The sequence below is a fragment of the Elephantulus edwardii genome, unplaced genomic scaffold, assembly GCF_000299155.1.
Source record: "Elephantulus edwardii isolate Elephantulus edwardi_28Jun2011 unplaced genomic scaffold, EleEdw1.0 scaffold00037, whole genome shotgun sequence".
NCBI lineage: Eukaryota > Metazoa > Chordata > Mammalia > Macroscelidea > Macroscelididae > Elephantulus > Elephantulus edwardii.
The window spans coordinates 7,279,215-7,347,860 of NW_006399787.1; the positions used below are offsets into that span (position 1 = coordinate 7,279,215).

Sequence of the window (68,646 nt, forward strand, 5' to 3'; positions counted from 1 at the left end):
CCCCAGAGTTCCTGGACCACATCCGGAAGGTGAGGGGCAGGTGGGCGGAGAAGGGCGGGGCCGTGGTGGGCGTGGCCGCTGGGACCTGGCGGGGAGAGGGATCTGGGGGAGGAAGTGCCTTCCACTCCTTCTCCAGGCCTGGTCCTTCCTTCCCTCTTGCTCCCCCCAACCCACCCAGCCCGGTGTGGGGTATCTGCGCCTTTCCCTCTAGGCTAGGCTGAGCCCCCTCCTCTACCCTGTGCTCAGCCTGCTGGTCCCAGCCTCCTGTCACTGCCCCTCAGCCTTGTTCCCAGACTCCTGCGGGTGAATCATGGAGACCTGTGAAGAACCCACAGGGCCCTGGTGTTCCCTTAACCTTGCAGATAACACTGGTCATTGAGGTTCTGAGACCCTCAGAAGAAGGGGTCTTCCTTCGAGGGTACAGCAGTAGTTTGGCTCTCACATGTTGAGATCCTGCTGTATACAGGCGATTTTGTCTTCCCTCTCTAATCCTGGGTGAATGCTCTTGCTTCTGGGTGGGATACCAGGCCCAGGCTGTGGTTGGGAGGCGGTGAGGCTGCCCTGATCTCAGGCCCTGGGTCCTTGGCTTCACTGCTGCCTTGGTCTTGGCAGGTGATGCTTGTGATTGATGCTGCAGTGACCAATGTGGAGGACCTGTCCTCGCTGGAGGAGTACCTTGCAGGGCTGGGACGGAAGCACCGGGTGGTTGGTGTTAAACTCAGCTCATTCTCGGTGGGTAACACACTCCATGGCCTCATGGCAGGAGGCTGATACTCTTTTCCTGTCCCGCTCCACCCTCCTGTTCTCACCTCCAGCTTCCAGGCCCTCGGATGACTTGGGCCTGTAACTGTTACATGCTTGTTCAGTGACCCTGACCTTGGCACTCTGAGCCTCCATTGTTTTCTTCTTCCGGAATGGCTTCTCTTAGAAATACAGAAAGTTAGGGAACCACTGAAATGAAGATTTGATCTGTGTAACAAGCCACTCTAAAATGTACTGGCTTATAAAATTATTGGATGCCCTGGCTGGGCTCCCCTGAGCACTTCTTCTGTTCCAAGGAGTATAGCTGGAGTCACTCATTTCCTGCACTCAGCTAGGACAGGAATGTCCTTATATCCATGTCCAGGATGGCCTCCAGGGCATCTCTCCATGTGACCTGACATCCTGTACTTGTCTTGGTGAGCTTCTTTACAGGATGGCAGCTGAGTTCTTAGAGGGAGTGCCCCAAGAGGGTCCACCTCAGTGTGTGTGTGCACTTACCAAGCCTCTGCTTGCATAAGTCTTGCTCATGTCTTACTGGCCAGATCATGTCACAGGGGTGAACTCAGTGCAGCCTGGAAGGACCGTGATCATGGATGTAAATTCCTAGAGTTAAGAGTCATCAGTGTCCAGTGACATCCCTCTACCACAATCCAGTCACTTTACCAGGGTAAAGCTCCTTGAGGAAGGGACTTTGAATTGCTCCCCTCTCCATCCCCAACACTAACTCGGTGTCTGGCTCTCAATGGATGTGTAGTAAATTTTTACAGAACAAATGATTGAGGCCTTCCTGTGCACAGGTGAGGTGCTAAGAACTTTCTAAAGATTGTACCAACAACCCCATAACTTGGAATTTTCACGTTCCCTATTTTTCTGAAGCAGCAGCTGTGATCAGAGAGGTTAATATCTTGCTCAAGACCACACAACTCATAAATGGCAGAGTCAGCACTGGAGCTCAGGCCCACTTGGCTGCAGAGTCCGAGCTCTTTCTTAAACCACTGTGATTGCTGCTTTGCTGATGAGGAAACATTGAGGTTGGGGGATGTTGATGTTGCTCTGTCTGAGCCAAAGTTCCCAGGCAAAGCCCCAAGCCCCACTCATGCACGGGTCATTGTGAGGAGGGTACAGTGGGGTTCCCAAAGATTGGAGTAGATTCTTTTTCAGAAAGCATGAGTCAAGTGCGGGAGAGGAGAGAAGTTCTTTACTCACTTCAGTTTTCTCACCTGTGGAGTGGAGTGATTGGGAATGACAGGTTGCCGTTTGCCTCTGCAGACAGTGGGTGAGTCCCTGCTCTACATGCTGGAGAAATGCCTGGGTCCCGCCTTCACGCCAGCCATGCGGGCTGCCTGGAGCCAGCTGTACGGGGCCGTGGTACAGGCCATGAGTCGAGGTTGGGACAGTGATTAAGAGGCGGTCCTGCATGGGGGCCTCCACCTTGACGGATGTCATTGTGTGTGTCTCTGTCAATCTGTGTCCGCTGTCGCCTGGACTCCACCAGATCTCCTTGCATCCTGGTCCTTGTCCCTTTAGCTGTCCTGGAGAGGTGATGAAGCCAGGCGAGGATCCTAGCCACCCTCACCTGCCCCAGCCAACTGCAGATGGGGGGGGCGGGGGTTCAGGAAAGAGGGGTTTCCCCTTCACAGAGCTGCATCTGGATTCTCTATCACTCCTTCCAGCCTCTTCCTCACTCACCTTCTGTCCCCGCTGGCACCCCTTCTCCCTTAAAAGAGGAGTAAAGTATTTGTGGGGCAGGTGGTACAGAGTGAAGAAGGAATGGGGCTCAGAGAGAATGGGGTCTTCTGTCTGGCCCTGCTCAGGTGAGCCTGGGCCACATTGGTGGGTGGAGGTGTGAGATTCTAGCACCTTCCTGTTTTGCCTGTTCATGCCCTTTAATACTTTTATGTCCCAGGGTATTTATTTTTTCATAAGTAAAAAGAAATTACTTGAGCCTTGACCATGGCCACACAGAGCAGGTAGTCAGGAGAACTGCTGAGAAGGGAGGGGCCTTGGCTCTGTGAGGAGGCAGACCTGGGTCTCTAGGGCTTCTCAGATGACACATGGCAGAGAAGTGTTTTCTTTTACAGTGTGTTCTGTCTCTCATTCAGCACTTTCTGTGGAAGCATTTTTATTATTGTTTTGTGAGATCCCAGCCCAAGGCCCTGGGTGTACAAACGGATAATGAATGTGCTTGGCTACTAATTGAAAGGTTGGAAGTTCCAGCCTGAGATACCTCAGAAGGCAGTGATCTACTTCTGAAGACTCAGCCTTTGGAAACCTTATGGGAAGCATGGCTCTGCTCTGACACACATGGGGTCATCAGGAGTCAGGATTGACTAGGGAACAATTAGTTTATACTGGTTTGGATACCAGTTAGCCAGCAGGGGGTAGGGTGAGCACAGGCAAGGGGAAAAAGAGGTGACTTCATTCCAATCTCTTTCTCCCTTACCCCTACTCCTTCCTGGCGGTTTTGTCTCCCCTGATCTTCTGACCATATGGATGTCAGCCCACTGCCCCCATATATACACCCCATGTGGACTTGCAGAATGCCCTCTGCCCTTCCCTGTGCTGTCTACACTTTTCCCTCTGCTCTGTGCTGTCGTGGTGTGAACTTATGAAGAATAAACTTGGTCTGCGTGCCTCCCTGACTCTGTGACACGTCGTTTCCTGGGTATTGACATGTCAGATGAAGCTTCAGGGCAGTGGATCTTGGAGTGGGGTGGGAGGATGGGGTTGGAAAATCCAAGGCAAGAGAAAAAAAAACCACAGGGAAAGGCCTGGAAAATAAAAAAACAAAACAAAACAAAACAAACCAACACAACAACAAACACCAAACCCAAAAACAAAAAACAAACAAACAAACAAAGACCACAAACCAGTGACTGGATGGAGCTTGGGTCCTGTATCAGAAACTGGCCAGCAGGTCCCTATACCCAACTCACCTTTCTAGTGGGCACTCAGCTAGACAACATTTCCTAGCCTCCCTTGCAATTAGATGGGTCACAGTATTGAATTTGGCCAAAAGAACATGTGAAGGCGTTGTGTGCCCTTTCCAGGTTTCCCAAAACTCCTGGATGCTCTCCTGTACTCTGTCATCCTTCTGCCAATTTGTTGTAGGCCTTACAGTGACTTTAAGTGCCATGTGTTGAAGGTGGCAGAGCAAGAAATGGCAGGAGTTCTGACCCCTGAATCACTGGGGAAGAGTGCCCATTAACCAGCACCATTCATTTTGAGTTTTATGTGAAACAGAGACAATTCTCTTGTGTTTGTGCTGTTATATATTTGAGGGCATATTGGCTACAGTCACTCACACTAATCTAGAGACTGAAGTCATTCAGCCTGGGATCCCACAGGCTGAGGGACAAGGTGATTGTAGGGATTAGGAGGGAGACAGGCGCCCTGACAGCAGTATTGCGCATTAGTTGATGAAGAGAATCTTCTAGGTCCTTCTTGGAGGGGCAAGTGTCAATCACAAGGTATGCCTTTAATGGAAGAATTCAATGGCTTAATTAGGGGTGTACAGTGTGTGTGTGTGGAGGGTTCAGGAGGAGAGAGAGGAACAGGAGAATGAGGTGAAGAAGCATAAAAAGATGTCATCATCTGAGCAGGGGGTAAGCCAGGTCCCATGTTTGCATTTATCTTCTACCCTAAGAGCTAGTAGATTGGACACAGCCAGTTCAGTGCCTCAGAAGAAAGGTCTGGTGCTCTGTGTCCATAAACATTACAGCCAAGAAAATCTCATGGAGCAGTTCTCCGAGACGTACAGGACTGCCATGCATTGGAGCAGACTTGGCAGCAATGGGATGCTTGTTTAGTTTTTTTAATCACACGGGGGTGGAGGGTGGTCTTTGGGTGGAGATTTACAAATCATATTTTTTTTCCATACAATCATTCATTGACATCTTGTAGCCTTTGCATTGATGAATGTCATTAGAGAGCTCTAGTGGCCAAGTGGCAAAAAGCTCAGCAGCAATTCCAAAGTCACATGGTTCAACTCCACCCTCTGCTCTGTGGAAGAAAGACAGGCAGTCTCTCCTGTGTGACTCACTGCCTCTGAAAACCCACTAGAGGGTCAAGGATGGGTCAGTTCTGACTCGAGGGTCACAGCAACAATAATGTGATTAATTATAATGTCTAACCAGCCCGTTATTGTACATTGTGTTTCCCTTCACATTTTGGTTGATATTAAGGTAAATCTCTCCACCTACTCCTGGCTTCCAACAAGTGGAGCCCTGAGCTAGGCTGTGAATGGTGGAGGGTCTGCACCTGGAACAGCTCTCTTTGTTCCAAATTGTCATTTTTCTTAGCCCAAGACAGATACAGTGCTCAACTCCTAGCTGGGGTCTCATTTTGGCCAGACTAAGGTGGCCTGCCAGGTGTGTGAGCACGTGAGGGATGCATTCCTCACAGTAGGTGAGAAAGTGTTTTTCCAAGGATAGCAGGCTCTGGTGACAGAGGACCTCATCTGACTCAGTGAGCATACCCTGCCTGCAGTTACGATGTTTTGAAGCCCATTCAGGTCAAACACCCTTCTCTGATGTCTTGGGCCGTCCCAAGTGTACATTGAATCAGCGCTCTAGGTGATGGGTTTATATGTGGGTATACACACACATATGTGTGTGTGTGTGTGTGTGTGTGTGTGTGTGTGTGTATATATATATATATGCCTTGTTCTCTCCCTCTATTTTATCCAAGGATGTGGCTTTGCTTTTCCCCCTTATTATTAATTTTCATGAAAATTTGGAGATATTTTGGATTTCCATTCATTCATTGTTGCGCTTTTCTCCCTGCCCACCCCTCCCCTCCAATTCATTCTTCTCTTTGAGAAGTAAAAGAAAAATTCTTTCATTGTTATACAATCCCTCCCCCCAAGTCCATTCAAGGATGTGCGTTTGTACTCCTCGCTCCCCTGCATTCTTCCCACTTCATCATCTCATCACTCACCTGATGCAAAGCCCACCTCCTCCCTGAATGACCTGTCCTTCTCCAGCCATTTCTGTACTTGACAGTGAAACTCTTCAAAAGAGCGGTCTTTGTTGCTGTTTTCATTTCCTCACGTCCATGAACAATTGGAGAAGCCTGTTCCCATCAGGCTTTTATCCCCAATCCTAATCCCTCATGTGAGAGAAGGACAGGCAGTCTCCGCCCCGGCACTTTACTGCCTGTGAGACCCCGCTGGAGAGTCAGCTATGAGTCGGTTCAAACTCAATGGCACACAACAACCGCAGCAACAATTATTATCAGTTCCAGGGATCTCTGACAGCTTAGTTGTAAGGAGTTGTGCTGCCAACCCAAAGGCATGCAGTTCAAATCCACCAGCTGCTCTGTAAGAGGAAGATGGGCAGTCTCCTCCTGTGGGATTTATTGCCTCTGAAAATCTGCTGGAGGGTCAGCTGTGAGTCAGTTCCTACTTGATGGTACACAACATAGCCGTTATGGTTACGGGTAAGACTACTAACTGAAAAGTGCTAGTTCAAATCCATCAGCTATTTTGTGGGAGAAGATGGGTGCCCAAAACATTCACAGGGTTGGAAGCCTGATGGGATCGCCATAAGTCAGAGCACCAGGGATGGGGTGGAAGCAAACATGGCGCAGACGTTCATTTTCAGGGACGAGGAGTCATGGCAGAAAAGCTGCTCCTCGTGCAGAGAAGGCAGAGTCATCCGAAACCCGGACTGCTGCTTCCTTGAGTGTTGATTGTGGACCCAAGTAAAGGGAAATCCTTGATAAAGGCAATCTTTTCTCTGTTTATGATGATGTTGTGCCTTGGAGGCAAGGTTTTGAAGCTCCATCTGATATGCTTTGGGCCAAGGAGGGTCCAGCCCTTGAGAAGGACACCAAGCTTGGGAAGGAGGAGGGACAGCACAGGAGAGGAAGACCCTCAATGAGATGGACTGACTCAGTGACTGGGGTAGCAGGGGTTGGTGTGTCCAAGACAATGAAGTTGGCTCAGGATAGAGCAGGGTTCAGAGCTGTGGTACACAGGGTTGCTATGAGTTAGAGTCGACTCGATGGCACATAACAACATTGGCCCAATTTTGAGGATTTCTGTTTTCTTTATGTTGAGGTGCAATACTTATTGAAAGCTACAGTGTGAGCATTCATCAGCCCTAGTGAGAGTGCCTGGTAATTACATCTCACTAGGGTGCTGAATATCCCGTGGACTGCCAAAAGAACAAACAGATGTGTCTTGGAGAAGGAGCCGCCAGGGTGTTCCTAGGAGACAAAGATGATAAAAAGCTTCATCTCACATTCTTTGAGCATGTTGCTAGGAGAGGTTATTCCCTAGAGAGGGACATTATGCTTGCAAAGGTGGAGGCTGGAAAAGAAGAAGACCCACAAGCAGATGGATTGGCACAGTGACTGTAGCATTTGAGTGTGTCAGAGGTTGTGAGGATGGCCCAGGATAGGACAGGGTTCAGCTCTGTTCGCCATAGGATCACTGAGTCATACCTGATTTGATGGCACCTAACAACAACAACAACAACAACAAAGAGTGAAACCTAGCATTCTGAGTGTGACTTGCAAAGTGCTTGCCACCACCTCAGACCTTACCTCCTTCTGCCCTGACCCAGCCACTCGCCTCCTTCCGCAGAACTGCGTCTGTACCTTTGGAACCCCCAGATCTGCCCAGCACCCCTCGTGCAGCCTTCACAAGCTCACAATCACATGTCTCATCCCCTCTGAGATGGTGATCTGTGTCCTCCAGGGAGAGGTTGTCCCAGATCCTCTGCTGCAAAACAGCCCCTCTTGGCTTCCTGCCTCTCCCCCTCCACTTCCAGTAGATTGGTTTACTCCCCTACCCTTCCAAAAAGCTCTATCCCTTCTTAAGAAGTATGCCACTTTATATATTTGTTTGTTGTTAATCTTCTATAAGGGGGGCAGTGAGTGGTAGACTTCACTTTTCCTCTGGAGGACACCTAGTTTGATTCCTTACCAATACACTTCAAGTCCAGCCATTGCTGTCTGTCAGTGGAGACTTGCATGCTGCTGTTATGCTGTGGTGTTGGTGACGAGGACTGAATATCCCGTGGAAGCCAAAAGAACAAACAAATCTGTCCTGGAAGCAGTGCAGCCTGGGTGCTCCTTAGAGACAAGGATAGTGAAACTCTGTCTTACATACTTAGAGCATGTTCTAGGGAGAAGCCAGTCATTGGGGAAAAGGCATTACACTGAGAAAAGTGGCAGGTCAGTGAAAAAGAGAAAGGCCCTCAATAAGATGGATTGCTCCAGTGACCGCACCAGTGGGCTTGGGTGCTGTGGAGATCACGCTGCTGGTGCTGGGAGGGCAAGGCTTCGAGCTGTTGTGCACAGGGTCCCTGTGAGGGGTGGTCTACTCAACAGCGCCAAACAACAACATAATGCTAAATAGATTTCAGTAGAGCTTCCAGATTTAGACTAAGAACGGTGTGGCAATCTGTTGTTGTTTGTTGTTGTTATGTGCCGTCAAGTCGCCTGCAACTCATAACGACCCTATGTACAACAGCCCCAAACCCTGCTCTGTCCAACTTCTGTGCCAACTTCATTGTCTCCTATACACCCATCCCGATTGCCCCAGTCACTGAATTGATCCACCTCATAGTGGGCCTTCCCCTCCTGTGCTGTTCCTCAACCCTCCTAAGTATGACATCCCTCTCCAAGGACCGGTCTCTCCTTGCAACAAGTCTGAAGTATGTTAGATGGAGCCTCAGAATCCTCAACTTAAAATAAAAAAGTCAGTTTGTGAAAACCCATGAATTACTACAATCTGGTCTCCAAGCAATCACGGAGAAGATGCAGGCTCAGGCAGGGGGAGGGCGCAGGACTGGACAGCGCTTTATTTCGTTGTCCACGTGGTCATTTGTCAGGGTCGGCTCCAGGGCGACTGATAACAACAATGTGAGCAGGATTCAGCAAGCCCTTGCTGAGGGGGACACGCTACAAGAGGCCACTCCTGCCCTCCATCCTCCACTCCGGGGCCTGATGTGTGTCTTTGCAGTCCAAATGGTAATTAGTGCTTATTATAAAAGTAAAGTGATTACAACAGGAGCTGTTGCTGGGTAATAATACATGAGTCCCGGCTGTTTAAAGAGGTGGTGGTGAGTAACGTGAGTCAGATCCAACCCACAGCTGACCCTCCAGCAGGTTTTCAGAGGCAGTTAATCACACAGGAGGAGATTGGCCAGCCTTCTCCCACAGAGAGAATCCATAGGTGGGTTTGAATCACGTGCATTCGAGATTGCAGTGCAGATTCTTACACTAGGCCACCAGAGCCCCTGGGAAGTGTTGTTGAGCTTCTAACAAAGAGGTCGGTGGTTCTAATCTACCAGCTGCTTGGTCAGAGAATGATGCTTCCATAAAGACTCACAGCCTCGTGGTCCCCACCCCCAAGGTGGTGGGTTTGTTGTGTGTTGTCACGTAAGCCTGTAGGCCATGTTGGCTGGTGGTAACCACTGAAGGCACAACAAGCACCTAACGTCCAGTCTTCTCTGAGGTGAATCGAGGTTTTCTCTGCATGTAGATTTGCAACCTATCCAGACTTCAGGGCCACGCCTCCCAGTGTCTACTGGGGAGATACTTATATAAGCTCCCCCCTATTTTGAATATGGGGTTATACGTGAAGGCCTGATTGCTATCATTACATATGAGAGCTGTGGTTCTCAGCCTTCTGTACATTAGACAGCTGAGGGACATTTTATAAAATAGATGTGCCTGAACTACATACCCTAGAACTTTCGGGTTAACTGTCAAGTGTGGGGCTTGGGCACTGAGGCAGTTGAAAATCTCCTGGGAGATGCCCATTCACAGCCAGGGTAGAAACTGCAGCATCAGAGGTTTTGAGTGGCTGGTTGCTAAGGGACTCTCTGAAGTTTGCCAGACAGTCTATTGAAAAAACCTGTGGATTGTCTTCCCCAAAGCCCAGCTCCATGCATCTGCCAAAGGCCCTCTACAGAGGAGACTGAGAAACCAGCTTGAAAGTTCTTTGAAGTCAGACCTGAACTGCCTAAGCGCAATGACTCCAAATCTGAGTGTGGCCTCCAGGCAGAGCCTTCAGGGAGCCAGGCCTTTCCCACTTCCTCCCCAGCCCTGCTGGGGGGGTGGGGTGCCCATGACACTCCAGGTCAGCTGCTCCACTGTCCTCGAGGGCAGAGCCTGGTGGAGCTGGCATCCAGAGCCACCCTGGCACCAAGGCCTCCCTCTTGGCCTTGATTTACCACAGATTTTGTTCGGTAACCAAGGGAAATGGCTCTGATGTGATTGAATTTGCCTGCTATTCTCAGAGATGACAGTGAAATCTAAGGCAAAGGACAATTTTGAAGGCCGATGTGGTGCCCTCTGACTTGCAGACGATGACCATTACAGAATGAGGTGAAAGTTGATAAAATTAACTGGGATAAAGTGTGCTGTACACACGCTTCAATTGGTTTTCAAGGACGCAATAAAGGATGCTTGAATTCTTGGGCAAAGGTCTGGAACACATCCAAATACTTTGTATTTTGACATGTTGTGGTTATTAGGTGCCACTGAGTTGAGTACGACCCCCAGCAACCCTATGGACAGATCTGAGCCCTGTCGGAGCCTGTGCCATCCTCACATGTCCTGACACACTCCAGCCTATTGCAACAGTCTCCGTGTCCATCCATCTTTCTGCTCTTTCATTGATCCTTCTCCTTTCCAAGTATGATGTCCCTCTCCAAGGAGTAGCTTCTCCTAGAAACATGCCCAAAGTATGTGAAATGAAGCTTTAGCATCTTTGTCTCCAAGGAGCACTCTGGTTGTACTTTGTCTAAGACATATCTGTTTGTTCTTTTGGCTGTCTTTGGGGTATTCAGAACTCTTCTCCAGAACCACAACTCAAAAGCACTGGTTATTCTTCTGTCATCCTTATTCATTCTCCAGTTCTCAGAAACACAGAAAGTGATTGAAAAAGACCACAACCTAAACCAGGCACACCTTAGTGTTCAAACGGACATTTTTGCACCTCAGTAGTTTAGAGAGGTCCCTGATTGCAGACTTTCCCAATGCAGCACGTCTCCTGGTTGTCTAACTTCAGGTACCAAGGGTGTTGATGATGGATCTAGGTAAGACAAAAAATAATTTAAGGAAACCTGCCCTGGATTTACCAAAAATGTTGTATGGTGTCCATACAAAGATAGAAAACTTACTGCTGTTAAGTACCATCAAGTCAGAACCAATTCATAGCTGACCTTCTAGCATGTTTTCCAAGGCTGTAAATCACATGAAAAGAGATTGTCCATTGTTGTCCCAGGGTGTAGTTGGTGTATTTGAACCACCTCCTTTTGGGTTGGCATTGCAATTTCTTACCACTAAGCCACCAGAGCTGTGCTAGAAAGTTTAATAGGATGCAATTCCCCTCCCAAAACAACAACAACCCCAACAAAACCCCTTTGTGATGTATTATCTGAGAATGAAATGAAATATCACTTTTAAAAATGACAAATGACATATATGTCAATTAATTTGGGAAATGGAAAAAAAGTAATTTTACTAAGATTACAAAATGAGCAGTCAATTGTGAGTTGTGTTTCTGGTATGTAGATAGCAAGAAAGCTAAAATGAAAAATTTGTAATACTACATTTATAAATTATTGAAAAAATTAACACAAGGGAGAAAGTGATTGCAAATTAGAAGCTGTTTATCTAGAGCCTCATACCTAATTAGAAAATTCTTTTTTTTCTAATTAGAAAATACTAATTAGATCTGACCTTAAAGTGAGGGTTACATTTAAAAAATATTTGGGAAATGACAGAAAAATCTAAAAAGGAGCAATATTCAGAGAGTAACAACGGAAAGCACTTTAGGTCATACTCTCATTTCATGTGGTGATGTGGGTGAGGTGGAATTACTTCTCAAAATGAAGGAAGAAAGTGGAGCTGAGACCAAATGACTGCATGTTTCACACCGAATCTGTATTAGCAAGCTTTAATGGCATAGTTGAGGAAAAAAACACCACAAAAAGTAGTTAAGAAAATAGCATTCTTGAGTTTTGGGGGAACACACAATATCCCCAGTTCTATGAATTTGTTGTGGGGCCTTGGGGTGCATTATTCAGGTCAATGCTTTCTCAGGTTTCACGTTTATCTTGTGAGATAAGATTTGAAATGAAAAAAAGATTGCAGAAGATACTCTTTTAATTAGGTATAATTAAGGATTATTGCAATTCTATTCTCTTAATGAGCTATAGAATTGTTTCTGAATTAAATCTATATTTGTAACAGATTGTTTAATGTTAAGGCAATTCTTCCACTTAGAAATGGGGTGAGTATTGAAGTGTAAACTATAATTGTGTTTTGCCTTCGTGAACTGATATGTTAAGTATCACAACACAGTTTATATTTTGAGTATTTTGTTAAATTCTTGCAAATTTTAGATGATTTATGTTGCCCACATCAAGATAAAGTATGCTTTCAGAGTATTTTATGATATTGAGAATTTCTTAATATTTCTAATCTTAAATTTAATATTTATACAATGTTACAAGTTTTAAATGTTACACTTTTAAAAGTGATTGTAGCATACCTTAAAAATAGGGTATTTTACAATGTTTTTCTTTGTATTGTTTTGAGATAGTAAGTCAAACTATTATTATTGTCACTTTGGATTTAATTATTAATGCATAGAAATAGATTAATAAAGCTACTTTAAAAATAAATACTGGGGGAAGGGAGGAAATTATGCAACAATGAATGAATTTTAAAAATTTTTCATTTTACATAAACTTGGTGGGTAGGGAGGAAAATATGCAACAAAGAAAATGAATAAATGAAAATGAATGAGTGAATGAAAATCCATCTTTCCTGTAAACTTTCGTTAAAATTACAATAAAAATTACAGGACCCCCCCCCCCAACACTAATACTGGGATGAACCCAATTTGAGTTAGTATTGTTGTTAGGTGCTGGCGAGTCAAGTACGATTCCTAGCGACTCTGTGTCCAACAGATCGGAACCTTGTTCAGTCCTGTGCCATCCTCATCATTTCTGACATACTTGAGCCCGTTGCAGCCTTCACTGTGTCAGTCCATCTGATTGAAGGTATTTCTTTTTGCTGACCCTTCATCTTTTCAAGTATGATAGCCCTCTCTAAGGATTAACCTCTCTTAACAAAATGCCTAAAATGTGTAAGATGAAGCTTTATCATCTTTGGCTCTAAGGAGCCCTCTGGCTGCACTTCTGACACATCTGTTTTGTTCTTTTGGCATCCCAGGGGATATTCAGTACTCTGTTCCAACATCACAACTCAAAGGTCTCTTCTTCTGTCACCCTTCTTCATTGTTCAGCTCTCTGATGCATAACAAGTGATTGAAAAGAGCATGACCTGAATATCAAGCGCACCTTAGTCTTCAAATTCACATCATTGTTCCTCAGTAATTTAGAGAGGCCCTAAACCTCTCCAAATCTGTTTCCTCACCACGGACTCCCTCCCCTTTGCAATGTCTCCTGATCGCCTGACTGCTGGTATCAGTGTGTTGACTGTGGATCCTAGTAAGATGAAGTTGTTGACAATTTTTATATTTTCTGTATTTATCACGAGGTTGCTCATCAGTCCCGTGGTGAGAATTTTTGTTGATGTTGAAATGCAATTCATATTGAAAGCTGCAGTATTTGATCTTCTGCAGCAAGTGTTTTATGTCCTCCTCACTTTCACTAAGCAAGGGTGTGTCATCTTTGTAACAAAGATTATTGATGAGTCTCCCTCCAATGTTGATGCCACATTCTTCTTCATAGAGCCCAGCTTCTGGATTAATTTTCTCAGCAAACAGACTGAATAGGTACGGAGAGAGGATAGAACCCTGACTCACATCTTTCTTGATTATAAACCATGTTGTGTTTTCTTGCTCTGTTTGGACATAATCTCTTTTTCTAGAAATTGGCTTCACATGAGCACACTGAAGTGGTCTGGGATTCCCTTCTCAATGTTAGCCATTATTTGTTGTGATCCACGCAAATACCTTTGCATAGTCAATAAAGCATAAACAGACATTGTTCTGGTATTCTGTGCTTTCAGCCAGGATTCATTTGACCTCAGCAGTGATCCCTGCCCCTGGTGCCACAGCGTCTTCTAAATCCGGGTTGGGTTTCTGGAAGTTCTCTGTCAATCTGCCGTTCTAGCTGGTTTTGGATGCTCTTTAGTAATATTTTGCTTGCATGTGATAGTAATGATATTATTAAATAATTCCTACATTCTTTTGGATCACTTTTCTACTTTTCTTGGGAATGGGAACAAATATGGATCTCTTCCATTCACCAAGTAACTGTCCTCCAAATTTCATGGTATAGACTGATGAGAACATCCATGGCTATATCTGTTATTTGAAATATGCTAATTGGTATTCCATTGATTCCTAGGGCTGTATTTTTTGCCAATGCCTTCATTGTAACTGGTTCTCGACCATATATGGTATTTCCTGAAATATTTCAGAGTTGGCCAATTCTTTTTGGTACGATGACTGTGTATTATTCCTTCCATCTTTTCAAAATGCTTCCTGAATCATTCAAGATTTTGCTCACAGCATCTCCAAGTATTGCAACTTGAGACTTTGTTTAGTTCTTTCAGCTTGAAAAAATGCCAAGTGAATTCTTTTTATTCTCCAATTCTATATCCATGAACATTATTATAATACTTTGCATTGCCTTTTAAACCTGTCCTTTGAAATCTTCCGTTCAGTTTTTACTTCAGCATTGCTTCACTTTGTTTTAGCTTGCAATTTTCAGTCTCTTCTTACATCCATTTTGGTTTTTACTTTTTTCTTTTTTATAAGGGCCTTTTGCTCTCTTTATTCATGATATCCTTGATGTCATCCCACAAACTCATCTGGTGATCATTGGTGTTCAATGCTTCAAACTTACTGAGATGAATTTAAAATTCAGGTGGGATAGAATCGAGGTCATATTTTGGTTCTTGTGGACTTGTTTTAATTTGCTTCAGCCTCAATTTGAACTCACACCTGAGTAAGATGGTCTGCTCCACAGTCAACACCTGGCCTAGTTTTGACTGCTGATTGAGTTTCTCTAATGATTCCTTTCACAGATGTAGTCAATCTGATTCCCACGCAGTCCATCAGGTAAGGTTCGTATGTAAAGTCAACATCTGTGTTTTTCACAAAAATTATTTGTGATTAATAAATCACTGATTAAAATTCAGTCATTTGACTGATGGCCTCATTTCTGACACTAAGTTTGTAATTTTTGAGTACTATTCCTTCTATTTCCAGCTTTTGCATTCTAGTTACCAGTTACCATTAATGAATCTTAATTGCATATTTGGTCAGATTGTAAATTTTGATAAAATCTTCAATTTCCTCCTCTTTGGCTTTAGCTGTTGGAACATATATTTGCATAATAGTCTTATTAACAGGTTTTAAAGATAGTACCCTATCCCAACATTGTACTTCAGGATTGTTGATTGCCTTCGAGTCAAGCACGACTCATAACAACCCTATGAACAAAAGGCCTGAAGCCTTTCTACGACTATCGACATTTATAAAAGTTCACAGACAGTTTCCCGAAGGCATGTTGTTTAGGAAGTGGATGCCACTCTTGCTTCTTGGAATTGTAATTTTAACTATGCATATATAATGTGTAGTGTTATACATTCACCGGATATTAGTAGGGTTGTTGTTGTTGTGTACCATCGAGTCGAAACTGACCCATAGCTGACCATCCAGTGGGTTTTCAGTCAGGAAAATGGCACAGGAGGAGATTGCAGCTATACTATTATTACAGGTAGAGCCCACATTGGAAGCCAATCAAAATTAAGAGAAACAGCTGCAAACATCCTTTAATAGTTGAATGTGAACTTTTTTCATAGCATGAATGAAAAAATTATAAGTTGTTAAAAATGAAATAGAACAAATGAACATTGACATTCTAGGCATTAGTGAGATGAGAGGGACTAGCTTTGGCCACTTTGAGTCAGACACTCACAAGATATACTAGGCCAGGAATGAAAAACAGGAAGAATGGTGTTGCACTGGTACTTAAAAAGACAATGAGTTTGTATACAAAGGCGAATTTTCATCAGACTTTTATTAAAATTTGGTAGCCTTCTTTTTTCCGACGGAATTGCTCTGGACCACGAATTTGTAGAATATAAAGTCGAGGTGAGAGAGTGAACGAATGATTCACATCAGTTTCAACTGGTCCAGTCACGGTCAACAAAACAGGAACAAAATTTTTAAAAACTTGGGTGACCTTGAATGATGGTTAGAATGGAAGCAGATTAGAAACTCTGACCTGTATTCGTATTTTCTCTTCTTCAGTTGGTGGTAACCAGTTGGTGGTAACCAGTTGGTGGAGTGGTGGTGTTGATGTGTACCGTCAAACCAGAACCAGCCCAAAGCTGACCGTCCAGTGGGTTTTCAGAGACAGTGAATCACAGGGGAGGAGCCTGCCCATCATTTTCCCATACAGCAGCCGGTAGATCTGAACTATGTACTTTGGGGGTGGCAGTGCAATTCCTACCACTAAGCCCCCGGAGCTCGTAGGTAGAAAACAGGGAGCCCAATTTAGGGCAGCCACTGTGTGAAAAGACAAACCTTTTGGCTGACGGCGCAGACCTTGGAGGACTCAGCTCCTGCTTCACCTCCAGTGTTGGTGATGGAGGGAAGGAAGGAGCAGCTGCAGCAGCTGAGTGTTGCAGGCTGGATCCTGCATCTCCCTGGAAGCCCCCACCACCTGCCCTCACTCTCTGGCAGTTCAGCCCAGGACCTGTGGTCAGGTGTGCAGCTTAATGCAGAAAGTCCTGGAAAGACCGCTCTGTGGATCATGCTGCCATGCCCCTTGAATCTGACCCTGTCTCTTTATCCCTTACCTGTCATGAGGCCTCTCAGCCCTCACCTGCCATCGCATCTGCACATCTGATCCTATTGTGGTCCACTTGGCCCAGCATGCACACCTGAGCCTGGCAACCCCGACCTCCCACCTCAGACCTTCCGGTGGCTCTCGATCCTTAGGCTCAAGTCCAAAACCCTCCACGAGGCCTGGAAGGAAGGCTGTGTGGGCCAGCCTGCTGCCTATCCACCCCAGCTTCAGGGCCGCACCCCTCTGCATCCCAGAGACACCTTGCCTAATTGCATTCTCGGCCACTAAGAACAGATGGCCTCTCCCTACAGCTCTGGGAGGCCAGCTTGTGAGCGGATTCCGGCATCTGCAAAATCCTTCCTGATATATTGTGCCTGCTCAGCCTCTCCACTCTCGTCCCTGGTCCTGGGGGTGGCTTCCAGCCTCCTCACTTCCGTCCCTGGTTTTGGGGGTGGCTTCTGGCCTCTCCACTCTTGTCCGCTGATCCTGGGAGTGGCTTCCAGCTCCCCTACTCTTGTCTCTAGTCCTGGGGGTGGCTTCCAGCCTCCTCACTTTTGTCCTTGGTTCTGGAGATGTCTTAGCAGTGGCACCCCTAATAGTCTAGGCAGACTTTCCAAAGGTCACTCACGCCTAGTATCTGCTTCCACACCACTACACACACCCACACACCACAGCACCATGGGAGGTTATAAACATAGGTTCATAAGGAACTGAGGAACTACAGAAGCTTGAAAAGGTCCAGTGATGGGGAAGTGGGAGCAGCCTCATGTGACCTGCCCCGAGGTTGGCCTCTGTTCTTCTCATTAATAACTGATGGAGGTGGAGGTCTCCAGCTCTGCTCCCGTCACAGCACACAATAAGGCACAGCCATCAGCCTCAGGACCTCGTACCCCTATTTCTCCATGAGGGATTGCAGGGGGCAGCCCAGGGTCACCTTGCTGGCATGGGAAAGGACCAGAACCCAGAACTCCCAGCCTAGAGGTGGAGTTTGCAGGCCAGGAAAAATGTGTCTCTTATTGCCACAACCCAGCACCCACTTAGCAGGGACATGACCACCACCACCACCACCACCACCACGGGCTGGGAGACATCCCGACTCAGGGGGGCATGTGTACGTCAGAGGAGAACTGTGTTCCACAGAGCTGCCAGTGGCTGATTTGTTGGAAATGGATCACCAGGCCTTTCACTCAAGGCTCCTCTGCATAGACTCGAACTTCCACCCTTCTGGTTAGCAGCTGAGTGTGTTAACTCTTTGTACCAGAGACTCCAACATGTAACAAACAACTCACTCAAAATTTTCCTGTTGGAAGTGACCCCCAGTTGAGCTCCACGAGATTTTCAGAGGCTGTGAATTACCTGGGAGGATATTACTTATTCTTCTTGGAGCCACTGGTGGATTCGAACCGCCAAGGTTCTGCCTTAGTGTCAACCCTCTACAGCCTACACCACCAGAGCTCTCTAAGACATAGCTGTTGTTGTTATGTGCCACCAAGTCAGAACTGACCCAGAGCTGACCCTCTGGTGGGTTTTCAGAGGCTGTAAACTGCATGGGAGGAGATTTCTTCCACAGAGCGGCCAGCAGTTTTGAACCTTGCACCTTTGCATTGTCAGGACAATTCCTCACCATGAGTGCTCTCTTAAGACATAACTAGCTTTTGTTAAAGGTGCTTCTCACCTCCTCCCTGCTGCCCTCTATACCCTTGGATGTACAGCTTCCCCTTGACTGCCTGCCCCCACCCCCTACAAGCCTAGGTTGCTCCTACCAATCTTTTTGGGGTCCTCAACTTGAAATCTGTGTGTCTTCAAGTAGAGCTATGTTTCTGCCTGTTCACAGGCCCAGCCCTCACCAGGGAAGCCGCCTGACAGGCAGCTTCCTGAGTGATGCAAGGACCAGAGAGGTCTCTCCTCCTGCTCAAGGGACCCTCGGAGCCCGCAGCAGACAGAATCCACAGCTGACCAGGCAACCCTCGTCAGCCCTTCCCTGTGGGGCTGGGACCAGCAAAGGCCCCAAGGGCAAGGGGGTCTCAGAAGGCACAGCTCTGGCCCTAGGGACAAAGTCAGCAAGTGAGGCCCGATGTTCCAGCCTGTGGGCTCCAGAAGGTTCAGCTCTTAGCTAACATGTTCTGGCCCCTGCCAGGTGTGGGGAAGGCCAGGTGTGCAGGAAGAGGTCAGCAGATGCTGGGAGCACTTGTTTATTCAAGGCACGGTCATAGCATTAATAACAAGAAGGTTCAGTATTCTGGCACATTCCTGGAGTGGTGATGGCCAAGGGAAGTCCACACGCTGTGGGACCCAGAGGACACAATGCTGCTGATAGGCACTTTGCTTCCAGAGGCAGCTGAGGGCCAGGCAGGTGGTGAGGGGCTGCTGTCTCCTGGGGAGTGGGCTCTGTGCAGGCTGTAGGGGAACAAGGCCCCGTTGGTGGCTCTACGCGACGCTGGGCTCCCAGAGGCAGCTCCCTCCACAGAAAGCCTAGTCTGAAGGTTTTCAGTCAGCTTCCAGAGGTGGGGACAGCTGAGGGGTTAAGGAGGTGCAGTGAGAGGGGGTAGGTGGTGGTGAGTCAGAGGAAGGTGAGTGGTAGGGCTCAGAGGAGCTAAAGGATGCTCAGTGGTCATGGAGGTGAGGATCCACTGGGTGGAGCCTGGCCAATTGCCCTGCGTCTGAGTGCAAGCAGGTGAGCGGGTTCTAGAACTTTCCTAACATCTGCTCACTAAACTTAGAGGGGTGCCATATCTGTTGAGACTTTCTAACTGCAGCTTCTGAAGCCTGTAGGGCGAGAGAATTTAGCAACAGTCCAGAAGGGGCTTCAGAGACTGGGGGTACGTTCTCGTGAGGGAGAGCCCCCTGCCCTCCCCTGAAAAACATAGATGTTCTGGGGGGTGGGCAGGGCCTGGAGCTGGTCATCTGTCCCCATACAGTTCCTGCTGGGGCCCCAACTCCTCTGCTTTAGAAAAGATCTTTGCTTCCTGGTGGTTGGTGAAGTCCTAGGACAGGGCCCTGTGGAGTCTGGGTTTTAGTAGTACGATTTCCAGAGGAACACAGGTAGGAAACATGGCTACTTCAGCTGATTTTAGAATCCAGCAACGTCTGCCCCTCAAGCACTGTTTCTCACCTAGGGTGGAGCTTTAAGCTTCTTTCCAGGATGTGGGCAAAGGTGGTGCAATAATGAGGCCCAGGTGATGGGAGTTTGGGCACCCAGGTACCTGGGATGCAGGAAGAATTGCCCAGTGAGGTGAGCTTGGGGGCCCCGCCTTCAGCAGGCTGGCCACAGGGACTTCGACCTTGGAGAAGGGAGTCCAAGAAGATTCTGGAACATGCAAGTCCTATCCATCGTGGCTCGTACTGGTTTACTGGAGCCCAGCTGGCCCTTCTTCATGTCCACCTTAGCCGGGCTGCAGGGTGAGTCTTGTGTCTATCCTGAAGTGCAAAGGTCAGTAGGCACCCCCAAAAGTGCTGAGCAGCATCAGAGTTTTTCCTGCTGACAATTCAGCTCCTCTAGATCTTGGGATCCAGAAAGGGCTTTTCTAAAAAGACACAGGGCCCTCCTCTCCCTCAAGGCAGGGCTAGGTGTGTCACTGACAGGAAAGTCTGCACCAGGCCACCCTGCAGGCACTGGATGCACCTTCAATCTAGGGTACAGGCAGCTGGGAGGCAGAATGGAGGGTCCTCCTAGGGAGAGGAGGTGGGGGTGGCTAGTGCCTTCAGTTAGAAGCATTATTTTCTCACCTGAAGCTGCCAGTACCTTGGCCATGCTGGAAGCCAAGGCGCTCAGACGGGTTTGAGGCAAAAGAAGCTCTTAAGAGGCCCAGACATGGTCTTAGGGGTCCTCTTATTCAGCTCTGGGGTCTCAGGGAGGTATATTTGGTTGCCCACCACCCAGAACTTTATGAGGAGATGCTCCCCTCTGTGAATTTTACCTCTGCCCCCACCTGACACAACCAGCCAGAGCTAGTAAAGGTTTCCTTCATTTAAACACGTACAGGACTCGTCCGTGAGCCCCCGGAGGACCATGGCCCAGCTACTCTGGCCAGAATGGAAAGGACAAAGGTCTCGCTCCTCCTGGAGAAATGAACAAGAGACAAAGGAACAGGAAAGGGCCCAGTCACTGCCCTCTCCGCTTATGGTCTCAGTGGGCCCTGGCTCTTCTGGGGTCAGGGGTTTCCCTTACAGACTCCCACACAAAGAGGCCTGTCCTGAAGTAGTAAACGAGGTCTTGCACTCTGGAGATGAGGCCAGCGCACATACTCGGCCTCTGAAGATGGCAGGAGGCGAGGCCAAGGGAGAGGGCACAGAGGAGCAGCAGCAGCGGAAGCTCCTTGGAAGGGCAGCTGGTGGAGGCGAGCTGAGGACCCCAGCCTCTGGCAGACTTCTTTCTGGCTCCTCCCTTACACACACCTTCGCCATCTTGACTGCCCCTCCTCTCGGACAGGGAACTCCAATATTCAGTCTCTGTGCTCAAGGCTGCTTCTCCCAGGACATCATGGATCCAGTGTCCACCATCCCATCCCGAGGTCCATCTGCACTGCCCAGTCCTCCTGTTCTAGCCAGGCAGCAGGTCAGGGCCTCCACATCACGGGACCCAGGCCAGAATGGTAGACATCTCCACTGAGGGCTTCCCAAAAGTCTCAAGGAGGTAGTGGAGGGCGTTCTGGGACATCCTCCTGCCTCCCCCTGCCAAGCCCTCCCCTCATGGAGTCGTCACGCAGAGGCCGTGGGACCTGGTCAGTGGTATTCACTCTGGCCCTCTAGTTCTAGACCTTCCTGGAACTGGGTTGAGTCCAGCTCCCTTGCAAAACCCCTCAGGCCACTTTCCTCGTCTCCTTCCGGCTGGCTGTTCATGGTGCCATAGGTGTGGCGGGCTGGCGAGGTGGCTGGGGTCAGGTTCATCTCCGGTTCCTGGAGCACGGTGGCCACGTACATCTGCTCACAACAGAGAGGGGAGATGTGAGCACAGTTACATGCCTTTCCCCTCATGCCCTACTCCCTGCCTCCCGCCGCGTCTGCATCCTCCAAGCCTAATATCCTTCCTTCTTCCCCAGAAGCTCAAGTTCAGTATACCCTTCCTCCCACCCTTCCCCGGACAGTTAGCACTTGTTAGCTGAAGATCTTCTTAGTCCACTCCTTCTTCAGAACACATTCTATTCATTCTTCATTCAAAGTTATGTTGAACCCAAGGGGAATGACGAGGCTGGGTTCTGGAGAGGCCCTTCCCTGAGCTACCACACTTTCTAACACAGCTTCAGCAGCACTCCAGACCTGGAGTACACCACTGGTGTGCTGCACCATTGATGGAGTCAAGATTTGACACTCAAGATGTTAAATGTAATGGCATCTTGGTCATATGGTCTGTCAACCAGGAATATGTGAAAAAAAAAACAACACACACACACAGCAATTACTAGGAAGAAGAGCTATTTGTCACTGTTAGAGATTGATTTTAAACCAATTCCTTCCTTGGAGAAGAACTATGTAAAAGTCAGAATAGAAATTTTCCTGTAGGAATTTATTTCTGTGAAATCAAACAGTCCCAGCTAAGGAGAAAGCTGTTTTCCTGTGGAAGGACTATGGAGAATTGGACATTTCCACGGCACCAAAGTGAAATCCATACTTGATTTTTTGGTTCTAAGGGGGAAAATGTGAACTGAACACTGAAAAATTAGCTATCATCACTCTAATCAGGGGTCATTTTAGCTTCATACATGGGAATAAATGGAGTATTATATATGTAATTGTACTTTATCCCTACTCCCTTTATATTTGGAGTTAGGGACCTCTCCAAATTATTGAGGAGTAATGAGCTTAGTTTGAGAACCAAAGGGCATCTGATTCAGGCCATGATCTTTCTGATCACTTGCTACGCATCTGAAAGCTGGACAATAACTAAGGATAACAAAAGAAGAATTGAGCTGTGGTGCTGGAGAAGAGCTCTGAACATTCCTTGGGCTGCCAAAAGAACAAAGAAACATCATGTTGGACAGGGTGAAGCTTGAGTGCTCTTTGGAGGCAAGGATGATGAGGCTTTGCCTCACATACTTAGGGCATTTTGCTAGAAGAGGCTACTCCTTGGAGAGGGATATGATGCTTGGAAAGGCTGAGGTTCAGTGAAGGAGAGAAAGACCTTCGACCAGGTGGATTGCCACAATGATTGCCACAATGGGCTCTAATGTGTCAGGAAGTGTGAGGCTGGCACAAGATAGGACAGAGTTCAGATCTGTTGTTCATTGGGTCATATGTGACTAACAACAACAATTTTATCCCTTAATGCTAGATTTGACCTTTCAAGCCTTTGAATCTAACTACTAGTTTTAAGGATATTAGAAGAGATAAAAATGTCTATTTATGGCAAGTTGAAGATTGTTAACTAAAAAGCAGGCTAGTAGAACCTGCTATTAGATGTCATGAGTGACATGGCTTGAATTATGTCTCTCCCCAAAATATGTGTCAACTTGGTTGGGCCTTGATTCTCAGAGGTTTGGTGGTTATGTGATGATGTAGTGTGACAATTATGTATATATTTAGTCATTCCTTATGATGGATCAGACAGTCAGTTGCAAAAAGATGATAGTTGATGTTATTGTGTGCCATCAAGTTGGAACTGATCCACAGTTGACCCTCCAGCAGGTTTTCAGAGGCAGTAAATCACCTGGGACTAGACTGCCCATCCTTCTCCCATGCAGCAGCTGGTGGGTTTGAAATGCATGCCTTTGGGATTGCAATGTAGCTTCTTACCATCCTTAATCAGGCCAGAGTCCTGGTTTAATATAAGGAGAGTTTCCCTAGGGTGTGGCTTGTATCACTTTTTTAAATAACTAAAGAAAATGAGAGAGAAATAAGCAAAGACGTGGGATCTCATTATCACCAATAAAGAAGAGCAAAGATTAGAGTGTGTTCTTTGATCCAGGGTCCCTGTGCTGAGAAACTCCAAGACCCAGGAAAATATTGATGACAGAGGTCTTTCCCCTATAGGAAACAGAGAAAACCTTCACCTAAGGAACTTCTAGCCTTGTAAGTTGAGAGAATAAATTTTTGTTTGTTAGAGCCATTTACTTGTGGTATTTCTAAAATAGCATTAGAGAGCTAAGACAACAAGGAAACAGAAAAAATCTAAAAGATGGGACATTCTGAAGGACTACTTGTTGCTAAGAAGTCACATGTACACAAAAAGGCGCTGTGCTAGAATACAAGGGACATGAGAATCAGATGGACTGATTCATCTACCACAAGATTGAATCTTGGTTCAGACAAGCCACAGGTACACCCAAGCAACAGTTGGGGAATACCTGAATATGAGCTGGATAATAAAAGAAATGAAAAAAAAAATATGAAGAACAGTTAACTTACAACAACAGATTATAATATGATATGATATATATAGTATCACTTCACTTTAGTAAAATCCTGTGTGTGCATGTCTATTTTCTATCTGGAAGAATATGCACTGGAGAATCAGTGGACCTCTCTGGGTGGTAGGAAGAAGATCTTTTTCTTTTTGCTTATCAGTTTCCCCCCATCATTTTCTACTATGTTCCTACATCATTTTTGTAAAAAAAAAAAATCAGTTTCTGTCTCTCTGCTCTGTACAGAGAGACAGAATTATAAGTAGCATATAATTATTAATGAGATGATATATTACTATATTGTTGTTATGTGCTGTTGAGTTGCCTGTGACTCATAGTACAACACCACTAAATCCTGCTCTACCCATTGTCAACAGCAACCTCTTTGACACTGATGTGTCAAATGCGTTAATGGTTGACTACCCAATGTGGACTGAGAGTGGGGTGGAGCTCCCCGATTAAACAAGCGTGGAAGGAGGAGTGGCATCCACTTCCATAATAGCTTGCCTCCGGAAACCCTATGAACCTGGAGAGAGGATAAAAGGCACCCAAGCGTAGAGAACTCTCCTTCATAGGGTCGCTATGAGTCGCCTGCGACTCTATGGCACTTAACAACAACAACAACTGCTCTGTGCATGTGTATATATAAAGCTTTATTTCTTTCAAAGGTGGTTCAAACTCTGTTCTACCCACTTTTCCTTGGCGGCAATGTCCTTGTGCATTGAGGGTCTAAGCTAATGAAGCTTTTTGAGCCTTTGTGTCCACACATTCCAAATGGGGATGAAAGCCTGTACCGTGTAGATTTACCACAAAGCTGTGGCTCAGAGGAAGACTGCAACAGAATTGTTATCAATATTTGAGTGACAGCATATCAGAAGAAGGTGCAGAATGAAAGACCTTGAGAACCTTTGTAATCTTTCTGTCACCAAATCTCCTTCTCGTCTGACACCTCTTGGGGACACTGGTCTCTATAGATAGAGTTCTTTTCCAAGTGACACAAACCTACAGTTACGGCTACTCTGCTGTCTGTGTGCCCTGGTGGGCAGGTCCACCAACTCTTACTAAGTACTGCTTGGGCCATTTATACCCAATCCTGCTTGGGACTAATGTCTGGCCTCGCACCTGCCTGGCTGTCTACTTTGCATTTACATCACCTTCAGCTCCTCAATGGTCTGGAATCTTCCATACCTTTGCACAGGCTGGTCTTCATCCTGGAAGGCTCCTCCCTACGGCCTCTTTCACTTGAGCATGTCCTCCTCCCATTCCTGGGGGTAGCTTTGATGTTCCCTCTGGAAAACCTTCTCTATGTCCCCTGGGCTGGTGGGTGCCCTTCTTCAGTGGATAGGGCACAGACCCACTTGGTGCCCACTCAGTGCCATGTCAGTTCTCCAGCCTGTCCAGCCCCCTCTGCTTGGAGGTGGACTCTTCACTTGCTGTTGGCTGCGCCCCCACTTTCCCCAACAGCACCAACCTCCAGTAGCACCCTGTAAGCTCTGCCTGCCCTGCAGAGCCCTGCGTCTGTCTACACCACCGCGCTTGGTAAGGCCTGGATCCTCTTTGGGTAAATGCTGCCTCTTCTTTGTCTTCGGTCCTTCAGCCAGGGCCACGGCAGCATTTTGACCTGGGTCAAGTCCTGCTGCATCAGAGGAGGGAGGCTGGGGGACCCCCGTCTCCACCCTGTTACCCAGAGTGGGCATGTGCTGCAGCTGCGGTAGTCCACCCCCACAGCCACTCCCCTCCTGACCTGTCCCCAGGGTGAATGAAGGCGGTGACTCACGAGGGAAGTGGGTGTGGAGGAGGTACTGCTGGGCTCCATGTCAAACACCGTCTCAATCTCTTCCTCCGGCTGCAGTGAGGAAAGAGGGGTCACAGAAGGGAGGGGCCTGTCCTCTTCCTCTGCCCCTCCTCCAAACCACAGGAACCCTGACACCCCTAAACTCAATTCACTTCTAGCTAGGGGACCCCCTTCCGGAATATTCCATTCCCAGTGACCACGATGGGGAGAAGGAAGCAGGCTTAGAATTGACTGGACTCTAGGAAACTGAATGTTAACTTTGACAATTTTCCCCCTCCCAGGAAGTGCTTTCTAGATCTAGAGTGAATCTAAAACCAAGATGGTCTAGGTCTACCTTCTCCTTCTCTAGAGTGGGCATTTGAACTCTCAGGTCACCTGGCACTACTGGTCTAAGGAGACAAAGCCACCGCAGTCACGCACCCCAGTCCCTGTGCCAGCATGACACCCCAGCCACGTGATAGAAGAGGGCCAGGTGCAGATCAAGGCTGGCATGTATCAAGCATCCCCGATAAAACAGCTGTTATGTCAAATCAGAACTAACAGTTGACCCTCAGAGGATCTTTCACCCCTGGAGTTGCTGGTGGATTTGAACCACTTGCCTTCAGGTTAACAGCGCAACTTCTTACCCACTAGTCCACACCTGTCACCTGTCTGTGCTTCCCTTATCACTTCACTTCATGTCACCTCTGTGACAGACTAGTACTTTAAACCCGAACATCTAACCTCACTTAGAAAAGAATTCACGGTCACAGTAAGACGCCTGTCAGTTTCTATAAGAAGAAATTTTTTTTAAAAAAATGGATATTTAACCTTAAGAAATGAAAAAAAAATGGTGTCTAGGTGCACAGGAAATCACTCCAGGGTCCTATGCAGACACCACTCTTTGGGAAATGCTGGACTAGAGTCTAGCTGGCAGGGAGTCCTTGGGAGTCAGGAGTGAGCCTCACTTCCTAACATGACAGCTTCAAGTTCAAGAACCTGGGATTCTTAAAGGTGGATAATAACTATGCTCCCTTGCCCTCTCTTGCTCCATCATCTCCCAGCCCTTGACCCCTTCGAGTGGTGATCGTGGCCCAGGGCCAAGTAGGAAACAGGCCAGGAGCCTGCTGTTTGGAGGAGCTGTTGGTGAAGACGGGGAAGGGGCATCTTTTTTCTGGCCTTTCCCATTCCATGAGCCGTGTGCCGGGGCTGGTGCAAGGCTGACCCCTGTGTGCAACCCGAGTCCCATAATCAGAAGGAGGGAGAGGACCTCACCTGTGTTGCTGTGGGTGCCCAGGGCCAGGAAGAGGCGAAGAACCAGGACAGAAAAGGCCAGCTGGTCACTCACCTCAGAGTCAGGGACCTTCCGAAGTTTCCCGAGAAGAGTTCCGAGAAAGCCAATCATCACGGCTAGGACAAGGATGAAGATGGAGAAGATGGTGATGTAGTGGAACGGTCCTGCCAAGAAGAAGGAAGGGCTGTGGGCCTGCTGCTCGTGATATCAGGTGTGGACAGGTGCTCTGCCGGCTGAGATGCCCCAGCTGGCAGAGGCTTGGGGACGAGCCCAGCCTGGGGCCCACTCTATGACCCCATTCTCCTCCTAGTCCTTTAGGCATCACCCCCTTGTTGTATGCATTAAGTTTCAAATTTAACATTTTGTTGATTCTAACTGTTCTTTAGTCGCTCTGTGGAAGGATGGGCAATGTCCTCTTGTGTAATAAACTGCCTCTGAAAACCCACCAGGGATTTATGGGTCGGTTCCGACTCGATGGTACATAGCAATGAATGGTGACTTGTTGTTAGTTGCCGTAGAATCGATTCTGATCATAGTGACTCCAATGTACAGAGTACAAATGCTTCATGGGATTTTCAGGAATGTGATCTTTTGAATAGAGATAATCAAGTCTTTCTTCTAAGACATCTCTGGGTGGACTCGAGCCACTAACCATTTAGTTAGCAGTTGAGCACTTAAGACTCAGAGTCTTCTGTAATTGATTTAAGTGCTATCTTAAGTGCCCATTAAATATGCCTTTCTTCACCTGCTAGTTATCTTCAACACGGTGGTCTCTTTAGAGAGATCTTATTTCTTTGAGGATATTTGGTAACTTTCTGGCCATAGCAGTTTTCTAAGTAGCTAACTGTTAAAAATCAATCTTGACAGTCAAAGACGACTGCATAATGGTGCTTACCGTAAAATGCTTTTAAAATAGTGGAGGGGGAAATCCTAACCCCCTCCAGATCCAGTCACAGGGAGCTGACTAAAATCAACAGAGCGAATGCTGCTATTCAGAGGCACACACTCCAAAAGTATTCTAGCAACAGGGGAAATCATTCACAACATCATGTTCAGTGAGAAAATGCAGAATACCAGAATATGTTAAGTGGACTGAATGCCACAAAATGGGCAATTTTGTAAAGTAACATGACCCCAAAGAGCCCCTTTCCAGAAATACATGGGTAATTTGAGAGCTGGGAGCAATGTCCATCAAGCTGATGGGGAATTGAGTTTGGTCTTCATATATACACATAATTTTTTTATAACAAACACAGAGCCCTTTCTACTTGGGGAAAAAAGGATTATGGGAAAAATGAGTTTGCTACATGGCAGGAGAAAAGCAAGTGGGATAAGAGATTAAAGTCACAGCCAATGCAAAATCAACACAAAGGAGAGGGGACAGTTTACAGCTCACAAAGGGAGTGTTAGGAAAGCCAAAAACACCCCTAACAAAGTATAATGCTGATTTTTCTGTCTCTGCTCTATTGAGAAGTCAGTCTATGGAAGGAGAGAACAGGAGGCAGGGGTCAGGTGAGGAGCAGAGAGAGCTTGTTTAGAGACTGGGAGTGGCTGGCAGAGACCACTGCCCTGATGGCATGAATGTCCCTGAGAGGATACTGTAGAAATGTGCCCAGTCTGTGAGGGCATCTCTGAGCCAGCCTGAGCGGTGGTGTCTGAGACACAAACAGCAAGAACAGGGCAGCCCAAGAGTAAGAGCAAAGCTCGTTCATTCCTGCAGCCTTTCCAGAACGCGCAGGATCCCAGAAGGAATGTCATGGGAATTGGGCCCCACTTGATTAACAGTGTTACCGCCTGCCCACCTCGACTTAGAAGGGAGGACTAGGATGTTTCTTGCCCTGAGTGTTCTCAAACGGTACACAATTCGGACCATGCAGTGCCAAGGCCTCCACTTGGCCTCAGAGCTCTGCTGAGATTTCAGCACGTGTCCTGTGGGCCCAGGGAAAGTTCTGGATGAGGCAGAGATCCTCCTCCAGACGCTTCTGCTCTAACGGAGATGGTGTGGAGGGATGCACGAGGTAGTAGGGGACAGAGCAGGGCACGCTGATACTTACCTAGCCGTAGCATGGAGAAGAAGAGCATCCAGAAGAGGCCCAGTAGTGGTGCGAAGATGGCCTGGTGGACGGCGGCCATGTGGATCTGCTCATTGAGCTTGGTGGGTGCGAAGGAATAGTACATGTTGTATCGGTCCGTCAGGTGCTTCATACACAGGTAGAGTAGTCCTGAGACACAACAAACGAGTCGGCGAGGTGGCAGGAGAAGAGATGAGGTGACAGCAAATGCAAAATCGACACAAATAAGAGCTGAGTGCTTACAGACACCACTGTCACAAAGGGAGCATCATGGAAAAACGCAACAAGACTCAATCCTGACTTTTCTGTCTCTGCTCCACTGAGAAGTCCCTGGAAGGAAGGAGCAGGGGAGGGGCAGAGCGAGCCTGTTTGGAGACTGGGACACTGTGGTGGCATGGGTGCCCCTGCAGGGATCTTGCAGAGATGAGCCCGGTCTGAGAGGGCATCTCTGAGCCAGCCCGAGTGGCAGCTGGCCTGAGTGAACAGGGGCACACTCAGCGACCACTTACAGTTGGGTCTGTGTGACTCAAAGCCATCCCAGGCCTGAGAAGCCAGACTCAAGGCTGAGAGGCAAGTCCAGGCTATGGGGGAGCCCCTTGGGCTGACCCCTGGCTGACCACTGGGGCCAGCAGGTTCCTGAGCTGTTATCTGCTGGCTTGGGGAAGAGTGAGCCATTCATTCATCCAACAGACGTTTTATCCAAATGGCCTAAATGGAAAGGCCCCAGGGGCGACTCACCGAAAGGGACAATGATCGGGCAGGTGATGCTGTATGCCATGACGACACTGAACACGTTCAACATCCACGCGTACTCGCGCCCAAACTGGAAGTCTATGGCCTGGTTCTAGGATGGAAGGCAAGGGATCACCCTGATGTTTCCTGGCCTCCTCAGCCTGGTCACTTCTGTCGCTCCTTCTCACCCCTGGGGAGCAATTCAGGCCTGGATGCCGCCTCCCTCCTCATCCTGGGGTCCAAGACGCACCACCACACCACACCATGCCACCAACTTCAGGTTTCTTGGTGCGTCCATAGACTCCACCCCAGCCTCCCTTCCTGATACCCCTCCCAAGGAGAAGTTAAGGGCCCACCCTCACCTTCCGGATGTGGACTCTCTCTGGCTCCGACCTGGAGAAGAAGAGGCGGGTGCTGTACACGAAGAGGGAACCCAGCCGCAAGAGCTCCATGCCTGTGCCAATCAAACCTGCCGTGATCACGTAGTTGACGAAGAAGGCGCCATTGTCTGGCAGGAACACGCATCTGGGCAATGGGAGTGGAGGTGAAGAAGAGGTGTTGTAAGGGAGGAGAGAAAGCACAGAGGAAGGAGGGACTGGGGGTGAAGGAGATAGAGGCGGACGTGGGGGAGAAAGGTTTTTATTTCTCTCTCTTCTCACCCAGCTTAAGGTGTGGGCATAGCTATGTCCATAGCCCCTGGGAGTTGGAGGGCAGCTCAAAAACACTGGCATGAAGAACATGGAAACAGCCCAGATGTCCAGCCACAATCAAATGGATTGAGAAATTATGGTACATTCACACAATGGAATAATATGCAGCACACAGGAGCAATGATTTTAAAAATTACTACCTCACTTGGGAGGGACTGGAGAGCATTGTGCTAAGTGAACTCAATACCATAAGGACAAATGCCGTATAAGATCATTATTGTAGAAATAGGAAGAGAAATAGTAAAACATGCATGAAGATCCAAAGGGGGGATGGTAGGAGCAGAGGGGTGAGGATGGGCAGGGGGGAAATCATAGGGTCACACAACTTGATGGGTAGAGGGAAAGGTGGGTAGAGGAAATGGGAAAGATCCAGTGTGAAAAACGATAGAAAATTTGTAAGTAAACCAGAATAAAATAAAAATCTTACAGGAAAAAATCTGCCAAACACTGGCACAGTCAAAAGCAAGGGTGGTGGACTCTAGAACGTCCAAGAGTAGAACTGCAGGTCTACAGACTTGGACTGAAAAAAACAACAACAACAACAACAACTAGTCTATCTTTATGCTTACTAAAGTCTAACTGAATGTTACCATTTCCTTTGATTAAGAGTAAGGGACAACATCTCTCGCTCCTTAGATTCATCAGCCAGATAAGATGAAAAGGGCAGCATCTTCCTGGGGACAGAGCTTAGACGAAGGTAGGAAAGACTGGATAGGACTAAAGGAAACTAGAATCACAGGGGAGAATGTGGTTACAATGTGGATGCTATTTTTAAACCCTCAAACTCATTGCTGTGGAATCGACTCAGAGCTGAGCCCACAGTGGGTTTTTGAAGTTGTAAATCACGTGGGAGGATTAGCATCTTTCTCCTGTGAAGCTGTTGGGGTGGGTGCTCCAGCCACCAGAGAGGTCCCACCTGTGGATTAGCTGTCCACTCTATGAACTAGGCCAGCAGCGCTTTCTGGGAGGAGGAGTATTAATCTCATAAAACAAAATGTGCGTAAACGGCTTCATGGAGGACCACTCTGCTTTGTAAAACATTTACTAAATCACATTTTTATAAAAAGAATATTGGCAACAAATGACAGTAGTGTTAATCATGTTGTTGTTGTTGATTGCCTTCGAGTTGAGCACGACTCGTAATGACTCTATGAACAAAAGGTCGGAAGCCTTTGTATAACTATCGACATTTATCAAAGTTCATAGAGATTCTGGAGGCATGTTGTTTAGGAAGTGGATGCCACTCTGCTGTGACTTTCTCACCAATAGAAATCAGACCATGTCCCATTGTAGTTATTTTTCACATCTCATAATATTGTTTGCACTTGCCACAATTTCAAAATGAAAGCAGGTATTAGACCTGTTACTTGATTACACATGATCAGATCTTGCTGTTTTAACTGAGAGCTTCAGACATGAATTTATGCAGGTGGTCATCTTCAACTAGAGGTCACAGTGAAAACGTGCATATTGAAAATTGCAGGACCATATTGCAGTCCTGGACCTTTCGCAGTAAACACTTCAGGTTCTCCTCAGTTTGGGCAAGCAAAATTGTGACATCTGTATCTCGCAGGTTGTTCATGAGTCTTCTTCCAATCCAGATTCCAAATTCCTCCTCATAGAGCCCAGCCTCCCGAATGATCTGTTCCACATACAGATTGAAAAGATATAGAGATGAGGATGTATCCCTGAGTCATTCCTTTCCTAATTTTGAACTGTACAGTGTTTCCTTGCTTTGTTCTGATGACTGTCTCCATTGATCTTTGAGGGGGGAAAGGTTTTTTTGCAATTATAGTTTAATGAAGAAACTTTGGAGAATTCTGGTCTTTGTCTTATAGAACACACTCTGGAGGCTTGCAAGGTGGTTCAATGGTTAAATGACTGGCAGCCAATAGAAAGGTGGGTGGTTTGAAACACGTAGTAGCTCCTTGGAAGAAAAGCCTGGTTATCTCCCATAAATATGACAGAAATCCCTGCCGTACGGGGTCACTCACTATGATTTGGTACTGACTTCACACTTCTGTCTCAACGGCACCTAACATCAACAACAACCACAGTGTGTAACAACATGGAAGCATGCACAACATTGTATCTCAGAAAACCAGGCATTTTAATACTTTTAACCAAACCCCCCAAAATCCTAAATTGGCTGTATGCCCCCATGACCTGCATGCTGTCAGAAGTGACCTCTCCTTATGGCTTAATGTCACTCACACTAAATCAGCTTCTATCTAACACACACTGTCTTGCTGTCAATTGCGTTAGTAAAGATTACATCCCAAGCTTGATTTTTTAAATATCTTGAAAGCGAGATTTCAGCATAGTTGATTTCATGGATTTTCAAGGCATCCTTCAAAGAACACGCAAAGCTGGCAAAATCGGGAAAAGCCCCATGGATTGTGTTAATGTCAGTTTCCCGGTTTTGACACTGCACTGGAGTCATGCAAGCTGTGGCCACTAGGGGGAACTGAATGCAGGGTACACACCAGAGCCTCACTAGACAACATTTCCCCACCTATAATTCTGAGACTCTATGATTATTTTAAAAACATCATACAGAGGAAGGGACCTGAGGCTTTACCGATGGCTGAGGGGTCAAGAGTAGAGCAAGTAAAGGTGCTGGACTCAGGGAAGATGTAACCCCAATGCCATACACAGAAGGCTGGGTATACATGCAAGGCAACTCTAAAACACGGATGCAGTACTCACTGAAAATGGATGTATGCCTGATCCAGATAATAGATGTCAAAGAGCCAGCGCAAAAATACGTCCAAGCTACAAGAAGAATGAGGGTAGATTCTGTAGTTAGCAAACCTATGAGCTAAAGGTCCAATTTCTCTCTGCTCAGTCGTCTTTCCTAATAGTCTTCCCGGCTGATTGGTCCACGATACCCCTCTTGCTACTTAATACTAGGCCACCCTCGCTCCTAACCCTTAACCCTTCAGTTCAAGGCCACCGCCTTCAGCAAATCCACACCAGCCATTTCTCCCACAGTACTCTCTCCCTTTTTTGCACATTTACTGCATCTTGGCTATGTGCTTCCCACCTTGGGCTGGCCGCTACCTGGCAGACCTGCCTTCTCTCCCCAGCAGGATCGTAAGTTCTTTAAGGGCAGCATTCACATGATACCTGGCTCATGCTAGGCCCATGACAGGCCCTGGACTGTTATCTGAGGAATGGACTGGCAGCAATCACTGGTATATTTATAGTGAGGTACCTGGTTAAGCCCATCGATGGCAGGATGATGACCATGAACACCAGAAAGATGTAGCACTTGTACATCATGACCTGATTCTGAGTGGTCCTGGGAGGAAGCGAAGAGCAATACTTATCAGTGAGGGAGATCTGGTTAAGATAATGAGGAAAGAGATCGTGAGCTGGGCTCCAACATTATGCATGCCAATTTGATCTCCATGGAAGTCTGTGGGCTGTGCTGTGCCTGGGAGCAGCAGGGGAGAATACATTAACTGCCCTGCACACACACACACACACACACCATATATTAGCCTCTGAGTTAAAGGGATATTCAGTGATATTCAGAATCCTGCAGAATTTTAATAATCAACACTAATCTTGTTCTTGTCCAAAATAAAGGCTAGACAGGATTTCTGTGAGGATAATTATTCTGCCCTGTTGTTTGTTAGGATGGTAGGAATTTATGGTGCAGAAAAGAACTTTGAGATCTGTGCAGACATTGGAGCAGAGTGGCCCCACCTGCCCCAGGTTATGGCTAACACTCCTACCAATTAGTTAGCCCCATGAACATTTGGGCTTATAAGTGGGAAGCGTCTTGTTTAGAATTCTGGCCCCGTGAGGTCCCAACAAATCTAGTCAGCTTGAATTTATGGGTCCCTTTTCTGTGGCTGTGCCAGTCTACCTGATGTTGCCCATCAAGTCCTGCTCATGCCTCCTCACCTGGAATCCTTTGCTGGGACGCCCTTCCTGGCACTGCCTAGCTCATGCTATGGCCCCATCCCCTCAGTGTTTGGCTTAGGCTATTGTGGAGGCCAATGAGGGCTTGGCTGGGGCCCACATGCTTTAAGTCAGTGACTCTCTACAGACCATGCCACAGGAGTTCCTTAACTAGCTCCCTGGTTCCTTAACTAGGACGTGGCTTATAGCAAGCTTGCAGTCTTTATCTGTTCAACAAATGAATGAGTGAACCAATGATACAGATCTGCTCCATTATCTAGGCTGTTGGGTTAATGCAGCCAAAGTTCTGTCCATCTATCTCGAGCTTCCTCGAGGCCAGAGTGCAAGAAATAACTCAGCCCCTGGAGCAAAATAAGAGTCTTTTTTGTCCATTTCTTGGGCCAAGGGCTAGGCTGGTGAGGGTGGTGTGGTTCGGGGTGTAAGCCAGCTGGCACTCATGCCTTGTCTCTCCAGCGGGATGCTAAGCTCTTTGAAGGCAGCATTCACATGATACCTGGTTAGGCATACCAAGCAGCGGACTGTTATCTGAGGAATAGATGTGCAGCTGGGGGAATGGTTGGGGCTGGGAGAGGAGGCTCCAGCTCACCTGGTCCAGTGTGCCTCAAGGAAGGCAGAGAGGTAGACCATCAGAGGTAAGATCACTGTGAAGGCCCAGAGCAGCAGGGAAGGGAAGAACTGGGTCACGATAGGGCTCTGTGGGGCACAGGGGAGAGGGCAGGGACACATCAACAACAAGGAACCCCTTCCCCTTCCAGGACACCCAGACTCTCCTAACACCCCAGGCTGCTTCTTGCTGTCTTTCCACTCTCTGAGTCTGCTCACTGGCCTGGCCAAGGGTCTCACATGCCTTTCTGGTTAGGGGTCTGCCTGGATGCACGCCCAAGGGTCTGAGAACCAGCCGCTGTCTTTCATGTCTCCCTCCTCACTGGCCTTACTCACGCAGTATGAATAGTGGAGGACGGTGAAGGAAGGAAGAGCCACAATGCTCACGACAGACATGCTGCCTGGGACCCACTGTGAAGGTGACAAAGGGAAGAAAGAGCCAGCAGAGGTGGCGTTCTAGGGGGAAATGGAGGTGTGCGAATGAGTGTGTACACGTGTGTGAGCACATGTGCGCTCACATCTGACCAAGCGTATGCCTGTGTGCTTACGTGGGTATTGCTGGGGAAAGGAGTGGCAATATGATGGGAGGAGGGAACTCCTGGGCTCCCTCCAGCAGCCCTGAGGCGACATTCCTGGAAGCTGTGGACCAGTCAATGCTGATGCATGGTGACTCCACACGTGCAGAGGGGACCCGTCCTCCAGAGCTTTCAGGGACATGAACTTCTAGAAGCCTGTTTTCTGAGGTAATTTCTGGGTAGGTTCAAACTGCCATCCTGTAGCTAGTTGTCTAGTACTTAACCATCAGTGTTACCCAGGCACTACAGAATTTGGAAACGGGCCAGAATGTCTTCTGAATTTCTCTGTTAGTAAAAGGCACCCTCTCCATTTCTGGATTTCCTCTCCCTCCAACTGCAGCTCTCTGCATATTCCATTATAATATTTTGTCTTCTCAACCTGCCCTTTGAAATCTTCTATCAGCTCTTCAGTATTTTTCCCCCAATGTTCTAGCAACATTTTCAGAGTCTCTTCTGACATCCATTTCATTTTTTTCTTTCTCCTCTGCCTTTTTAATGACCTTTTGCTCTCTTCACAGATGATATCTCTGATGTCATCCCATATTTCATCTAGTCTTCAAGCATTGGTGTTCCGTAATTCAAACATATTCTTAAGTTGATTTTGAAATTCAGGTGAAATAGACTCAAGATCATATTTTTTGTTCTTGTGGGCTTGTTTTCCTTTTCTTCAGCTTCAGTTTAAACTTGTACATGAGTAATTAAAGATCTGACCCATAATTTGCCCCAGCCACGTTTTGATAGCTGATATTGAGCTTCTCCAACAATTCCTTCTATAGATGCAGTCTATCTGATTCCTATGTAGTGCATCAAGTGAGGTACATGTACAATGTCATTGTCTCTCTCTTTTTTAAAATAATAAATCACTGAACATACAGAATGCAATCATTCTATTTCCAGCTTCATTTCTTTCACCAAGTTCGTACTTTCTGACCACTATTCCTTCTTCATTGCTTCCAAGTTTTGCCTTCCAGTCACAAATTATCATTAATGCATTGTTAGTCAATTTCAGACTGCAAGATTTGGTAAATATTTTCAATTTCCTCCTCTTCGCCTTTAGCTGTGTATTTGAATAATAGTCATATTAACAGGTCTTCTTTGTATGCTTACAGATAATATCACTTACAACATTATACTTCAGGACAGAACTTGACTTGAAATTGACTTTTTCAAGTTCTATCCTGAAAGGAAGAACTCACTCTGCATTTCTCAAACTGAGAGAACTGAAAAACAAATTTCAGCTGGAAGTCTCAATATTGAAAGATGCTGTGGGCAATATGTTGAATGATCCAGGAAGCATCAAAAGAAGATAGAGGGACTACACAGAGTCACTGTACCAAAAATAATTGACAGAGAAAAGTGTTAGAAGTACACGTGAACAAGGGCCAATAGTAACGATGGAAGAAGCTGAGGCTGCACTGAAGGCACTGGCAGGAAATGAGGCCTGAGGAATCAATGGGATACTGATTGACGTGTTTCAACCAACTAATGCAGCCCTGAACGCGCTCTCCAGCCTATGCTTGGAAATTTGGAGGACAGTTTATGTGGCTGACTGACTGGAAGAGATCCATATTTGGGCCCATTCCCAAGAAAGGTGATCCAACAGAATGTGGAAATTATCAAAGAGTATCATCAATATCACATGCAAACAAAATACTGCTGAGGGTCATGAAAAAATGCCTAGAACAGTATATAGATAGGGAACTGCCAGAAGTTCATGCAGGATTTAGAAGAGGTTGTGGCACCAGAGATATCATTGCTGAGGTCAGTTGGATCCTGGCTGAAATGAAAGACTACCAGAAGAATGTCTATTTGTGCTTTATTGACTATTTGGGTCATACCAAGTTATGGCTAACATTGAGAAGACTGGGAGTCCCAGAATACTCAGTTGTGCTCATGTGAAACCTATACCTAGACCAAGAAGCTGCTGTGTGAACAGAGCAAGGAGACACTGTTGTTAAGTGCCATCAAATCAAGTGTGACTTATAGAGACCCTGTGAACAAAAGACCTGAACCCTGTTCTAGAGCTGTCTATGTTCATTTCTCTATGTTCATAGAGTTTCTAGAGGCATGTGGTTTAGGAAGTGGATGCCACTCCTGCTTCCAAACCTGAATCAACCTGGAGCTCCCCCAAACCCTGCCCACGATGAGTGACCATTGTTTGACACACCTTTGGCACAGTGTTCAGTATCACATCAACTCCAAGTTACTTCAGTACAGCACACAGACCACTGCTGTACCACTTAAAAGAATGTTCATCCAAAAAGAAATTAAAATTTGTCCCTTGGGTTTGTGGCCTCAGGCCTTACCGCACTTTTTAAATACAGCTATGCGCATCAAATGCTGGTTGACTATAAACTAGAGACCTCCAGCTCACAGCTAAATCTGGCAACTCCAATCAGCTGACATTTGCTTGTGGAGGATAAACCCCCCAAAACAAACATTCCATACGCAACCTTCATTAAGAGGCAACTACAAGCTTTAACATTAAGAAGTAAGTGTGTCAGGGTCATATTCTCTCTCCATACCTACTCACTTTGTATGCTGAGCAAATTATTTGATAAGCTGGACTCTATGAAGAAGAATGTGGAATAAGATTGGAGGAATACTCATCAATAATCTGCATTATATGATGCTGAAAGTGAGGAGGACTTGAAGCACTTGTTGCTGAAGATCAAAAAATACAGCCTTCAATACAGATTGTATCTCAGCTTAACAAAAACAAAAGTTCTTACCATGGGAGTTATAGGCAATATTATGATAGATCAAGAAAAGATTGAAGTTGTCAACCATTCATCTTACTTGGATCCACAATCACCATCCTTGGTACCAGCAGTCAGAAAATAAGGAGACTTCTGTACTGGGAAAGTCTGCAGTCAGAGACCTCTCCAAATTATTGAGGTATAATGATGTTTGAGGATGAAGGTGCATCTGATTCAGGTCATTCTGATCACTTGCTGTGTATCTGAGAGCTGGACCATGAATAAGGATGACAGAAGAAGCTGTGGTGTTGAAGAAGATCCCACTGAACATTCCATGGATGGCCAAAAGAACAAATATGTCCTGGAGAAGGTGCAGCCAGAGGGCTTCCTGGAGGCAAAGATGGTAACACTTCATCTCACATACTTTTGACATGTTGCTAGGAGAAGCTATTCCTTGGAGATGGACATCATACTTGCAAAGGTGGAGGGTTGGCAAAAAAGAGGAAGACCTTCAACCAGATGGACAGGCACAGTGACCATTGCAATGGGCTCTAGAGTGTCAGCAAGTGTAAGGATGGCATGAGATAGGACAGGGTTCAGACCTATTGTTCAGAGTCATTATGGGTTGTACTCGACCCAACAATACCTAACACCATACACCACCACCATTTCCAGAATGAGTCCTACAGGTCTGAGGGCTCCTAGTCTGAAGTGGGGGTGTCTGGAGGTAAACAGAGATGGATCTGGGGCTCCTGTCCCACCCTCTGCCAGTCCACTCACAGCAGAGATCCCAGCGCTGATACCTTTTGGTGGTCAGAACTCACACGTGCCATGGCCTATCCAGTTTGGCTCTCCTACTTCTTGATGACCTATGCTGACCCTATCTCCAGAAGCCCTCCTAGCCCATACTTGAGTGGACACCCTAAACTCCTCCTAGAACTTGTCTGCTGCTCCCCACCTTTCCTTTCCTCTCTAGATCCAATCCCTAAGAAAGGGAATGACCCGGGTGCAACTAGTCTGGAACACAGGAGACTCTCCCCCACCATTTCTACCACTGCCACCTCCATCATGCTGGTCATATGAGCTGGGCTCTGGAACCCATCCCAGTGGGCCCCCATCCCGTCCTCGCCTGAGTTTTTCCTTGATCTCCCCAGGGCCCCCAGGCCTGGCCTGAGCAGAGGAGGCACCTTGAGGTTCTCGATGGGCCGGGTGACGTTGTACATGTCAATGGTGTTGATGATGATAGCGGGCGTGGTGAGGAAGAAGAAGAGGAAGAAGAGGAAGGTGTTGATTGCCATAAAGCGGGCCCACCAAAAGAAGCTGCGGACAGACAGATGTTGCCTGGGGAAGGAAGGGGGTGCTTTAGGGCTCTGGCTCCCAGGCCCAGCCCTGTGTTGGTCTGTCAGCTGTCACTCAAATCACCCTCTAATTCAGTCCCCTGGACCCAGGTTCTCATGCAAAGGGTCCCTGCATTGTGCCCCTAGTCACACTACATATATTTATAACTCATACTAAACTCAGCCTTTTGAGTCAGAACCAATGCACAGCTGACCCCCAGAGGGTTTTCAGAGGCTGTAAACTGCATGGGGAAGGAATCTTTCTTGGACTCAAACCACGTGATTTGAGGTGATAGTGCAACTCCTTACTACCAGGCCACCAGAGCTCCGTTAGGTATATTCACAGATAAGGGGGGAAATGGAGCTTTGGTGGCCTAGTGGCAAGAAGTTGCAATGAAATCCTGAAGGTATGTGGTTTGAGACCACCATCTGCTCTGTAGGAGAAAGATGGGTGGTCTCCTTCTGTGTGATTAACTGCCTCTGAAAACGCACTGGAGGGCCAGCTATGGGTCGGTTCCAACTCTACGGTGTAACAGGGACAACAACAAGGGAAAATGGATCCTTAGAGTTCATGCCTCAGGAAAATCCCTTCCCTCCAAGGTCGGGCCTTCTACACTTGGGTGCAGACGAGTCTGGGGCGAGCAGAGGCTGTGATGTTTGGAGACACACAAGCTGGGTGGGGAGAGCTGCGGGGGGCACTGGGCTCAGGCCCCACAGGGACTCTGCTGTTCAGTGAGGTGGTAGAAAAGTCCCTTCCCTTGGCTCCTGTCCTGTTGCCTTCTTCCAGATCAAAGGACTCAAGGGGGCAGGGAAAGATGGAAAGGACTTACCAGATGATGTCCTTGGGGTGTGGGGCGAGGGCGACTCTCCAGCGATAGGATTTGACAGTGGTGGTCACCGAGGACTGGTGGGGGCGCACTCCACAACGGGCGTACTTGTAATCCTCAATGATGCTGGTGAAGGGGAAGAGCATGGAGAGCAAAGGGCTGGGGGTGAGGTGGGTAGGTCGCAGGCCAAGGACCAGGGTTATTGTGACTTTCCCCTAGTCGGGAACATGCCAGCTTCCTGGGGTTCCTTAAGGCCGTGGATATGACTGCCAGGACCTTAGAGGTGGGAAGTTCCTGAGACTCAGTAGTTAGAGGAAGGGGACATTCGGGGTGCTTCAATTGTCCAGGAAGGAGGAAGAGGAACCAGACAGTGCTTGGCCAATGGCTCTTCCCTCAGGCAGCAGTGACAATACGTAGCATGCTCTCTGCAATCCTGTGAGATTACTAGGGACAGTACTGAATTATACTCATCTTAGTATCAAAAGCCACCGATCAGTGTGTTTTTTTCTGTGTGCCCAGAACTGTGTCATTTGGGGGTTAGTACCACCCAGATTGCACAGATAATGACCTAATGGAGGGGTCTAAAGATACAGCCTAGGAGGAACAAGTGTTTGACTGGAGCCCCATCTTTGGCCTCCTAATTCATACTTTCTCTTTGCTTAACCTGAGTCTCTAAGTATGCCAATGTCTCAGGAAATGAGCAATAATATTTCTTAGGTAGTTGTATTGCTTTATATGTAACACATATTAGGTAGAACACATATCACATCTCAGCCCTCTAGGGGATTGATAAGGGAAGACAGGAGTAACCAAATTTGACAAGCAAAAAAATTTGAGAGTGTAAATGACTTGCAGAATTGCACACAATTGTTTGGGACTAAAACGGAGGTTGTTCCACGATTTCTGTGAAGGATGAGGGTGGAGGAGGATCAAGGCTTCTGTACAATTAGGCTCCTCTAAGGAGAGGAGGCCCCATGATGCTCAAGAGCCTGGCTTTGATGCTCCTATCCATGACCCAGTTGCAAGGATCCTTCTGGAACTTGCCAGAGTTAGGTTTACTCCTTCCTTGCTATGGTGTAGTTGCTAACTAGAGGCCGAGGCAGAAGAAAGAAGAGACTCTGAGATTCAATTAGGGAGTCAGATGAGGAGGAAAGCGAAGCTGGGTTTTCTTAGCCAGAGCTCTGTCAGTTCTTGGAGGAAGGGCGTGAGGAGTGTGCAGATGGGAGAAAATGCATATTGTTCTTGCCCAGGTTCTAGAGAAAGAAGTGCTCAGAGCCTTTCTGACCACTCTGGGCTGAAGGAAGGCCATATGGGTGTAAAAAGCCACAGCCCTGAGCCTCTCTGTGGACAAGCTGAGTCCTTGCAACCAGAGAAGCAAACATGGCCATGCTCTGGCAAGCCTGTGAGGAGCACGGGGAGGGCTTGGGAGGTCACGATGTGGTAAACTGAGGACAGGTCTCCCTTGGCTAGAAGGGGGCGAAGGAGGATGGTGTCAGAGACGCAGGGTTCTCAGGGCTTGGCTGGCCCTGGTACTCACTAGTTGGTCATCCTGGCGTCCTGGAAGGTGACAAAGATCAGGTCTAGACGCTTCAGCCGAACGCGGTTGAGCTCGGCATTGAACTCATCTGTCAGCTGCTCCTCCAGCTCACTGTAATACTGCTCTGCGTCTACCTGGGGCAAGACGTGGCCCTCAGAGCTGGGAGACAAGACCGCCCAGGAGGGCCACACATGTACGAAAGGTTTCCTGTACTCAGGAGCCCAGGAAGAGGGTAGTTGAGACTGCTGGTCCAACCCCAGACCCCCTTAAGAGAGCTCAGGGTCCCAGGTGGGATCCAAGTTTCCCAAATAGGAAGATGCTATCACTCTGCAGTGAGCTATCTGGGGAGCTCATTTCTCTCTGGGGAAAGGAAGGCAGGTCTGTGGAGGTGTGTGTGTGTATGTGTGTGTGTGTGTGCACGCGCGTGTGCGCACGCAGTAATACTGTCAGACTTGGGTGGGCCCTACAAAGTGGCAGGATGTATTCATAGTGTTTTCAGAAATGAGAAGGTGGGCCTTTATTCCTGGACTGGCTGGAACAGTGATACCCTGAGGCAGGAGTCCATGTGTTCAAGCGCTCTCTAGCCATAGTGGATGTTATGATGGAGTCACTGACTTCATCATCCCTGTCCTAGCCTGAGACTCCTGCTGCATCCCACCGTGTTGGTTCTGGTCCTCCAGGTCTTCATACGAGAATGCATGAGCAAGCTCTGGGGGTGACCCAGGAAAGGCGAGAGCACCTCCACATGCTCAGCAAGAAAGTAGGGCATGCTGGGAGGAGGGAGCAGAATTAGACAGTGGGGCCCAAGGGTGCAAAACACAGGTGGAGACCAAGTGCCCCTGGCCCCTACTCGGCCATTACCCCACTCCCCCATGAGCTCGCCAGTTACCTTCCGGAAGCAGGTCCAGCACTCGCAGAAGCACAGACGGGAGCAGGGGTGAACCCTGATCATGACCTTCCCAGTCTTCTTGGCCTTGGCAGTGTAGTAGAGCCGGCCCCGCATGGCGTGGCGTCTGTCAGCCAGCAGGTGAGGGAGGCAAATGTCTGGTCAGGGGCAAACATCCTCCCCATCTCCCCCATCTCAGGCCCCGCGGTGGACCTCACCTCTGGTCGTCCAAGTCAATCAGGTCCCTGACGTCATAGCAGAAGTGGACTCTGGTCACTACACACCCAGGATAGGCCTCACTGCAGCCGGAAACAGAGGTGCTAAACCAGCCTGCAGGGTTAGATGCGCTACCCTGCCCTTGGCCTTGCTCTGTAGACCACCGGGCTGGGCAGCTCAGCTGCCTGCATCCCTGCTTTAGGGATGAGAGCACCCAGCCCTGGCTCCTCAGCCTGCCCATCTGGGTTGAGTCTTGGTCATCAGAGAGGGGTCACATCCTTCCCAAATGACAGAAAACAACAAGAGAGGCTGAGCTCAAACCTCCAGGGCCCCAGGAAAGAAAGGGCTGCTCACCCAGAGATAATCAGCTCAGTGGTGGGTGTTCCTGGGGTCATAAAAGATGCCTCAAGATGACCTGCTCTAGGGACCTGCCCTAACTGGGGCCCAGGGGCTCCTTGGGGTCATCAGTGGGAACAATGTGGGAAGGGAAAGACATCGCCTACATCACACTCATTCCAGGCAGGGGGGTGTGCTTCCCAAACCCGTCCCCTCCTGCCCTGCCCTCCCCATTCTGAAAGGCTGTGTCCAGCTGGTCAGGGAGTGCCCATGACCCACAAGAGGATCGGGTGGCATTCCCAGGAGAAGGCGACGCATCAACTGGGCCTCAACTTACTGAAAATGTTTGCTGATGAGTTCTGGATCTTGGATGTCCGTGGGGACATAGGTGATCATTAGGGTCCTTGTGACCTAGGTGGGGAGGGCAAAGAGAGGAAAAAGGCTGAGAACTGCACTCCCAGAGAGGGGGGCGTCTGCTGAGCAGGACAGCACGGCTTGCGTGGTGCCCCACAGCTCCTTGGTGGTCAGTTTCCTGCTCAAACCAGTGGCTGGATGCCTGGGGTCTTTGCTGAGTACACCAAGTATCAGCTTTCCCACCTGCAGTGCCCAGCTGAGGTGGGCAGTTCCGAGCGGGCCAGCCGGGCAGTAGGTGGTGGGAAGCTCCACCTGGCACACCAAGCCTGTGCTGCTTCCAGTGCCCCAGCTGTGGGTCCACTGCCCTGCACAGCTGTGGTCAAGGGAAGAAAGGCCAGCAGGCCGCAGACAAGGTCAAGGTGGATGGTCCAAGCCCCAAGACTGGGCAGAACTGCTCATTCTTGTCTCTCAGCAATTTTTGAGAACTGGAACCACTATTCCAGTGTAAATAAAGTCCCACACTGCAGGGAAAGATACAAGATGAGACTGGGGGTGGGGAAGATAATTCGGGAGGTGAGCAGGACTTTCAGAGAGGGGCTAGGAAAAAGCTTCTGAGCTTCTGGATTCATCCTGGGAGGGGGAGGTGTCTCCCTGACCCGTTGCTCTCAGGAGGACAGTCTGGCCAACCACTTGAAGGGGCCAGAGTCCTGGCTGATGCTTCCAGTGATAATAACAAGAAGCATCCAAGGCCAGACTTGAAGCCGAGGTACCCAAGCCTCCAGGTTAGGCAGCGTGAAGTTCACAGCCTATCTTTTCAGAGTTTGTGGACCTTTCCCCGAAGGTTGGTGGGGTATGGAGAAGACTCAGTCCTTTAGGGAAGAGGGCCTTGGAGGGAGCTCACCCCACTGCACTTCTGGAAAACTGAGGTGCAAAGGTTAAGCACATTTCTTGCCCCTGCTCCCACGAGAGCACAGACAACTTCCCAGCCCTTTACTCATACCTGTCTGTGCACAGTGCAGGCAGAAGACCATGGCCAGTGTGACCTGCTGACCTTGATATCCACACACGAAATACTGTGGTCACTTCAAACACCAGAGCCCCTCTGCCTAGGTACTTTTTCTTGCCCTCAGGAGCATATTCAGCTCCCTTCTCCACACGCTCCCTCAAGTCTGCATACTCTTTCAGCTTAAGAAATGTGGAGTGAGTTCTTCCCTTTTTATTTTCTAATCACAGCTCTTTGCACATCTCATTATACTACTTTCCTTTGTCTTCTCGAGCTGCTCTTCGGAATATTCGGTTCAGTTCTTTTACTTTGACATTTATTCCCTTTGTTTTGACTTCTTGACACTCTAGTGAAATTTTCAGTCTCTTCTTTTACCCAGTCTTTGTAATGTTCTTTTGTTTTCTTCATAGACAATATTCTTAATGCTATCTCACAATTCATCTGCTCTTTGGTCATTACTGTTCAATGCTTCAAACTTATTCTTGAGATAGTTTTTAAATCCAAGCAGGATAGATTCAAGGTTGTATTTGGGTTCTTGTGGCCTTCATTTTCTTCAGCTTCAATTTGAACTTGCACACAAGTGAAAAGAACTAATGCTACACAAAACTTGCACATAAGTGAAAAGAACTTGCACATAAGTGAAAAGAACTAATGCTACACAAAACCTTGTCCCAGAGACTAATTTGGAGGGAACCCAAATCAAGAGAGTAAAGAGATAAAAAGGGCAAGACATGCGGTTTTCTGACACCAGAGATTGCAGAAGGGATGATGCAAGATTTACCTAGCAGCTCAGCAGAGCTTACCCAGCAGTTGGGAAGAATGCTGGACGCCCCCTGCTGGACCAAGTGTTTGCTAACACTCTAGTCTATGGATGGGGTGAGGAAGTTCTGAGGGCTGACGTATGAGGGGTACGGGGTGGCGTTGGGCGGGACACCCGAACCATTGCTGTTTAACAACCAGTTTGTAAGTGCCAGGGTGTGCCAAATGGTTACCCACTGGGGCTAAAGGGAGGAGGCCTGCCCTGCTCAGGTGAGATCCTCTATGCTTGTGGTGTGCAAGATGTGCCAAGGAGGACCATTTCTGGAGGATGGAAGTGAGGTGGCCCAGCTGGGAAGGCGGCTTTAGCTCGAGAGAGCAGCTCTTTTTCACAGACTCACTCACCTTTTGGTTCTTCTTGGGCACACACCCCAAGCAGTGATGAATCATGAAGAAGAGGTTGATGACGAAGTAGAGGAAGGCGAAGAAACAGTGCAGCCACAGGAACTGACTCCTGCCGAGAACAGGAAACGGGGGGACGGGGTGTTCAGCCTCTCTATGGAGCCCACCCAGCACACTGTCTTCCCACTGGGAGCCGACACACTCTGGAAGGGGCTGCAGTGGTTAAGAAGGGGGTTATGAAGTTCGTCTTTCAATATGGCTTTTCTAGGATTTATTTGAATGGGGATGACTGATCATGTGGGTGGACAGGACTAGGCAAATGGGGCATGCTGGCTTATCAAAAAAGGGATTGGCTTTCTACCATTCCCCAAGAGGACTGGCCAGTCTCATGAATAAACTGGACAGCTCTAGCTGCAGAGATTGAATCCTCTCCGGCCAGAGAAGAGGAAAGAGACCTTCCCCACCCTGATGAAGGTGAAGAGGAGTCAGGAAAATCTAGGACATACTTCGGGATGGCAGCAGCCATGGCCAAACTGGAGAACTGACATGAGATGGGACTTTGGGTTTCGGGGTGGAGGGGAGCCGATTTTGGCAGGACTGAGAACTTTGTTGGACAACCGAGGAGGGAAGTCAATATTGGCAGGACTGAGAACTTGGGAACACTCAAGACTTAACTAAGGCTGACGTGCCTGTGTGCACATTTCGGGAGTTGTCTTGACTGTATTCTGTTATTAATCTGGGTTATAAAGTTTTTATTTTCCTGATATGGTTCTGTGTGGTCTGTGAACTATCACATTAGATTTTGGACCCAGCAAAGTAGTAAGATTAGTGTTGAAAGGAGTAGAAAGAGGCACGGGTGACTGGGGGACACATTATGACCTCATGGGAAATAGTTTTTGTGTTATTGATGCTGTAGGCGGGGCCAGCTCTCCCCTGTGAAGTGGTAAAGGTCAGATATGGCACACCCCATGTGGCCCTTGCTTTTTTTTACAGGGGTGAGGCACACTAGTGGCCCCATGTGGACTGTGCGCATCCCATCTGCCAAAGACCCAGGAAGGGATAGTGCCTTTCTATCAAACTCCTACGACATGGACAGCAGGGCTGAATTATTGTCATTTTCTCCTTAAGGAAGCGTGGGCAGGTGGCCCTGGTCACTACAGCAGTGGCAGTTCTTGAAGGGGGGGGGGTCCAAGGCTGCTGAAGCATTGAGATTCCTCACTTGTATGTCACACTCAGGCCAAGCAGAAGGGCTCCTGGGAGCTCTGTGCTGAGCAGAAGCCTGAGGGCACATACAAGCCAGGCAAGAGGAAGGCTCTACCTCCTGAGCTGCGCTCTCCCTGGGGCAGGGAGAATGACCACAGCAGTGTCATGCTTACCGTCTCACTCCAATTCATGTTACAGAGTCCCTGCCCCCCGGCATCTGGTTGGGATTTTGCTCAGCAATGGTGCCTGCTGTATTTGGTGCGGTTTCAGGAGCAAAGTGCTTGCTTTAAAATATCTCCATGTCACAGTGCCTGACTTTCCCCATGCAATCCCTATCTAGCTAGATGCCTTGATTCTTGGAGGAAGCAAGATCGCAGGTCTCTAAGGACCTTTCCAGCGCACTGCTAAGTGATCAAGTGAAGTTTGATGGCACTTAACAGCAACAGATATGAGGACACAGGGAACAAAAGTCCTTCTCCACCAAAAGAATGTGACTTCTGACGGCACACAACAACTACTCAGGGCCTGGCATCCTTGAGAAACCGGGCCTCACTCGTTAAGAAAGGTCGTGCCCTGTGCAGAGCTGGGTAGAGCGGGCATGAAGCCGTGTGTGACAATGTCTCTTTGGGATCAACTTGGACTTTTTTTTTCACTCTGAACTTTGAATTGACTTTTGTGTATACAGTTCTGCTATGACAGAAATTATACTTAAAAAAAAAAAGAAGAAGAAGAATGAAAAGCTCAGCCTCACAGTGTGGGCTGGGAGAGTGGGCGGGGGGTGGGAGGGTAGGTGGAGAAAATAGTGCCCATGTGATAGATGGACCCGCTAAGCTCCTATCCCCTCCACCCCGACACCCCAGGAAGTAGAGCGGGAGGTAAGAAGATCAGGTACCTACTTTGTGGAGATATTGACAATAGTGGTTCGACCGAAGTGACTACTCTTCTCTGAAAGACAAGAAAGTGGATGACCTTGAACCTTGCTCCTTAGGAGAGTATGAAGCATCAGGATCCAAAGTTCTAGAATGAATTCCTAGCATCTAGAGGTGCCTGCCTTTGTCTTGTTCTTCCTTCCAGCACCCAGAGCTTATCCCATCCCCAACATAAACTGAGCCTCCCCTCCACCTCCTTCTCCAGGGTACTGCTGAGTCGGATGCCGTGGCCATAAGGGAGATCATGTCTCACACGGCACCCCAGTCACTGGTGGCACAGAGCAGACACCCAGCAAGTGCTAGCTGAAGGAACACGGCTGTCTCCCCAGCAGCAAAATGATGGAACCAGCAACAGTATCACCATTGACAAACACCACAGGGTTCAGAACTCCAGAGAAGGGAACCAGCTCATCTCAACAGAGCGGGTCCTCCTGACCAAGCATGCAGTCTATTGGTTTCAACATTCCCAGGTTTTATGGAACATGTTTAAAAAGCCCGCCCTGCACGATCCCTGCCCACACACTAGCTTGTAGGATGAGAACCTGGAAAGTCATGACTCAGAAGCGATTTACGCTGATAGGGGAGGAGGTTGGCACAGGCAACTCATCTGCTACACTGAATTCACTAAGTACTGTCTCTGACTTAGGAAAAACTAGTCGAAAAGCAAAGAATCGAGGTAAGCTGCTTGCTACTTGATGATAAAGGCACGAATCCATACAACCTCGTTGTGTGACCTGTGCACAGCTCTGTCCATCTTCCATCATGGTAAGTGCTGGTCTGGCTACAGTTCACTGAGCACTCACTATGTCTCAGGCACTGTACACACATTATCTCCCAACACACTCCAAAGTCAAGGGCATGCAGCTTAGAAACACTGGGGCATGCCGCTTAGAGAGACTGGCAGGACAAATTTAACATTAAATAATTTGCCAAGTTGGATAAAGGGGTTTTCTGGGAAATATGTGGACAAAAACTGTAGAGTCAAGGTGCAGTTTAGCTCTTCTGTCTTTGAAGTAAGGCCCACCTGATGATGCCCCTTTGCTACAGGGGCTCACCCTCTTATGCCATGTGAGAATTGGGGTCTTCTCTAAGAAATGCTGTACTTGTGGAGCTCTAGCCATCATGGGGAGGACAGGAAGGAATCCAGTTTGGGAATCTTTGGGAAATGCCATGGGTCAGATGTCTAAAAGGTAACTATGACCCTCTGGTCAAATCCAGGTGTGGATGCGAATGAATATTCTACGTCAGAATGAATTAGTACTGGGCACCTGCTATGTGCCATTTGCTGGGTTAAGCATGTTCAACTATATGACAAAGTTGGTATTAGCACCATTCTCCATATGAGAGAAGTGAAGCCTGGCTTGCCCAACATGGCAAAATATTATTTTCCAAGAACTCTCAAATCAAACCCATCGATAAGTCAATTCTAATTCATGGAAAACTCAAAGTTACGCTGGCTACAATCTTTATGGAAGTAGATTCCAGAATTATATTCTCTGGTGTCACTAGACAGCTGTTAAATGCCATTGCGTCAAATACAGCTCCCAGCTCCCTACGGACAGTGGATCTGAGCCCTGCTCTACCCTCTGCCATCCTCTGTCTCTGACATACTCGAGCGCACTGTTACTGGTCACCGCTGTTCTTATGTACCATTGAGTTGGAACAGACTCTTAGCTGACCCTCCTGCAGATTCTCGGAGTCTATAAATCGCACAGCAGGAGAATGCCAGTCTTTCTCTTGCGGAACAGCTAGTGGACTCAAACTATGTGCTTTTGAGTTGGCAGAGCTACTTTTTACCATTAAAAGCCACCTAAGTGGCATCCACTTTCCTAAACAACATGCCTCTGGAAACTATGAACTTTGATAAATGATGACTAGAGTTATAGAAAGGCTTCAAGCCTTTTGTTCATAGGGTCGCTATGAGTTGTACGCGACTCAATGGCAATCAACAACACAACAACAAGCTCGTACTATAAGAGTAGTAAAGTGCAGACCACTAGTTACACATACCTTCACTAACTACCAGAAGTCAACATAAAAATCCAGGTTTCTAGGCCCTAAGACCCTGTCTCACCCACCAGTTTGCTCTTGGCTGCAGTTACCCAGACCCCACGGCCCTGCTGAGCTCGTCCTACCCAGAACGTTTCCTAGATAGTTGATGGGCAGGATGACCCCCAAGGAGGGGATGCAGAGGATGAGAACAAAGACGATGAGGTGGTACTGGAACATGATGTAGATGCGGGCATCATCCCCACATTTGTTGATCAGATCCTTGTTCCTGGAAGAGACACAAAACGAAGGACATCTTTCAGGAGGCAGAGTGGCCAGAGGTTAAACTGGGAAGAGATGCAGGGAGAGGGGGGATTATCAATGCCCACCAGCCTGAAGTCTTAATGTTTAAAAACATCATCACTGCCAACGTGTCTGTTAGGCTTGAAATGTATTTAACTGAATTTAACAGGCAGCAGAAAGATAGAGATAATATTACAGAGACACAGTAGGCAATCAAACATTCACTCTCTCTTTCATTACTTCCAATATTCTTGAGTGTTTTTTGTGGACATTGGTCAAGGGACTAATGATAACAAGGTGCATCTTATTTTTTTTAAAAAAATCGTTAGGTTCTTTGAATTAAGTAGGAGAGAGAGATCATTCCACAGTCCCATTCAATTGAAAGAGTTGGACAATATCAAGTGTTGACAAAGATGTGGGGTATTCGGAGTACATGAAATCAAAGTGCAATTAAATGAGTTAAGCCTGCGTATTTTAAAGCCAAGCTACTGGTAACCTTTGGGAAGGAAGGAGAAGCCAGAGGCGGAGAGGGACCGAGGGAGGGTTTCTAATTCTTGATCCGAACAGAGCAGCACAGGTGTGGTTTCTGATAACTGAGCTATATACTTCTTTTTTTGTACTTCTGCATCTTTCAGTTAAAAAACTAAAAGCAACACACGCTTATTTTAAAAATTTTGTAAAACATGAAAGAATAGGATCTGGTTTGCCTACAACTTATCAAACTCAGGACAATGACTATTAAGTGTTTTAGTTGATTTTCTTTAGTTTCTTACGCTGCTTTTACCTGTTGTTGGAGGCACTGTGGAGTCAACTGTGACTCACAGCGACCCCTGTGAACACAGACCTGACCCCTACCCTGCCCTGCACCTTCCTTTTGATGGGTGACAGGTTTGAGCTCATTGTTACATCGCATCTGCCATGCTGGTGCTCTTCCTCTCTCTACTGACCCTCCACCTTTCCAGCATGATGTCCCCTTCCAAAGACTGTCCCCTCCTGACAACAGGCCCAAAGTATGTGACATGGAGTTTCACCATCCTTGCCTCTAGTGAGCCCTGGTTGCTCCATGATATGTTTGTTTAATCTTTCGGCAACCCACGGGATATTCAGTACTCTAGCATCACAACTCAAAGGCATCAATTTGTCTTCTGTCTAGGCTTTATCTAGTGATTTTATTATAAATGACACTAAATGGCTTGCCCTTTTGCTTAATATTTAACCTGAAGTCTTTTCCTACATATTTTTAATTAGACTTTATCTTAATGTCAAAATTCTTCTTGTTCTTCAAGGCCTCGATCAAAACTAAGCTTCCTACACCTCTCTGTTGGAATTTTAATCTCTCGCCAATCCTTTTTGTATGGCATTTATACCATGCCCATTATGATGTTTGATGGGTCTAACCATTGGTTTTTTTCCAGCCAGACACAGGCTTAGATCCTGGAACTCTGGCTTGCTTGTTGCTGATGGGTGAATGTTTATGACTGTCACCTACGGCATTGCTTGCAGAGGGCGCTGGATACAGAACGCTGACCCTTCCCTCCCCTTTCTGATGACAGCTTCGCCATGTGCGGAGGGGGAGCTCTCACTGATAGGGAGCCTCTGGGGCACAGAACACACACACACACACACACACACACACACACACACACCCTGCATACACTGACCTCTCCTGCGGTCCAGACACAAAGATACACACAATCAGCTGCACACAGAGACTTACACTAGCACCATAATCTGAATCTGTTATTTCATACTTGAATGTTGCAGCAAAAAGCAAATGGGTGTGTGTGTGTGTGCTTTGCCTTATCCCTATTTAATCAACTATAATTTTATCTACATGATACTTTCTTCTGCCTGGACTGGGCCCAAGGGTATCTACTGAGTTAGGTCAGTCCAGTCAACCAGAGATCTGCTTATTTTGGAGTGAAAATGACTCAGTTTGGACTCTTAAAAAAATTCCTTGTGACAGATTAGAACCTCCACGTATACGGCTGTAACTTTCAAAGGAAGCAGCTTTGCTGACTTAGAGGTAAGATGTTGCACTGCTAAGGAGTTGTATTGCCAACCCAAAGGCATGTGGTTCAAATCGACCAGCTACTCCATGGGAGAAGGATGGACAATCAGTGTCTGTGTGACACACTGTCTTTGAAAACCTGCTGGAGGGTCAGCAATGAGTCAGTTCTATTTAGATGGTACAAAACAACAACAATTTTTACAGGAGTAGATTGTTAGGTGCTATCACCCTCAGAGCTGCTGGATACATTCAGACAGACAAGCTTTAAGTGCTTAACTGCTACACCACCAGGGCCCCTCTGGCAGAAGGATGTTCCACCTTTCCCCAAAGGCAACACCCCTCACAGATTCAGAAAGCTAAGGCACTTACTTCATATTTATGCTGTTGAAGAACCAGGAACAAAAGCCCTGTGGGGGAAAAAAGAAGAGGCACTGAAAACCTAGCCCCAGCCTGCTTTGTCCAGCTCTGTAACCCCTGGCAGCATCCAGAAGGGATCTCTTTCCCAGGAGGCAGGTGGTGGGAAAGAGTGAGTGGTCCAGGAGGAAGTGGTTCAAGAAGGCAGCAGTGATGACTAGTGAAAACGTCTCTCCTAAAAAAAAAAAAAATCCAACAGAAGAAAACTCAAATCAAAACAAAACAAAAACAAAAAAGAGAGAGACATCCTGAACAATAGGGTCTTAGAAAAAGGGCCTGTGCACACCCATGTTTATCACAGCTTTGTTCACAATAGCAAAGAGTTTGAAACAACATAAGTGCCCATCAACAAACGAATGGATAGAGAAGCTGTGGTATATTCACACAATGGAATACTCCATTGAAAAACAAGAAACTCATGCAATATTATTCAAAATGGGTGACCCTGGAAGACAGTATGCTGAGTGAAATATCTCAGTCACAAAAGAACAAATACTGCATGGTGCCACTGTTGTAAAATAAGACTGACATCGAGGTTAGGGAGAGAGTAAGAAAGATGAGATAAATTGTGTATATTGCATTAAAACAGAAGAGGGATATATGACTTAAAAGGGATATATGATTGGGTATTATTGTCATGACAGGAGTCCAGAGCAAAGGCTGCATAGTGGAGTGGACTTGAAGGGAGGAATTGTATAACAACGAAAGAATTTTTCTTTCACCATTCAAAGAGTAGAGCGAATTGGTAGGGAGGGGTGGTCAGGGAGAAAAGTGCAACAATGAATGAATGGAAATCCAAAGTCTCTGTAAACTTTCATTAAAATTAATAATAACAAAAAAAAAAAAAAAAAAAAAAAAAAAAAAAACCGCCGACCAACTAGCCGCCTCCTTCCTTCTTTTTTTTTCCTTGAGGACCTCGTTCTGAGGTGACTGTCTCTTACTTTTTGATCAGTCTTTCCTTGCTTCTTTTTGGAAAATGTCCCTGCTTAACATGTGATCTGATGCACCGCCTACCAAGTAGCCACTTGACCAATGGGAGCATGACCCAGTGGGGTCAATTGTAACTCTTTTAAGAGCATCAGTACAGACAATGGGGAGGGAGACAAAGAGAAAGATTCTTGCCCTCTGAGACTAGGATTTTTGTGAACACATGGAGCCTAAAGTGGTTTGAGGCCATATTTTGTGCCCTGTATAGAGAACTGGTCTGAGGGGGAAAAAACTCGGAGGACAGAGGATGAGAGAGGGTGGTTTTAATGGCACCAATAGACTTCTTGGATCTAGGTGGTTATATCCTTGAACTTCCTCAAAGCTAAATCATAAATTAGAGGTTCTGGGTGGTGCAAATAATTAACACATCTAGCTGGCAACCACAAGGTTAGTAGTTCAAGTTCACCCAGAGGTACCTTAGAAAGCCATGAGTACGGATCAATTCAAGGGCAAATGATAAACTAATATGATAAACTGCCTTCTTATAAAACTTAATTTTATAAGAAGTTTATAGTTTGAGCTGGATTTCTTCTCTTGTATCAAATTCTTTTCAAGTAAACATTTCCCTTGGGGTCCTGCTATCTAGAGTTTCTGGGGAGTAAGAAATGTAGTCTCTGAGAGAATAGGCTTATAGGGAGGTTGTGCATAGGGATGAGTTGGGCCAGGGGCTCTAGAAGTTTCCACATCTGGTCATGGGATAAGTTATCCTTCCTCCTTGGTACATGATTCCTTCTTGGGTCTCAGAGAGTTCAAGCAAAGCCCTGGAAAATTACCAGCCCTTAGTGGTTGGCACCACGTGGGTGCACATTGCAGGATGTTCCCTGCATACCAGGTCCCATGATGTCTAGTTCCTCTGATGTTGCATGGACTGGAGAAGGGGCAGTTCCCAATGTCAGGCAATGAGGGTTCCATTAACAAGTAGAGGAGGACTTTGCTCAGCCCTTACAGGATAAGGCCCACTTGTAGGTCCCTTCCCTATCTGTGGATGCTTGGCAGTAGGAATGTTCTGGCTGGGCCCAGGAAGCTAAAGTAAAGACAGGAGTTGAGGTGTGATCTGGGCAAGGAAGGAAAGAGAATGATGGTGGCAGCAGTCAGGAAGTGAGTGAAAAATCGAGACAAAAGCTGGGCTGGGAGGCCAGTCACCACTCTCTCTGTGTCTGGATAAACAAGGATGCACTTGGTGAAAGCAGCAAAGCAGGTAGGCTTTCTGCTGCCCCCTTGTGGTCACAGTCAGTGGAGAGCACATCTTCCTGGGGACACACTTCCACCCTCTTCTAGGGACAGGTGAGCAGGGAGGAGTGTGCCTCACACCAGCAGGTACACACACCGCATACTACAGGACAGGACGGAGGTCCACAGCTCTTGGAAGAGGTCTTTGACTCACGAAATGGCAGTGGTCAGGAGTGGAATGTGGCCTGTGTACCCATGAAAATTTGATGAACAGAGAGGTATTCTCTCACACATGCCTGTAAATGTGTGAAAAGCATAAGCCATTCAGAGCATTTAGAAGCTGAGCAGCAGGCCTGAGAGGCAGGCACTTCCCGTTTTTCTCCTGGCTTTGAACAAGTTCCCAGCACCCACCTCAGAGGACAGGATCCTGTTGATAGCACCCACATGGGGATGGATGACCCCTGCCTTGACTTACTCTTGGGGTCCTGAGGGGAGGCCGTTTGGTCACCCACACACCCAGCCTTGGTGAGACTCCTGTCCTGGCTGGCTCACCCACTGCAGGTCACTTCACTCCACGCTCTTGCTCATCTAATTTTTACCCTCTTCAGTATGATGTTCCCACTGCTGGCAGAGTGATTTGTCTTCTTAAACATTTTAAAAATAAAATGATCTTTTTGTCATTATTTTTTTTAAAGGTGATGTTTCTAAAAATAAAGCTGAGAACAACCTTGTAAGGTAGGTGTTACTGTCCTCATTCTACCAGCGATGCCTCCCAGAGACCAAGTGACTCGTCTGAGGCGTCACACTCTGGAAGGAAGCTGGGTTCACGGTGGGCTGCTAACAGGACACAGTCCCACTCTGTCACAGCATCCAGCAAACATTTATCAGATACCACTGCGTGCTGGAGACAGCGGTATGCCAACCCAAGGTCGGCACCTTCTCTCACAGTAGGAGTGGGGGTTGGAAAGCCGGCGTTACTACATACATCACGCAGAAAGGACTCGTCACACACAGGCTGAATGAAGAGCTTTGGAGAAATGGAATGAGTTTTCCATGAGTACACAATACAGACCTCGATGGGGTGATCGGGAGTCCTGACAAAGTGTTGCTTGGGCTGAAATACATGGAAGGGTGGGTGTTGTAACTTGGAGAGGGGTTACCAAAGAATGAGAAGAGGGAAGACCACGAGGTGGGAAAGTGGGGACATTTTTTTGGATCAAAGAGGTGAGGAATAAGGAGATGTGGCAGGGCAGGTGTTAGAAGGTCAAACCACTGAGCTGTGCGGAAACATCTGCCGCTTACTTGTACAAAAGGCTCACGTGAGGGAATGAGGGGTTAACTATGAGGCTCCCTCTGGGTGCGGGTGGAAAATGGACAGGATGTGGACAAAACATTGGAGAGAGGCTCCCTCAGTCATCAAAGCAAGAGACCGAGGGAGGTCCGAGGGGGGAGACGGTGGGATGGAAAGAAACAGGAGTAGGATGATACAGGTGACAGGACAGGGTGATGGGCTGCCTGTGGAGGGGTCTGTCTCACAGCACATTGTGGATACATTGAATATGGAATGTCTTTACAGTATCGAAGGGTATTTTGAATGTTGCTGGATCAATAGAGCTGGAGTTCAAAGCAGGTTTTGCTGGAGATAGAACTTTAAGGAGGATCAGTATGCAAGTGATAGCTGTGAGGGTGGAAGACACCATCTGAGAGAGGGAGTCAAAAAGGGGGGAAGAGGCGAGGAAGGGAGGGGAAGGGAGGGAGAAGGAGGGAAAGAAAGAAGGGGGAGGGGAATAAGGGAGGGAGTGGGGAAAGGAGGAGAGGAAGGCTTGAGACTGAGCCTTGGGAACACCAGGTGTGGAGCAGAGGTCTGCAGAGGAGACTGAGGAGCTGACAGAGAGGCAGAAGCCCAGGCGGCAGGGCTATGCAAACAGCTGAACACATCTGCTCACAGTGGGAAGATGGTCTACAGGGTCCACCGAGGATAGTCCATTGGGTTCCGTGATGTGAGACCACTGAGACTCTGTCTGGGTGGAGCCACAGGGGGTCATCCAAGTTAGAGTGAACTGAGCAATGAGTTGGAGGTGAGAAAATGGACACAAAAGGCACATTTAGGCAAGTCACTAAAAAAAATGCAGATAACTCTTTCCATTTAACTGTGACAGGCACAGGGAGATGACAGCTGCAGGGCCCTGGAGAGATGAGGGCTGCTCTCACTATACCCAGCTCCCACTCGGCCTCTGCCTTCTGCCCTGATCTTTTTATCACCATCTGTATAGGGGCATCCTCCACTGCTCTCGAGGGCCTCGCCTCTTGGTGCTTTTATCCCTTTATGCACTTACAGTTCTCACACATGCACCATAGAATTCTCTTCCTCTCCTGGAAAAAAGGCCTCCCAGGGCAGGACCTGGTGAGACTAGGGGAGAATGAATGAATGGCTCAGAGGGAGGGGCAGGCCTTGAACAGGAAGAAGTGAGAGGAGACTTGAGTAGCAGCAGGTTGAGAGGATTCCTGCCCCACAAAGTCAATCTTCTTTGTAAAGTGCAACGTGGTTCCTCCATGGAGAGGGGAGGGCAGGGGCGGTGGTGCTGAGAGGAGGTATGGAGATTGGAGGGGAGTAGAAAACACAACTTAAAAATTCCAAGATTTTAAGGAGCCGCTGGTGACCCAATCCATGGGGAGCTGCACTGTGAACCCAAAGGCCACACCACGTTGGCAGTTTGAACCCACCAGGAGCCCCAGGGCAGAAAGATGGACAATATCCCTCATGTTGGAAGATCAGCTGAGTTAGTTCCAACTCAACAGCAACAAGAGAGAAAGGCTTCCAATCTTTAAGGGGGGCGCTGGTGCCACAGACCATGGGGAACTGAGCTACTTACTCAAAGGGGGTCCACCGGGGCTCCGTGGGAGAAAGATGGCCAAGCTTCTCCTGTGCAACCTACAGCCTCCAAATCCTCTGGAGGACTAGCTTTGAGTTGGTTCCAACTTGACAGCAACGAGTTTGAAGATATTCTAATTAGCTAATGCTGACTTGGCATCCTTGGGTGGAGGACTCATTAATATCTCCATTTCCCAGATAGAAGAATGGAGGCTTAGCAAGGCTGAGTAATCTGTTCAAGGTCATGTTGCTGGAAGCGACTCAGTAGTGCTGACTGCCAAGCTTCTCATCCCTTCCTGGACACATGACGGCTGCCTGCCTGCAGCCAGGAGCGCCCAGCCTGGTCCCCACACTCACCTTGTCCTTGCGTTCCATCTCCACAGAAATATCGGAGGGAGACGTCTTCTCACTCTGCTCCCCATAGATCAGCGAGGTCAGGCTGCCGGTCAGGAAAGGTGGTGGAGAGGCGGAAAAGGAGAGACCAGGTTTCAGCTAGCTGTCCCTCTCTCTGCCCAGGGGCGGCTCAAGGCCTCCGTTCACAGGGCAGTCAACACCCCCACGGCCAGGAAACTAGTGCCTGGCAGGAGTCCACTTCCAGGATCACAAAGTCAGACAGTAGGAAAGAAAGCTTGGGCAGGGGATGAGCTGTGAGATGCACTGCCCGTGAGACCCCTGCTGCAGGCTGGGCACTAACAGGGACATGCCCTGGGTGCGGTCACATTCCTCACAGGGAATTCCTCACAGCTCCCCTGTCCAGCCTCCCGGCCTCTCCCTACCTGTCATTGTGCATCAGGAGGCCCAGGCGTCCGTAGTCCCACGCAGCTTTCCGGAGGAAGGAGTAAAGCAAGACGATGACCTATCGGGCAGGAAGAGCGAGAGAGGGCAGGAGAGTCCGTGGATGTCTTCCTGTTGGAAGGTTCTCCACTGCTGAGGGGGAGATCCCACCCATGAGGCTCCCAGGGGCTCCGTGGGGCTCTTCCACAAGGTGGGAGCTCTCAGGTAGGGGGCACGCCCTTGGCAACTTCCCATTCTTGTGGCAGCATGCTTAGGCCTATTAAACAGTAATTCCCCTTGGAGACATCAACTGGGAGAGAGAGACGCAAAGCCCAAGGGCGCTGGCCAGATGGATCTTTGGACAATAACACACAGGAGTACCAAGGACTCTGACTGACCCTGCATCCCTGAGGCCCATCCATCTGGGTAGCCCTGGACAAGACCGGCATATTCAGCTGGTTTGCATCACTATGCCTGGTGTCCGAATGGACACCCGCGGCCCCTGCTGTATCACTTGTGAAAGCATGAGCATGGCCCTGGCTGAGACCTTGCTGTCTCCCCACCACAGTGCCCAGGACTCACTATCCACACGAGGATGTTGAGCAACAGCACGGTGGGGATACCCCCAAAGGGCTGCCCCTGGAGGACGGTGTTCTTGGACTGGAAGCACACATCAGCCGACGTGTTATTCATTCTCTCCACCATATTCAGGTTGTTGGCCAAGACAGGCATCTCAGACGGTTTCATGGTAAACAGAGGGGCCTCCAGTTTCGACATGAGGACTCACCGTTAACTTTTCAAAATACAGAACCTTCTGGAAGAGAAGTGAAAGTTGCTTGCGTATAGCAGTTGAAGCAGAGACTGAATCCCTACCCTACACTGTGCCCAGCTGCCAAGCTTATAGATGATTGGTCAATGAAGGAAGCACAGTCCAGGAGGAAGAAAAGCCCTGTCCTTTTAAGAGAACTTGTTTCTCCAGCTCCAGGCATATGACACAAGAGCTCAGGTACCCTGGGGTGGTTCTCATTGTACCACTTGATGCTTTTAAGAAAATCTTTATAGAGTGCACATCCAAACAGGTCTTCCTCAACCTGCCTTTGTGAAGCCACTCTTGTATCTAGATGAACAAACATGACAGACAAGCCAGACCACAGGGTGGAAGTATTCAAGTAGGAAGACAGGAACTGCATCTAGAGGACACTCATGGGGACTGGGCTCACCGCTACCATCTCGAGCATCCTACCGGTCTGTGATCTAGTTACCAGCAAAGGAAATAGCTCCTGCAAATACTTCAGGTAAGCGTAGAGAGTCTGGCACTCAGCAGTGAGTCAGTACATGCCATTCTCTTCCTAACAAAGGAAGCAGGAAGACCAGTATCTGCTCAGGGGCTTGGCCCAAATATAGAGGTCAAAGTCACTGGGATCCAGATTCTTCAGGCAAGGATAAGAGTGGAAAGCACAGATTAAAACTAGAAGGGATAAGGAGCTGCTTTAACTAGGGCTACGGTTAGGGTTAGAGTCACTTAGAGTTAGTATGCATGGTCGTTCTAATACAAAAACGTGATCCCCTTTTATACCAGACCTCAGCTCACTTTCTTCATTCTCATTCTGGAAAACTGTTGCTGTTGTTGTTAGGTACCATTGGGTTGGCTATGTGTCATAGTGACCCTATACATGATATGACAGAACCCTCCCTGATCCTTCACCATCTCCACAATCTCTGGGGTGCTTAACCCCATTGTTGCAGTCAGTCTGTCAGCATATCTCTGATATACTGAGAGTCTTCCTCTCTTTCCCTGGCTTTCTACTTTTCCAAGCATTACGTCCTTCTCTAGAAACTGACTCCTTCTGATAACATGCCCAAAGTCTGTGAGACAAAGTGCCATCATCTTTGCTTCCTTCCGTGTACCCTCCCCCCTGCCCCTTTGCTTCTAAAGAGCACTCGGCCACTTCTTCCAGGACAGACTTGTTTGTCTGTCTGGCAGACCACAGTATATTCGATGTTCTTTGCCAACATCACAGTTTAAAGACATCAGATCTTCTTTATTCATTGCCCAACTTTCACACACACATATGATGTAATAGAAAAATAGTGGCTTGGGGCAGGCACACCTTAGTCTTTACAGTGAAATTCTTTCTCTCTGGCACCTTAAAGAACCTTAAAGAAGTCGACTTCTTGGCAGCAGGTATGCCAAATGCAATTTAATTTATTCATACAACAAATGGTAAGTAATTGCTTTGTGCCAGACACATGAGAGTGATGAAAAAGACAAATTTGTCCCCACTGAAGCTTCCACTTTAGTGGCGGAGAAACAGAGAGGGGATGAACATGAAGGCTGAACTGTAAATAGAGTGGTTAGGGAAGGCCTCACTGGGAAGGTGTTATCTGTGCAAAGACTTGAAAGAGACAAAGTAAACCCCAGTAGGACAGAGCACATCAAGCAGAGGAACAAGATGTGAGGTGCTAACGTATCTGGGATGCTTTGAGGAAGGGAGGAGAGGCCAGTGTGGCCAGAGGAGGGAGAGTGAAAAGAAGCCTCATTAAAGTCTTAAGAAACAAAGACTTTGAAGGGTAAGATGTCATTTTAATCATTTCATGTGCATGTGAAAGTTGGATGGACAATGCATAAGGAAGACTGAATGAAGAACTGATGCTCTTAAATGATAATTTAAGAATATTAAATACACCATGAACTGCCAGAAGAACGGACAATTCTATCTCAGAAGAAGTACAATGAGAATGCTTCTTAAAAAAGAAAGAGGATGCGACAGAGGAAATGTGATAAGGCTTTGTCTTCCACACCTTGGACATGTTTTAACAGGAGGAATCCGTTCCTGGAGAAAGAATTTATTCTTGGTAAGTAGAGGATCAGTAAAAAAGAGGAAGACCCTCAATGAGATGGGCGGTTACAGTGACTAGAACAGCAACAGGATCAAACCCATCAACAATGTAAGGATGGGACAGGACGGGGCAGGGCATTGTTCTCTGTGTTCAGGGAGCTGTTCTAGGAGCTGGGACAAGCCCAACAGCACCGGACATTTAACAAAGATGAGTGGAGGCAAGCGGAATGGCCAGTTGAGAGGAAATGGCATTCATTCCAGAAAGAGACAATGCACCAGGATGGACACAGAGGCAGAAGGGAAAGGGAACAGATTCTGGAAACATTTCAAGGTATCATCCAAAAGATTTGCTGACAGATTGGATGGGATGTGCAAGACCAAGAAAGGAGTTAGAAAGACAGATACAGGTTTGGGCTTCAGCAACTAGAAAAAATGGAGTGGTTGTTAACTAGATGGGAAAGGGGATGTGAGGCACCAGTTGAGGGAGGATCAGAAGTTCAGTGCAAGACATTTTAAAATGAGAGCAAAGTGGAGACACAGAGCAGACAGCTGGATTTGTGAGTCTGAGGTAGAGAAGAAAGAAGACTAGAAAGACTCGTAATAAAAATGTAGGTGTCATCATCATAGAGATGGCATTTACAGGCTTAACACTAGGTCATCAAGGAAGTAAGTAGAGGGAAAGAGGGATCAGAAGAACAGTCTGAGCTTGGGATACTCCAAAATGCAGAGACTAGCAGATGGAATGGATGGAGACAGAGAAGGAGTAGCCAGAAAGGAAAGAGAAAAAGCAGGAGTGTAGTGTCCTTGAAAGGAGCTCTGGTGGCCTAGTGGTAAAGCATTATGCTACAATCCCAACTGAAAGTGGACATTATCGAACAATATCATTGATAGTCCATGCAAGCAAAATACTGCTGAAGGTCGTTCAAAAATGGCTGGAACAGTACATAGATATGGAATTTCCAGAAGTTCAAGCAAGGTTTAGAAGAAGCTGTGGCACCAGGGATATCACTGCAGATGTCAGATGGATCCTGGCTGAAAGTAAGGAATACCAGAAGAATGTCTATTTGTGCTTTATTGACTATGCTAAGATGTTTTACTGTGTGGATCATAACAAGGTATGATTGACATTGAGAAGAATGGGAATCCCAGAGCACTTGATTGTGCTCATGAGGAACCTATACCTGGACAGGAGGCTGTTGTGTGAACGGATCAGGAGAGCACTGCATAGTTTGGAATTGGGAAGGGACTGTGTCAGGGTTTTATTCTATCTCCACACCTGTGATATGCTGAGCAAATTATCAGAGAAGCTAGGCTCTATGAACAGGAATGTGGCATCAGTATTGGAGGGAGACTCATCAGTAATTTGCATTTGCACAGATGACACAACTCTACTTGCTGAAAGTGAAGAAGACTTGGAGAACTTGTTGCAGGGGATCAAGGAATGCAGCCTTCAGTATGGATTGCATCTCAAGAAAACAAAGATTCTTACCACTGGACCATTAGGCAGTGTCATGATGGATGGAGAGGAGACGGAAACTGTCAATAGCTTCGTCTTGCTTGGATCCACAATTAACACCCTTGGTATGAACAGTCAGGAAATAACTAAACACATCACACCGGGAAAATCTGCAGTTTAGGGACCTTTCCAAATTATCAAGGAGTAGTGATGTCAATTTGAGGAGTAAGGTGCATCTGATTCAGGCCATAGTCTTTCCAATTACTAGCTATGCATCCAATACCTGGACAATAAATAAGGATGACAGAAAAAGAATTGATGCCTTTGAGCTGTGGTGTTGGAGAAGAGCACTGAACATCCAATGGATGGTCAAGAGAACAAACAGGTATGTCTTGGAGAGGGTGCAGCCAGAGTGCTCTTTGGAGGCAAGAATGAGGCTTCACCTCACATACTTTGCTAGGATGTGCTATTCCTTGGAGAGGGACAGGATGTGGGGAAGGGTCGAGGGTCAGTGAAGGAGAGGAAGACCCTCCACCAGGTGGACTGACACAGTGACTGCTGCAATAGGATCATGTGTGTCAGGAAGTGTGAGAACGGCGCAGGATAGGACTTGGTTCAGATCTTTTGTTCAGAGTCACTATGAGTTGTACTTGACTTGATGGCACCTAATAACAACAATAACACAATCTCAAAGGCCTGTGGTTCAAATCCACCAGCTGCTTCTGGGAAGAAAGATGGGCAATCTCTTCCTGTGAGATTAACTGCCTCTGAAAACCTGCCAGAGGGTCAGCTGTGGACTGATTCCAACTCTATGGTACACAACAACACAGCAGTGTCCTTGAAGCCACATAGAATGTTTAATGAAAAGGAAGTAATCCATTGCATTGATTGGTTAAATAAGATAACAACCAAGAATGAGCCATGGTTTAAGCAACATGCTAAGAAGCCTTGGTGGTGCTGTGGTTAAGCACTGAGCTGCTGACTGAAAGGTCTGTAGTCTGCACTCCCCACCATGCGAGGGGAGGAAGATGTGCCGTCTGCTTCCATAAACATTTACAGCCTTGGAAACTTCTGGCCAGTCCAACTCTTTCGTGTAGGGCTGCTACCCGTGAGAGCTAACTCGACAGCAACAAGTTCAGGGGGGTTTTCTTTTGTTTTAAGCAATGTGGAGGTCACTAGTGGCCTAAGTGGAATAGGTCTATGTGAGGACGAGAGTAAAGGAAGTGGAAATAGTTGGCATAAACAACCCTTTCAGAGTAACTAGAGGTACAGAGAAGAGGGGACAAATAACAGGATATGGTTTGCTGTTGAGAATAATCCAGGAGAAAAAGAAAAATTCTGTGATGTAGGAGAGAGGAAAGGATGTTGGAACAGTGTCTTTTGAACGTGTGAGGGGGTTGGGAACGTGTCACAGTAGGGACTGAGCAGTGGTGCACCGTCCCAGGAGGGACAGCTGCGGGCAGGCACAGCTGCTGGTGGCAGGTGGTGAAGGTGGTGGTGCGAGCTGTGGACCCTCTTTTCTTATTGCTTCTGTTTTCTCTAAAAGAAGGAGCAAGGTTTTGGATGAGTAAGAAGATGGTGGTGGTGGCGGTGGGGAGACAGATGTTTAATACTTAGGACAAGGGAAGACACATAAATGGGAAGGTAGGGTAGTGAGGAGGTGAGCGATTAGGGGAATAGTAGGATTCCTGGGGAGTGGGAAGGAAGGGCATGCTTAGGATGATGGTCTTGAATCTATAACAAGTCCGGTCAAACTCACTGTATCTTTTCCTCCAGCTCTGAGGTACAGTCATTTAGATGGTTGTGGATGTAAAGGAGACAGAGAGAGAGAGTTAATCGGGTTATGGATTTTTCTGAGAGAGTATGGCAAAGAAGCAGGAGAGCTGTGGGCATAGGATTGTCTATAGAATTTCCAGTAAGTGAGGAGAGAGACGAAGCAGAGGAGGCTGAGGGTGAGTGAAAAGGTGGTGGAGCTCCACGAGGGTAGAAAGACCTGCGAGGACTGGAGGATGTGAGCTGAACAGACAGAAGGGGGCTGCAGGAGAGTGACATGTCTGGTATTGAGGCTGAGAAGGGACTACAAGTATTGGCAGGGTCAAGGTCTAGAACGTGAACATGGGAGTGTGTGAAGGAGACCTCTAAGGAGCATTATGGTTCCACGGGGTGGAGGAGAGGAAGTCAGGGAACTGAAATGAAGAAGGAATAGTTCTACAATGACAGCTAGGAACTGAAATCTTCCAGAAAGACCTGTTAACACCCTGGGAGAGAGTAAGCGACAACTTAGAGTGTCAACAAAGGAGAGGAAGCAGGTGCTCTGTCTGAGACCAGTGAGTCAGTCATGGGCTTCACAGAAGGGAGGAGGGAGTGTCTGAAAATGACCAAGAGCAGTAAGACAGACATCCTTCCTACCACTAGGCCAGTGGTGTTGGATGTTAAGCAGAAACTGGTCTCTGAGGTGGGTGATCGGGGGCGCTGGGTCCTCAGGAGTCTTGGGCTTCAATCTCTAGTGAGAAGTTGAAGAGGTCAAGGATCTGGGGAGGGGAGCAGGGCTGGGCATTGTCTCTGTGATGCCGAATCCCAGTTCAAACACCTACACATCTTTGAGTGCCTTACTTAAGGTCTCTAAGCCTCATTTTACTCATCTGGAAAATGGGGGCAGCAACAGCAATTTATGTCTACTTTCCAGGGCAGTTAAGAGGAGCAAGTTAATATTTGTCAATGATGTAGAACGATGCCTGGAACATAGGAAGTATTACACAGGTATCTGCACAATGGAAAATGGATGAGGGGTTCTAGGAGAATGGTTTAAAGAGACAGGAGGACTGAGATAGGGATGGAGAAAGGAGGGACGCAAAAGGGAGTGGAAGCGACGGGAGGGGATCCAAACCTCAAGGACCTTGGAGTCCCACACTCTAACTCATAAAATAAGGATGAAAGGCATAATGAGATTAATCCTGGAAAAAGGAAGAGAACACAAACATCTCTCACACCCCATTCATTCCGACCAACTTCTAACCTGTAGAGAACCTTGCCCATCGTTGCCCTGACCTCTGCTCCCCTCCTTTTAGACTCACATGTGTTGGAGAAGGTGAGGCCGGCAAAGGTCGGACAGGGTTCACACGTGTTGTCCATGTGGTCGCTGTGAGTCGCAGTCAACACAACAGCACAGAACGATGATTTTTCTTTCCGCACAGCTACCCATTATCTTTATCCCTCTGACCTCAAGTTATTAACGGACCCAATTAGACTAGGAAGTCAATGATATAAAATAGTTTGCCTTTGTTTGTTGTTGTAAGTACCATCGAGTCAGAATCGACCCAGCGTTGACCCTCCAGTCAATTTTCAGAGACAGTTTAATTGCATGGGAGGAGACCGCCCATTTTTCTCCCGTGAAGCAGTTGGTGGATGCAAACTATATTCCTTTGGAATGCAACGCAGCTTTCTTATGATGAGGCCACTAGTGCTTCCCTAAGTTTCTAAGTTTACACTTAGCATGGTACATTTTCACAGCAAGCCTTCCGTCAGAGGGCCAGCTAGCATCACTGGTGTATCAGTGGTTTCTTTAAACTATCTCGGGTTTTAGCTCAGCAATTCTGAAGCTCTGTCTCATATACTTTTGGTACGTAGCCAGGAGGGACTGGTCCCTTGGAGAAGGACATTATGCTTGGAAGGGTGGTGGAGACAGCACAGGAGAAGAAGACCCTGGTTGAGATGGATTGATACAGTAACTGGGCCAATGGGGTAGGTGTGTCAGAATTAGTGAGACTGGCTCAGGACAGGGCAGGATTCAGAGCTGCTGTACATAGGGTCGCTATGGGTGATTGAACAGCACAAAACAACAACAACATAACAGTAGGAAGTCACTTCTGCCAGTGGCTAAGGAACCAGGCTGTGGTAGGTGTGGGAAGATGAATCCAGCAGGTCTGAAAACTTTAGCAAGACTGTTCCTACCTGGGCAATTCCTCCAGCGAGGGTCACGGTGAGGACTCGGGGGTCTGGGTCCACTCAGGTATGGATCTGCTGTGAAAGGACAGATGTGGTTAGAGAGCACAGGACGTGGGGACTCTGCACCATTGTCACAGGCTGCGTCTCCCCTGAGGCCCCTTGCCTTGTCTTTATACCCTCAGAATAGACATGGTCAGATATGCATGTCTTGCTAATAGTTTCTTCTAGTCTGTTGCTTTGAGAGGGTTCTTTTCATTTTTTAAAAAATATATTATTCTACATGGCATTTAAAATTTTTAATTGTTTACTTTTTAATTTTATATTTTAATGCAACATATGTTTCTTATAGCATATTCTTCCCATTTAATTTTTCCCCATTCATTCATTGTTGTACATTTTTCTCCCTAACCACCCTTCCCCCTCCAGTTTGCTTTTCTCTTTGAAAAGAATAAAAAAATATTTCATTGCTATACAATCCCCCCAAGTCCACAGTCCACTTTACTATGCAGCTCTTATTCTGGACTCCTGTCATGAAAATAATAACTAATTCCTTTTAAACCGTTTTCTCCCTCATCTGTTTCAATGTAGTACACATTATTTATTCCCTCTTTCCTTAGGTTCCCCTTAACGCCGATGTCAGTCCCATTCTACAACAGTGGCACTATGCAGTATTTGTTCTTTTGTGACAGATATTTCACTCAGCATAATGTCCTCCAGGGTCACTCATTTTTGTATAATATTTCATGAGCTCCTTGTTTTTCAATGCAGCATTGTATTCCATTGTATATACCAGAGCTTCTCTATCCATTCGTTTGTTGACTGGCCCTTGGATTGTTTTCAGCTCTTTGCTATTGCGAACAATGCCTCAATAAACATGAGTTTGCATACATCTGCTTGGGTGGCAGTTCTGGTCTCTTTGGCGTATATTCCCAGTAGTGAAATTGCTGGGTCAAATGGTATTCCTATTGCTCACTTTTTAAAATACACAAAGCAGACTGGTTTTCCATTCCATAGTTCATATGCACTGTGTCTCACGACGCTGATTACAATCCTCAACATTCTAACAACACTCTTCCTACTCCTTTTTGTGTTTCCCTTTTCCATTTCTTCTTCTATTCTACCCCTTCCTGTCTTCTGAGCTTACTTCCTGGGCAAATGCTACCCTTTCGATCTTGTATGGTTGATGATTTGAACTAGTGTGTTCTTTCTCAGTGCAGCTGATCACCATATAGGCCTGTCTATCACCTGACCGGAAGCTGGGTCAAAACGGTGATTTCAGTTCCAGCCTTGAAAAGTGGGTGAGGGCAATAATTACTCTAAGAGTCCAACAATCTTACTAATGGTGACTATAGCATTTTTATAGACTGAGTATCTTCCCTTTGAGCACTAGCTTCTTTCACCCTTCCAAGAACTTCAGGCAGTAGGCACCAGAATCTATTATAAGGAGAGATAACTAAACCCCAGAGAAGTTAAAGAATTTGTCTGAGGTCAGAGCACAAGTAAGTGGTGGAGTTGAACATTGAACCCAGGCAGATTTTAACCATCTGTTCTGTGCCCTCCCTGGTCCTTGGAGCTTTTGATAGGAGGCAGTGCTGGGCAGGAGGCAGAGTAATGGGCTCACCGCTTCAACTTTTCCACCAAGAAGAATACCTTTCCCAGTCCTTTGGTGATGGCAGGGAGAAGAATTGTGGAAGGAAAAATCTCAGGAGAGCTGGTCAGCATTTATGACCTTGGCCAGATGCTTTTCTTCTTTGGACCATAGTTTAAGTTTATCTGATGCAAGACGAGGTCCTTTTTTTTTTTTTTTTTTT

General features: G+C 47.3%; 2 protein-coding genes across 2 annotated transcripts in view; one reads left to right on the forward strand and one right to left on the reverse strand.

Moving 5' to 3' along the window:
* The window catches only part of NGB (neuroglobin), a 3,769-nt gene extending 1,603 nt beyond the window's left edge, over positions 1-2,166 (forward strand). The window contains exons 2-4 of the mRNA XM_006884652.1: positions 1-29; positions 613-732; positions 2,032-2,166. The exon at positions 1-29 is cut by the window's left edge and continues 83 nt beyond it. Coding sequence (XP_006884714.1) covers positions 1-29; positions 613-732; positions 2,032-2,166 — 284 coding nt within the window. The remainder of the gene's footprint in view (positions 30-612; positions 733-2,031) is intronic.
* A 19,115-nt stretch (positions 2,167-21,281) lies between these two features.
* TMEM63C (transmembrane protein 63C) lies at positions 21,282-59,326 on the reverse strand. The gene is made up of 22 exons (XM_006884653.1): positions 59,177-59,326; positions 58,597-58,676; positions 58,178-58,259; positions 52,747-52,784; positions 50,210-50,352; positions 48,042-48,090; positions 45,946-46,054; positions 43,765-43,838; positions 43,094-43,174; positions 42,879-43,002; positions 41,990-42,123; positions 40,456-40,578; positions 39,476-39,629; positions 34,998-35,104; positions 33,696-33,782; positions 33,188-33,253; positions 30,131-30,293; positions 29,775-29,880; positions 29,019-29,186; positions 27,019-27,128; positions 25,674-25,742; positions 21,282-21,479 (listed from the first exon to the last, which is right to left on the reverse strand). The coding sequence occupies exons 1-22, from the start codon at positions 59,324-59,326 to the stop codon at positions 21,282-21,284; spliced, it is 2,415 nt and encodes an 804-aa protein (XP_006884715.1).
* Positions 59,327-68,646: the final 9,320 nt, after the last annotated feature.

Excerpts from the sequence above, each read along its gene's own strand:
- TMEM63C (XM_006884653.1), bottom strand. The coding sequence starts at position 59,326 with ATGCCTGTCTTGGCCAACAACCTGAATATGGTGGAGAGAATGAATAAC. Across the intron at positions 58,677-59,176 it reads TCAACATCCTCGTGTGGATA|GTCATCGTCTTGCTTTACTC; the intron begins GTGAGTCCTGGG and ends CCTGCCCGATAG. Across the intron at positions 52,785-58,177 it reads AGATGGAACGCAAGGACAAG|GGCTTTTGTTCCTGGTTCTT; the intron begins GTGAGTGTGGGG and ends TTTCCCCCACAG.